Genomic DNA, 72,089 nt, shown 5'->3' with positions numbered 1-72,089 from the left:
AATAGGAAATTTTAATGAAATTGTTTTCATTTATTTTCATTTTTAAATTTGAACTGTCCTATAAATAGATCTCTGTGCATTAGTGTTATCATAATTACAAGTATATATAAATGAGTTAAAAATAGTTATTGGAATTAACACTAGAAAGTCTGACTTAGCATATCTACCTAGAAAGCCCAACGGGACTATTTTGGCCCCAAGTTCTTAAATCAAAAAAACACCAGTTTAAAAAAATATATCAACTTATTGACAATAAAATCTGATTTTAGTTTTAAATTTAATTGTTTAATAATTTGGACACCATACAGTTTGCAGTTTTTGTCGTTTGTCACACACTGGCGTAGTCGTGGCACTGGTTACAGCCGTGGCACTGATTGGAAGTATGATTATCTATAAAAAATATTTTCTAATAATATTTTTTCGTTTTTCTATAATAACAGTGCTTTTTGTTGGACCGGTGTGTTTGCTGGGTGTAGTACTAGATTTCGGGAGGCAAGGTATGGAGCCAGCAATTCTTCACACAGCTGAAGAATAAACTTACAACGACCGAGTCTATTGCTCTAGGAATGTTATAAAACACGTGCACAGGCTTTCGTTTTAAAGCATCTTTTGCAGTATAAAGACACGCCATTTGGTCCACTACATCAACCCCATATTTGGTTTGATTATAAAAACTTACTTTCTCAGGATGTTTTTTTTCATCTTGCCTGTGTGTTTCATTATCTGCAAAACAACATGTTCACTAACACTTGTATCTTTATTGCGTAGATGATCAGTACCAGTATTAAGGTAACCATTTACAATATACATATTTTGATATCAGGCAAGCCAAGTCTACTTGCGTACATATCATCAAGAGCAGACTCCAGTTTTTTCCAAAGTTACAGTCTATGTGTCATTATTCAAACATCGATGTGCTTTTGCAATAATGCTTTTTGGTAGACGACACAACATGCTTTCGTTGATTGTAAGATGCCAAGCACTTACCGCACAATTATTCCTTTTTATTATACGTTCCGATAGGAACTGATCCAGTACCAATACTTTTAATGTTGTTTTGCCTTTCCATTGTTCTCTGTCTCCGATTGAAGTAGCTTTTGCTTGTTGACGTCTTTCTCTTACGACTTGGCTTAGATGCACTTAAATTCACAATAATATTAGCTGAATCGTGTTGTTGAGAAGTAGAAGCAGTGTTTACATAAATTGATGAATCTTGTACAATAAAACTTTCTAATTACCTCCCGAAACATCTTCTATTTTTCGTATTTCTTTAAAAAGTTTAAGTTCTGATAGTCGACGTTGAGACATTTTTACAGTCGTTTTCACAAATTAACGAATGTTATAATATTCAAGAAAGGAGAACCAGCAGAATCTAATAAAGAAAAACAAAAACAAAAAACTTTCAACAAACAAACATGATGTAACAAAAGACTTTTTAGGAACAAACGTACATTAATATAATTTTATCCATTCGACAGGAAGCTAAAAAAGGAATTGTCGAATTTCCGAGAAAACGATAATAACTGACTAAAAACAATTTTTTTGTGGCAAATAAGGCTTTTTATCAAAATATTAAAAATCATAAAATATGAAATTATTATTGCCTCAAATAAAAAAATACAGTAACTTCAAATAACAACAGGGGCCAAATTGACCCCTTAGTTGCAACGTTTTTTTTGCGTCTAATAAAACTAAGTTTGTTTTATAATATTGTATAAAAAAAATTTTAATACTATGTTGCAGTACATTCTCCACGATATGTTAGTGGTTTGGCTTTACAATTCCTGGACATCCTCTCTACCCTTCACGTTTCTCTATGCACTGTTCTGTCTTATTACATTTATATCCGTAAATACTTTAAATGTTGATGTTCTCGATCTTTTACTATACTTCTTATACTAAGAGTCAAATTTCTGTAGAAAACTGCTACAGAGCAACGATCCAATAAACCATTAATACTGATCCATGCCTCCTATGAATATATATTATATGCATGCGGTTAAGAAATAAAGCTTTTCATTTAAGCTTTTGATTTTATCTACTAGCTTTTGCGAGAGATTCTATATTATCAAAATTAGATGCTATAATAACACACTTATTATTGTTCCATTCTATAAAATGAATTTCTTTATTTCGATCAAATCCAAAATCATATCCACGAGCTTGTTTCCCAAGAGTTTTTGTGTCTTGTATAGGACACTTCGCTAATCTATTATCCCGCAAGGATCTTGTTGCTCGGTATTCACATTTTTGTACATAAAATAATAAATCTCTGCTGGCAAATAAATTATTAAAAAATACCCCGTAGCTTGCAGGTTTAGAAATGCAATCTAACATATTAATTATTACTCTTGAATCTAAGGTCAAATATTCGCGATGATTTTTGGCGATTGTTTTGCCAGTATAAAAGTCCAAGTCAATAAAGTACATTCATTTAGCAAATTCCCATCTGTAAACATGAGCATGTGTTGATATTCGCCGTCTCATTCGTTAAGAGGCTATTAAATATAACTTATTATATTAAGCCAGACAGATTCTCATGTTACAGATCCAAACTTGCCAGAATTTTAAATTCAAATTGTATCGTGTTGATTTTTAAGTTATATATTGTGTTATATTTATGTTATAGTTATTGTTAAGTTATTTACTGGTCGTGTTATTTTTTAAAGTTTAGTTAAATTGTGATATAATGTTTAAATTTTAAGAAATACTTACACTAACAGTTTCAAAAGTAAATATTTTTAAAAGTCATATGATACACATCAGTATGACCCTGTTTGGCTTTCACGTGCTTCTATTAACAATTGGGAATTTGTAAAATGAATACGGTTTAGTATCGGCTTATTTCACAAAAAAATTAAAATTTGTAGTCGAATTGAGTAAGCTTCTCAGGTATAATTTGTTTCAATAAGTTATGTTCATAATATTTCACAAATATTTAATTTACTTTATTTTCTTTTAAATATGATAATATATAAAACTTTTTATTCAAATCGCAACAGACGCATGTGAAATAAAAAAAAATACAACGCATTGTGCACATAGTAACATTCCACTGAATACTGAAATACTACACATTTTGATATCGCTAAGTAACAGTATCCTATTTATGGATCTGTAAAATAAAACTTATATTGACAATTCAACTATTTATATTTTCAAAAAAAGAAGTGAAGACAAAATGTGAAGATAAGAAGAAAGCCTTTTTACAATACAGAACACAACAGGCATACAACCGCTATAAAGGAATCAGAAATGAAACGAATACTTTAGTTAGACAAATAAAAAAGGAACACCACTTCTACGGAACACAAAAAAAATATGGAGAATGATCAGAGGACAAAGAAAAGAAAAGAACGAACTAATAAAAACAAAACACATTCAAAAGGAAGCATGGGTAGACTACTTTCAATCCCTATTTGCTAAAACTGACGATAATGAACCACCAACACCAGAAGTGACGACAAACGAAGAAATAAATATTGAGGAGGAAGAGGTAAAGGAAGCATTAAGGAAATTAAAAAATAGAAAATCAACAGGAGAGGACAGAATACAGAACGAACTCCTAAAGTACGGAGCACCAGATCTGACCAAACAACTATTAAAACTATTTCAAAAAATAATAGAACCAAACAGAATTTCTTAAGAATGAAGATCAAGCATCCTAACACTTCTCTTCAAAAAAGGAGAAAAATCGGATCAGGGAAATTACAACTGAATTAATTGATTAAACACAACACTAAAATGAACAACCAAAGTGACAACAAATAAATTGAATAAAATTATAACACTAGCACAAGAACAACAAGATTTTAGGTCGGGAAGATCATGCACCGACGCTATTTATAATAAGGCAAGTGCAAGAGAAATCATTATAATACAACAAACCAGCATATCTATGTTTCGTGGACCTTACAAAGGCATTTGATCGGGTCAAATTAAAAGATGTTATCCATTTACTGTATGCTAGAGTGATACCTCTAGGTATACTCAAAACGATCGAAAATATCTACCAAAACAACACAATAAAAGTAGAAGAAGAACTAACCGACCCTATTTAAGCTGGCAATGGGATAAGACAGGGAGATTCCCTGAGTCCTTTATTATTCAACCTGATTATGGACGAAATAATAAAAAAGTAAGAACTATATGGGATACTATATGGGAGAAAAACAACTTAAAATAATCTGCTATTCAGACGACGCAATACTACTCCCTCAAAGTTTAGATGATTTACAACGTATGTTGCACCAATTTATTACAACCGCTAGAAAATTTAACATTGTTCATTTCCCCAAAAAAGACAAAATGCATGGATACAACAGCAAATTTACTAAGATATAAATTGGAGCTGGAAGGTCAGATAATAGAACAAGTGACGGAGTTTAAATATCTAGGCATCATATTATCTAGCTACGGAAAGCTCGAAATCGAAGTGAAAGATCAAGCGAATAGAGACGCAGGCTGCCTAAATGAAACAATATGGAGAAATAAAAATATTAAGCAAGAAATGATATGCAGAATTTACAAAAAAGTCATCAGACCAATAATGAGGCAGAAACAAGAGAAAACACTTAAAAAAATTAATGGTAAGACACTATGGGGCCGAGCTAGAAGTACAGATATACGACGTAGATGCAAGGTGGAGAACATCAAGAACTGGGTAAGAAATAGAAGAGTAGAATGAAACGATCATATAAGCCGAATGACAACAAATGGAGTAGTAAAGACGGCAAGAGACGGTTCCCCAATAGGAAGACGATCAGTAGGAAGACCACGAAAAGGATGGAACGACAACTTACTGGGGACACATTGAAAAACAGACAGAGTCATGTCTATATAAAAAGAAGAAGAAGAAGAAGTAGAAGAAGATTTATTTATAAACATGTTTGGAATAAATATTAATCAACAAGAATAATCCAGTAAATGATAAAAAGGGCGGATATAAAAGTTTTGCTATTAAATGAGTTAATCTAAACGAATTCAGTAAATTTGTCAGGGATTTAATTTTTTTATTGAAAGGATATCGGAAAAATAATACAACAAAAAGTTTTCTTTAAATTTAAACAAATTGTATGGGTTGAAAAATAATAAAATTTTAGTGATCTGTAAAAAGAACGATGGTCTAAAATGAATTTTAAACGTAATATGGTTGTTTGCATACCGTTTTTTTAATCCTAAAGTAAACTTGTGATTCAGGCATGTCAAATATTATTTTGTGAAAATGTTACCAAAAAGAACCCAGGCACTTTTTTTTATGTAAAAGTTGTCTCAGTTTATCTTATCAAAAGTTACTATTGTGCCAAAACTAAGAAATTAGTTGTTTTTGAGTTATAGTATCGGTTTTCATTACTTGCAAACAATACATATTTGTAAAATATACAGTTTTATTAAATATATGCAACTATATATGCTGAACAAATCCCCTTCGTTGGCTCAGTGAAGATGTTCGTTCAGTTGTAATGGAAACACCAAATAGTAGTAGCAGAGTTTATTGTTGAGACGTACACTATGGGTGTTGACCCGGGATTACTTTGAGTAGAGACTGATGAAGTTGATCGTTGAAGACTATCAAGTTCGTTGAGTGAATATTGATTAAATGCTCTTCTAGGCAAGAGATATTAGTTTTATATAAACTTTAATTGGGTCAATATTTTCGCGGACCTCGCGTGACATGTGTATTTAATTTATGTAAATTGTTTAACTTTGTCAGCACTTTTGACTGATGTCCAAATTATATTGTTGATAATTGACCAAATGTGTATGTAACCTAATTAACTACGTGTGTGTATTTAATAACAAATAGATTCATTTGGTCTACTGGGTGATAAAATTATACTGTCCAATTTCGGATATGAATTCTAAAGATTTGATATTGGACATACTGCGGAATCGGGCAATCTGGCTCAAGTGTCAATACTCAAAGTTTACATATAAGTATTACATAACATAGTAAAATTCAAACATGATAAATTATAAATAGTTTAAGAATAATCAATAATGTTCCAACCGTACCCTAGCTATCAATGTCCGACTCTATCTCTAGATTAAAATTAGGGCAATTGGATGAAAATGTGGAAAGTGGGATGTCAACTTGGGAAGTCGACGGTACATTGTTGTGCCGATTACTAACTAATACAGGCACTTCCTGTTCGTTAGTCTGAGTTTGTGGATTCCCTGAACGACATAGTCGTGCAACAGGACGGTACTTCCATAACGTGAGTATCCCAATTATTACCATTATAGTAATGATCCCGGTGGCCACAAAATAATGCCAATTAGATTCGTGAATCGATCGCCACTGCGTATGCGTCATTTCTTGTTCCAGACTCTCCTCCTCAAGTAACACATGACGTAGCTCTCCTCCTGGTATGTCAAGGTAGGTGTTTAGAGGCGTGTTAAACTTGCGGGGTGTCCTCGCCACCAGTTGGGCCACGGGAGTGATTGGCGACTTCAGGTAACTCGTCACTGCTCTGTCCACCCCACTGCTAGTGGGGAGTAATGTAATATTTTTCGTTTGGGCGATACATTTGGGTGAAAGCTTCAGGAATGTGACTCGTTCCAGTACTCTTTCGCTCCGATTTCAATCGCAAATAATGGATATGTGTATCGTGACTGGCGTGATAACTAGCCAGAGGTTGGGAGTACCCATCTTACTCCATTGAGCTGTCTGTATTGTCCTGGCTACCACTGGACATGTGCTATTCTTAGACCGCTCATAAATTTCTTCAAGTAAGCAGTTTGGTTGGGTATCCATGTTTCTTATAGCCGTTGGTGAGCAGGCTATCTGCGCCTTTGTCAACAGTAAGCACCTTTCTCTATCTTCCGCGGTCAATTCGAAGTAGTGCAGTGTGTTATAATCTACGACCAGTAGATTCCTTGGGGCGGCAAATGTGCGCAACACCGACCCCTCAACGTTAAGTGGTATGGCCGTGACTTTGAGCATGCTGTACTTATTTTTCCCTGTCACTATGATGTAGCCGATGACTGTTATATATCTGTCGTCATGACTGACTTCTGTTTCTATAATGGGTTGTCGTCGTATTTCGACCCCTTGAGGCAGTATCTGCCCTGCTTTCCCTATTAATTTGGTTATTTCACCCAGTTTCACTATATCAATGAAGTGTCCGTGGTTATAGTGAAGGTTTAATATTCCCTCGTAAAATTGAGTATATTCGTTTATAAAGTCCATAACTTGTAATGCTATCGTTTGTATTCGTAACGTGCTATATTCGGTTTCTAGTTTTTGTGCTTTGTCTTCTACTTCGTTAAGTCCTTTAGATATTTCTTGTAGACCTGTGATTAGTGCTTTGTTAAACTTGTTCATTTGCTCATTTATCCTGTTCTCTGTGTGATTGATTGATGTTATTGTTTCTAACATTATCTTCGCCTGGTGCTGTGATCCCTTTATTAGCTCCTTTTGGTTATTATCTAATGCTTCAATGTTACTGTAGGCTTCATCATTGACTCCAAATACTGAGGTTAATATTGTTCCTAATATTCCTCTTCTTTCCCTTCCTTTTATTTCTACTGTCAACCCCTCGCTTACTGACTCCGCCTTTCTTTGTCCTTCCTCTAACTTCTCTATTATATCCTTACAATTCACGATTTTCATCTCATGACACAGTTCTCGTACGCCTTGTATCATATTTCCTATTAGTTGGTGCTCTGTTCGAATTCTTTCTTTTTCGAGTAACACCTTTATTCGAAATGTTCCCCGGTCTATCACGACCTCTCCAAGGTCTTCTGTGAAAAATCCTGGTACCGGATTATATATTTTATACGGTTCTGCCTTTATGGGTTTTAACATCGTTAAAAACATTATAGCTACTAGTATTTTCTTCTATCTTAGTGCTGCTGCCTTCTTCGGCTTTTCCTGTTTCTCTTCTTTCAGTCGTATTAGCTTATGTATGGGTCTTTTAGTCAGTTTCCCGTTTGCCTTTCTCACTGTTACTACTCTGGTTAATCCCTCCGCTCCAGGGTGTGTTTCTGTTACCCTCGCTAATGGCCATCTGCCTGGAGGTGTATCCTCTTCTTTAATTATAACTATTTCTTCTTCTTTTATGTTAGGGTGCGCCTTATGCCATATATTTCTCTGTTGTAATTGGTGCAGGTATTCCTGTTTCCAAATTTTCCAGAAGTCTCTTTTTATTTTCTCCAATAATCTCCACCTCGTCGGCATCTTTAAATAAGTCGTAAGCTCTTCTTCCCGATTTGGTGATATAATTTCTCTCCCTATAAGAAAGTGAGCTGGTGTCAGGGCTATTTTCCCTTCAGGGTCTTCTGATGACCCACATAATGGTCTCGAGTTCATACATGCTTCTATTTGTGCCAGCACCGTACTCAATTCTTCATATGTTAGAACTGTTTCCCCGATGATTCTTTTCAAGTGATATTTCATTATTCGCACTGCGCTCTCCCATAATCCTCCGAAATGTGGTGCATATGCAGGTATGACATGCCACTGGGTACCTAGTGCCAGTAATCCTTGTTTTATCTCGTCATCTATTTTTTGATTTTCTTTTTTCAACAAATTTGCTGTTCCTACGAATGTGGTTCCGTTATCGCTGTATACGTTGTTGCACTGTCCTCTGCGTGCCGTAAATCTCTTGAACGCTGCGATGAATGCATCTGTAGACATGTCGCTTACTACCTCAAGGTGTACTGCCTTTGTTGACAGACACACAAATACTGAGATGTAGCCCTTATAGCTCCTCTGTCCTCTGCCTCTCGTGGTACTTATTTTTATTGGCCCGGCATAATCTATTCCTGTGTTAGTAAAGGGATGACTCGGGTTCACTCTGTCTTTCGGTAGATCTCCCATTAATTGTTGTGCTGCTTGGCTTTTATACCTCCTGCACCTTAAACATTTTGCTAGATGATCTTTCACGGTTCTTCTGCCGTTGATTATCCAGTATTTCCTTTTTATGTACTGTAGTGTTTGTTGTAATCCGCTATGTAGATTTCTTGTGTGACTATCTGTTATAAGTAACTTTGTTAATGCACTATCCTTTGGCAAAATTATCAGATGTTTTTCTCCGTACTTTAGATTCTTGTGTCTCAGTCTTCCGGTGACTCTTAGGATTCCTTGTCTATCCAGGAATGGTACCAATGACGCTAATTTATTTTTCTTGTCTAATTGCTGTTTCTTCGTCAGCTTATTTATTTCTTGTTTGAAGTAGGCGTGCTGTGTGTGCTTTATCACCTTTAATAGCGTTTCCTCTAATTCTTGGACTGTAAGCTGACTTTGTCCATTGTCCTTCTTTTTTCTGCATTTGTCTGCAAATCTCCTACAATATGAAAGTACTCTTCTCATTCTTTCTAAATTTGAGAATCTCTCGCATATGTCCTCCTTTATCGTTGTCGTGTGCACCGTTATTTTAGTTTTGACTTCCTCCTCATTTTTCTCTGGTATTTCTTCTGATTCCTGCGTTAAAGTTTTGTTACTAGTCAGCCAAGTTGGTCCCTTCCACCACAGCTCTGCTTCTAATAATTCTGATGCGGTACTTCCACGTGAGAGGATGTCCGCTGGATTTTCCTTTGTATCTACCTTATGCCAATTTTTCGGTCCTATAACGCGTCTTATTTCCTCTACTCTGTTGGCGACGAACATTTTCCACCTTTTTGATGATCCCCTTATCCAAGCCAGGGTTATCGTTGAGTCCGACCATGCATATACCTCAATGTTTTCCCTGTTCAATGCTTGTAGGGTTTTCTTCATTAAATTTGCTAGTAGTACCGCGGCACACAGCTCGAGCCTCGGTAACGTCGTTTTTCCTTTCAATGGTGCGACTTTCGATTTTGCTATCATTAGATTCGTTTTAATTTCTGGGCCTAATACCCTTGAGTAGATTACCGCTCCATATCCTTTCATAGACGCATCTGCAAATCCATGTAGTTCTACTCTGTTTATCTTGCTTAAGTTGTTCCACCTGGGCAATGTCATTTCTCCAGATTTACTAATTGCGCCTGGTATGTATTCCACCTGCTTTGTTGGTTGCTAGTTAATTCTTTATCCCAACTGGTCTTTTGCTCCCATAATTCCTGTATGAACATTTTCGCCTGAATTACTACAGGTGCCATCTATCCCAGTGGGTTGTATAGTTTTGCTACTTCTGACAGTACGTGTCTTTTCGTTATTTTGTTCTCTGGCGTTGTATGGATTATTATTTCCTCCTCTGTACCTATCAGCTTGGTACCCGTTTCTTCTATTGTTTGAATCTCTTCCATTTCTTTCTTGTGTTTGTTCTCCTTTCGTTCCATTGGAGATTCTTTTGTTGCTTGTGTTTCCTTTTTCATAATGCAACATATGGTGGTGGTCTCCGCCACAGTGTCTGCACCTATATTGTGAATAACATTGTTTTTCTTTTTTATGTGCTAGCACACAATCCTTTTTCTTTTATCATCCTGTTCCGGTCTCTTACGTTGAGTTCCTGAAATTCTATGCAGTTCGGTACTCCGTGATCTCCGTTGCATATCACGCAATGTGTTCTTGGTTTCCTAAGAGTTCCTCCTTGCTTCTCTTGTCTTTTTTCTGACTCCAGCAGTTCCAGTGTCTGAAATCTTCGCTGTAAGAATGTTTGTGTCGATTTGTACGTCGGTATCTCTCTACTGTCTCCAATGTGGTTTTCGTACAGCCTCCTAGTTTCATTGTCCCATTTCGTTATGATAATTCGGGCTATCAATGGGCTTCACGCTTCCGTGTCTGTTCCTAACCCTCCTATGGCTTCCAGACTTTCGTGGAAGGTGTCATGTAGTGATTTCAATGCTCTAGCAGAAGATTCCTTTACTTCCTGCGCTAGTAGCATCCTGTCTATTAATTTAAACAATATCATCCTTGGGTTCTCATACCTATCTTTTAGCATGTTCCAGGCCACTTCGTAGTTGGCCTCGGATATGTTTAAGTGTTGTATCATTCTGTTGGCTTCCCCTCTTACTTGAGTTTTTAGGTACTGCATTTTCTCTGCGTTTGATAACTGGTCGTTTTCATGTATTACTTTAGTAAACAGATCGTGGAAAGTTCTCCACGTTTCATATCTGCCTTCATACACAGGGATTTTTACCTGAGGCAATGTCACACCGTCCCTCCTCTGTGTGCTTTCTGGCCGTTGCATTCCTGGCCTTATTTTCTTTAAAACTTCCCTGACTTTCCTCTTTAGATGATTTATTCTCTCTACTTCTCCATTATCTGTAGCGTCTAGTTCCTCATTTACTGCTGCTTCAATCATTAGTGTATTCACCTTTTCCATGTATTCTCTTAACTCTGACTGCAATTCTTCATCCTCCTGCAAGTCTTGTTCATTTTCTGGCCGTAATAATTCCTCGATTCTTTGTTTTCTTATCTGTATCTTCTTTACTTTCGGTGCTTTTCCTCTTTTCAGCACCCTTCCACATTCTTCCAACAGGGTTTTCCCCTCAATGTATATCTTAAATACCTGATCATAGTATTTTGTTTCAAAATATTTTTCTTTCGTTATACCCCCTTCTAGCAGCTTTTCGTGGTTATTTAAAAATTTTGCCCAATATTCTTCTAATTTTTCCTGTCTATCCCGGATATATTTTTGATTTTTCCGAGATTGGGAATCCTTTTTTGTATTTGAAACGAGTTTCGTTATTTCTGTTCCTATTTCCGCTTGCTTAACGTATATACTTTCCATGATTATTTTTATAAATTTTTACATTCAACGGTAAATATATTAGACAATACGAAATGTACGTTATTTATTAAATAAGTATACCTGTACTATAACACTTTCTTTTCTATCGGAATGTGCAATTTAGCGAAATATGAGTTTGACCTTGCCTGCTGTGCTATTCTTTGTTCTGAGGTAGGTCAAGATGTAAACGACACACTCTCACAATGATATATATCAAAATAAATGAAATTATTTGCTACGTAATTATTTTAATTTTTCGAAATAAAGTATTTAATTGAAATTAAAAGCAAGCTATATGTATGAACGTTTCTTTTTTCAAATTGTCATACAAAATTACTGTTTAGTAAATTATAGTTGTGAATGACGTTTATTTTTTGTTTTATCAATTCTCTGTATTATTTAAATGGTATACATTCTAAAGTACATTATTATACGATTGATAGAGTGGAGATTGTTGTTCTAAATTGTTAAATTGTAATAAAAAAAAAACTTGTTAAATTTTAAGATTGTAAAAGTTGGAAGATTTTGTAATTATTCAAAAACTTACGGTTTTTTGTGTTCTTTAGACGTTGAGGATCCCTCGCTTCTGGTGGGTTCTGCAATCGGTCCTGTCCTTTGGCTGCTCTGCGGCTCTAGTATGGCTCTCGGCTTTGGTACTGCTCTCGGCTCTAGTATGGCTCTCGGCTTTGGTACTGCTCTCGGCTCTAGTGTGGCTCTCGGCTTTGGTACTGCTCTCGGCTCTAGTATGGCTCTCGGCTTTGGTACTGCTCTCGGCTCTAGTGTGGCTCTCGGCTTTGGTACTGCTCTCGGCTCTAGTGTGGCTCTCGGCTTTGGTACTGCTCTCGGCTCTAGTATGGCTCTCGGCTTTGGTACTGCTCTCGGCTCTAGTATGGCTCTCGGCTTTGGTACTGCTCTCGGCTCTAGTGTGGCTCTCGGCTTTGATACTGCTCTCGGCTCTAGTATGGCTCTCGGCTTTGGTACTGCTCTCGGCTCTGGTACTGCTCTCGTTCTCCCGGGTCTAGTGGTCTCTCTCTGCTACTGAGGGTGTTGCTGGCGTGGACTGTATAGGCTCTCTCAAACCTCCTTGAAGTATTCTGTTTCTCGATAGGACCATGAACAAATCTCCTTCGTTGGCTCAGTGAAGATGTTTGTTTAGTTGTAATGGAAACACCAAATAGTAGTAGCAGAGTTTATTGTTGAGACGTACACTATGGGTGTTGACCCGGGATTACTTTGAGTAGAGACTGATGAAGTTGATCGTTAAAGACTATCAAGTTCGTTGAGTGAATATTGATTGAATGCTCTTCTAGGCAAGAGATATTAGTTTTATATAAACTTTAATTGGGTCAATATTTTCGCGGACCTCGCGTGACATGTGTATTTAATTTATGTAAATTGTTTAACTTTGTCAGCACTTTTGACTGATGTCCAAATTATATTATTGATAATTGACCAAATGTGTATGTAACCTAATTAACTACGTGTGTGTATTTAATAACAACTAGATTCATTCGGTCTACTGGGTGATAAAATTATACTGTCCAATTTCGGATATGAATTCTAAAGATTTGATATTGGACAATGCAAAACTGCATGTTTTGACAAATAACAAGGAATTTTATGTTGATCATTAGCGCGGGTACGGATAATAGTCTCAATTTTTTTAAAGAAAAAAAAAATATTACGCCACTCAGGTTTTTCAAATTAAAAATTTTTTCATGACTTAATACATTCTCAAGAAACATGCCTACGCCAGTAAATGATCGTTTTGAGTGGAATTTTTCTCGTCAAGACGAATTTGCTTGAAAATTTGGATTAAGGTTCTCCTTATCCCCTACTTTACTTGCTTACCTAAATTAACTATTTTCAGCAACTTTTGTTGTATTTTCACTCATTCAATATATTTTGAGTTATTTGCGAGTAAAAATGTTCATTTTCTCAAAAATTACAAATTACTTAAAAAGTTGGTATTTTCGAGTATCAAAAAAATAATTCTTGGCAAAAATGTAAACTGTAACAAAACATAAAAAAAATTGTATTTAAACTAAAAACCTTAAAGTTTAGAGACCCAATAAAAGCAAAGTTGTAGATCATAAAGGTTCTTATTTGTCAAATTCCAAATCGAATATTTTAACGTAAAATAACCAAAAATTAAAGCACTTTTTTGTGAAAATTCATCAAAACTTTTATAAAGTGTTTAAAAAAAGGCTTTATTTTTGTTTTTAAAAAAGTTTTTGGCATCAAAACTAAGCGAGTAACGCTCAAAATAAAGTTTTTTGAATAAATCGTGAAAATTATTTCCTAATTAGCATCCCAAGTAGAATAAATCGTTACCGCTTCATAATTTACTTTATTTTTGTATCGTTTATAATATAATCTGTAAGTTTGAGTGGTTTAAATGCTCATTTTTGAAAAAATGTTGTTTTAAATTAAAAAAAACTTTGAAATTTTGCAAAAAATGTCGTTTTTTTAATAACTTAAAAACTATTGATGCTAAAAATATGGATGAGTAACGAAAATATTGGTTTTTCCTTTTCTTTAATTTTTTTTGTGTTTCTGTAAGACAACATTGGTTAAAATATGGCTGTTTAAAATAAGTGGCTCGCTTTAGCATAACCTTTTCAAAAATGGGGGTTTAAAAGTCAATTTAAATAATTTTATTCATCTAAAAAAAAACAAACAAAATGGTTTTTTAAGTACTTCATATCAGTTCTGTGAGTACAAAACCAATTTAATATTTTAGAAGATATTAGAACGTGTATATAATGCTGGAGCATTGTAAGATACACATAATGTGCTATTAAGGCACAGACATACCTTCAGTGATCTTTACAAACGAATAAGGATTGTTTTTGAAGTTAAAATAAAAGAAATTCATATTATGTTGATTAAGAAAATAAGTTTATTTATAGTTTCAATAAAAAAAATACTGCAACTATTCGGAATTCGTCGAAAGTAGTAGTTTTTATTAGAATAAAAATTATGTGGTAAAAGATTAAAACAGTATAGAAGTCTAAATTTAATGTCATTGTATAATTAAAATATTTCTATTCTATGATTTATTTGTAATGGGGTAGTTTAAAAAAAAACAGCAACAAAAAATGTTCAAAATGACCTCTCTAAAACATGATAAGAGGTGACAAGAGATGTAGCCTCATTGGTTCGTATTTCTAACAAATATCCCTGGTAATTTCTTATCTACTGATATAAAAGTGGTTTCAGTCAAATTGGCTAAATCTTTCGAGAAGGGTAGCTGATCAAAAGTTCTCATTGCCACAAGACTTACAAATTAATTGTTTTGAGTTATAGAGCTTCTAAATATCGGTTTTTTTAAAACCGATATTTTAAAGCTGCATGGGTCGTGCGTCACTGAGAACTTGCTGCAAAGTTTTAAAAAAATTAATTTAAACACTTTTACATAAGTAAATAAGAACACACCAGGAATATTTTTACGAGAATCACAACCATGGAGGCTAACAGTTGCAACTAGTGTTACGTTTCAGAATGGTAATTTTTGAATTTTTTCTGTAGATGTTTGCCTTTTGAAATTGTCGAAAAAGGTCGTATTTTATTGCAATTTAAATTAAATAAAACTTTTATTTTTACTTTCTTTTATATAAGTAAATTTTATTATTTAAAAATAAATAATATTTATTACAATTTTAATTACAATTTAATTATGTCATAACAATGCAACAATTACAAGCGAATATCATCAGTAACGACAGCGCTTGGGATATATAAAACTCTTCGAAGAAGAATTTGGTTTTTAAAAATAAAAATAATTTTTTTTTTTTTTTTTTTTTTTTTTTTAAATATGGCTTCGGCAGTTTGCCATACAGCCAGTTACATGATCTTTTAATCTCATTAGGCGCAGTAAAAAGTTTCTGAGTAATTTGCAATCGAATAGACTAAAATATAATAAAGTTGGGAAATCAGTACAACATTTAACAAAAAGAAGAGAAAAGATATATATACATACACATATATATCCATAAACACATACAATTAACATGGGTCACTCGCTTCACGTCCAGGGGCCCATCAGGACATTATAATATATAACATACACAGGAGAACTAGGCCACGGTAAATAGGATTAAACATATAAAGGAGAGAAAACAAAGGTAAAAAGTAAAAACAATTTTTTTTTTAACTAAAGAAAAATATTACATTTGGTCAAAAAATCGATTATGCAATCGTAAATTAATCTATTTTGAGTCGCTAGGGCAGATAAAACGTTAAACAGAGATTTACCGGTAATATGAACTATATTATTGTATAATAAGGTGGATTCCAAATTATATTTGGCACAACCAAAAATTACATGATCTAGGTCACCTTCTACTCCACATTCCACACAGTTTTTACTCTCGATCACATGAATCCTTGCAAGATGAGCAGAAAAACAAGCATGTCCAAATTTAAGCCTAGATATGGTTGTTATATAACGCCTAGGGACGTTATAAGTTCTGTGCCAATGTTCAACAGGGACAGTTGTGTGTAAAAAAGTGTATCTATTTGGGTTGGTAAAACAAAACTCAGACCATAGATCACTCCATTTATGTTTTAAAACTGCCTTGCGAGAAGCAACCAAATCAGAAATACTGGGTAGATATTCTGTGGTATCCACTGAATAAATACTTAATTTGGCTAGTTGGTCCACATGTTCATTATGTTTAATTCCACTGTGTGCTTTGGCCCATATAAATATCACATTTTTTTTATTTCCCTTAAAGTGTTTAACTAATTTTTTAATTAATATTATGTAGGGATTGGAGTATGTGGTTGGAAAAAAAGGTTGGTTAATGGCTGTGAGAACTGACATGGAATCTGAAACAATAATAACGGAGGATTTCCTGTTAGAAACAAAAAGTAGGGCTTGATATATGGCAATTGCTTCCGCACTAAATATGGAAATATTTGCTTTTAATTTGAACATTTTTTCTACCTTCTCCATGGGGATGTAAAAGGCACATCCTGTACCGTCTTCTGATTTGGAGGCATCCGTGTAGATAGTACTGCAGTAATCCCAATTGGATAAGATGCTTGTTATAATGTTGTTATTTGCTCTTCCAGTGTTAACATAATTTGGTTTAATAAATTTAACGCTATAAAAAAGAACTTCAAAATCATTTATATCTGTGTGTGATTTTAAATTAATAGCTTCATCATCACAAACTGTGTTTTCTCTAAGAGCTTCACATAGGGTTGGAGAATTTTTCTTTATCCAATATTTATTCGTTAAATCATAATTGTTTAAATTTGTTAATTCGGTATAAAGGAAAGTGTTCTGGTGTTTAATTTTCAGTAAAAATTTTTCGGCCAAGAAATGTCTTCTAAGAGAAATTGGAAGCTCAAGTGCTTCAACATAAAGGGGCTCAATAGGAGTTGTCTTCATGGCACCAATACAGATACGCAAACACTGGTTTATAAATATGTTTAATTTGTTTAGTAAGTTCTTGCTGGCAGATCCATATAACCAACATCCATAATCTATGATAGAGCGAATGTACGTTCTATAAAAAAGTAAGGAAGTTTGAACATCTGTTCCCCACCAAGTTTTAGTTGTCATTTTCAGAAAGTTTAGGCCTTTTTCACATCTATTTAACATATATTCTATGTGAAATTTCCATGTGAGCTTTTGATCCAGTATAATGCCCAAATATTTAATTACCTTTTTAAAAGGAATTTCTCGCTGTTTTACTATAAATGTTTCGATATTGGGAATATTATGTCTACTGAAAATGGTCATTGCTGATTTTGTGGCCGACAGCTGAAGGTGATTTTCTTCCAACCATATTTCTACAACGTTGTAGGTATCCATTAAAAATCCAAAAGCTTCATCTCTCTTCTTTGTTTCACAGTAAATGCTGAAGTCATCTGCATATTGGATGATCTTAAAAGGTTATTTTTCCAATTTTAATTTATGTAGGTCAGCTGTGTATAAATTGAAAAGAAAAGGACTTAAGACAGCTCCTTGTGGAATTCCTGTAAAAACATATCTTGGGCCTAATAAATGGTTGTTAAACTCCCTGACATAAACATGTCTTTCTGAATATAATCCGATAATAGCATACACTATTGCCTTAGGAATGTTAAAATCAATAATCATTTTTTTACTCAAAATATTTAAGCTTAAGGTGTCATATGCTTTCTCAATATCAATAAAAATTGTTGGAAGAAAGTTATTTCTGGAGAAATTATTTTGAATATTTGTTACTAAGGTTTTAAGTGCATCTAGTGTACCCACTCCTCTTTTGTATGCAAATTGACAGGGCGTAAGCAGGTCTTTTTTATGTAGCCACCATTCCAGTCTATATTTTATCATACGTTCGAAAGTTTTTTGGACACATGATAGCAAAGAAATTGGTCTATAAGAATGGGCCAAGTTAGGGTCTTTACCTTGTTTAGGAATCGGTGTGATTATAATTTTTCTAAAATCTTCAATGCACTCACCTGCAAGAATCTCATCAAAAATTTGTAAATGAAACCTTTTTGCTATAATTGGTAGGTTCTCTAACATCGGATACTTTATTTGATCAAAACCCGGGGCAGTACTTTTTTTATTTCTTAAAGCGTAATTTAGTTCATTAATGTGAAAATTATTTGCCAAAAAATGTTTTTTATCTAAGATCGTATGTTCGATATTTACAGTGGAAGGAACAGTCTGTGGAGCTACATGATTAAAAAACTCATCTATTAAATCATCATTATGTGGCTTACCAATGTTTATTGTTTTACGATTCATTTTTTTTTGCTTGTTTCCATATCATGCTAGCTGGAGTATTTTTGTTGAGATTGGAACACCATTCAATCCAACTTTTTTTAGCTTTTTCTTTTAATGTTCGTTTAGTAAGTGCCATGCATTTTTGGTATGCAAGAAAATTATCTTTTGTGGGGTTTTCTTTGTATACTTGCAGTACATGTTTCCTTTCAGAAATTATGTTGTCACATTCTGCATCCCACCAAGGTGAAGGTGTTCGATTTTTGCACTTAAACGGCCTGTATTCTTTTAAAGTTCTTTGTGCCGCATTATTTATACAATTGATTACGAATGCATATTTTTCTTTGGTGGTTGCATATTCTGCATCAGTAAAGTTATAAAAGTAGTCTTCCACAAACTCTTTATATTGTTTCCAATTAGCTCCTTTTAGGTTCCATCTATATCGCGGAATTGTGATGTCCTGCGGAATTTGCTGCATTGCAAGGGTTATTTTTATCATAAAATGATTCGATCCAAGTGTGTCAGAGTAAACTGCCCAATCTATATCACTAGCTATGTCCGAGGAGCAAAAGGTAACATCTATCATAGAATCATTGCATCCTGGCCGGGTAATACACGTGGTTCCCAGTATTCATAACTACAAAATCACAATTATTGCTTGCTTCAATGAGTTGTTTACCAACAGAATCGTTTTTATGGGATCCCCAAGTAGCATGATGCGCGTTAAAATCCCCACCAATAATACATGGAGTTGAAAACTGCGAAAAAATATTTACCCAATCAGTTGTGTTGGTTTTAATATCCGGTGACCTATAAACGGAAATTATACTTAAAACTTTATTGTTGAATTTAATAATAATACCACAAACAAGAAGATCGACATTAAAATTGGAAACTATGCTTAATTCTAGGTGTGAAATCGACTTTTTGACCAAAATGCAAATTCCTGAAAAACAATCTTGTCTATCTTTACGAATTACATTATAACCTACGAAACTATATACTTTTTTGGGTTTAAACCATGTTTCACTTATTATTGCTACATCAATATTATTATTTACAAGATAATGCATTAGACTATTTTTATTCGAAACAGCAGAACGTGCATTCCACTGACAAATATTTAATGTTTTTGGTAATGGAGTGAAGGTTACTTTTTACATGTGTCCTCCAACACTTTATTTATTCCTGTTTGAATTAAATCATTATTCAAATTTTTGATATCTTCAATAGTATGAATACTTTTTAAAAATTCAACTATAAAATCTGCAATTGACTTTACAATGTTTTTATTATTTAAATTTTGATAATTTGGTGGATTATTATTTCGAGGCAGTGGTTGATTAGGGCCAAACTGAAACGGAAACATCGGTTGTGGAGGAGGAGTGTCATTAGAAATTCGACGTTTTTTATTGCTATTGCCGGTAAGACTACGAGTGGAATGGGTGGACAAAACATAATTACTATTATTCTTAAAATTTGAGTGTAAAAGGGAGTTAGAATTTCCAGACTTAGATTCAACTGCTGGTAAGGGCGGAAAATTGGAGTTGGATAAAATAGAAAAACTATTGTTTACAGATATACCAGAATAAGACATTTCACAATATTCTTTTGCCTCAATAAAGGAAATATTTTGTTCAACCATAACATTCTTAATTTTACGTTGTTTTTCATAATGAGGACATTTTCTTGAAATAGAAACGTGGTCATTTGTTTTACAATATAAACAGCGAATTTCTGAATCGTGACAAACATGATTTACAGCTTTTACATTACTACACTTAATACATAACTCTTCAATATTTTTACATTGCCTAGAAATGTGACCATAGCGTAGACATCTGAAGCACTGTGTAACTCTGCTAAAAAACCGCTCTACCGAAAAATATACACTATTTATTGAAATATAATTAGGTAAGGTGTTCCCTTCAAAAGTTACAATAATGGTTTTTTTGTGGACATACTGTATATCACCATCCTTTTCTATTTTACGATGTGTACGTTTAACATCAACTACTGTTGAAGGAGATATTATGTTATCTAAAATATATTTCGTATCGAATTGAGTATCGATATCTTTTATCAAACCCTTAATTTCTAATAAATGATTTGGTATAAATGCTACAAGATCATTTTCTGATAAAAGAGGATTGTTTACTAAAGCATTGGCATCAGAACATGTTTTTAAACTAACTTTTATTCTATTTTTTCCAACAGATCTAATTTGATTAATATTCTTAACATTTAGTTTTTTGTGTAAGACATCTCCCACAAATAAGGGATGAAGACGGCCGGCATTTTCAATATTTTTTCGTTCGATAAAAACACAAATATTATTCAAATTATACTTATCTCCATTCCTTAGATTAAAAACTTTAGGTGTTTTGTTTTGTTTATAAATATCCTTTTCGTTATCACTAATGACCTGACAACTAACGGCGTCTTTCTTTTTACAGCTTCCCCCATTTAGGGGGAGCTATTTACACTCCGTACACTATATTACAAAAAAAATTTAAACTAGTTTACAAAGTAGAAATTATATAATTAATAACCGATACCGGTAATTATCAAAGGTTTTGTTGATAGAAATACGTCTGGTAGCTAGCAAGTCTATCACTGTACTGAAATAAAAAAAAAATAATAATAATAAAAAAAAAAGTAAAATAAACACGTCTAAAAGTTTCCACTTTGCAAGTGGCGTATTGTTTTGTATTGTTTTTACGATAATATGTATAAAAACACACCTAGTAGTATTATTACTGATCTATGCAAAATCTAAATTGGACAGATGACTATTACTAAGATATTACTCGGCACCGGAACAATATATTATAATCTTAATATTCGATTGGTTAGGGACTAACGTATTTTAAATTACAACCAACCACTTATAAAAGGTAAATAAATAAATATCTGTACGCAAATGTGCTTTCTGAATATAAGACTATATGTGAATGATGAATTCTTCCGATTTTATTAAACAAATAAACACAGACATATTATTTGTTGTTGCTTTCTAGTAACCGTATTAGCAAGAAAGAGAGCAATTAAAGAAGGGTCGGAGAAAATTAATATAATTTCACAGTAAACAGTCGGAAGAGTCCATTTACGCGAGGAGCGAAGTCCGTTATACAACATGTAAACTTTTTCAATTTTATTAATATCTATTAAAAATCATTAAAAGAATAATAAATAAATATTAAAACTATTTTATTCAATTTCAAGAATATTTAATTAAAAAAAAACAGAAAGCATAATATGAAATTTCGCGCTAGTCTACACTACCGCCTACTGTACCACTTCTATAAGAAGAAGTCTAAAAAGCAACATTAGAGGTAATGGATTTTGATAAGAGCTATTAGCCATGCCGATGCAGTATAACAAGTTTACCTGTTATTTACAAGGTCATAGCTCTTGTTAAAATCCATTACCTATATTTAATATTCTATATTATAGTTAACACTTGCAAGTGTGCATCGCTTAGTCTAAGAAAGAAAATTGTTAAGTTAAGGCCATGCGATGCACAGGTGCCCCGCAATTTTGCAAGAAACCTGCATGTTTTAGCGGCACCTTTAAGTCTAATCAGTGCATTTTTCAGTTTGGATCGACTTGATACCATAGTAACAATGTAGAAGTACTAAAATAAGGCAAAATAGGTAATTATAGAAATAATAAAAGGAAACTACAAGTACGAATGGCTGATATGTTGTCAGATAAAGATGTTTTTGAGTATTTATTTATATTCCAAATAATCTAATTAATTACTCATTTTCTGTTAAAAAAAAAAGAAGAAAAAAGGTATTCATGCTTCTAATAACTCTAATAACATAGATCAACGCAGTACATCATTTGAAGTACAAATCAAAAGTTAAACAAGAAAATAGTGCTCATGACATGAAAACTAATCTTGTTAGCAGTCATACAAATCCAACCTATAAATCAATTAGGTGTAATTAGAAAATTTAAGTGATACAGTATTACAGGTGGTGAAATACCTAGTCCTTCTAGAGTGTTGAACTGCAATGAGGTATCCAAAAAAAATTTAAAACATTTGAATGTTTTTGAGCAAAGTTTGAATATAAATGATAACATCTCAGATATGCATGATAACCAGCTTATTGATTTTTTTTTGCTTTTTGTTGATGACGATATCATGAGTCTTATGGTAAAAGAAACCAACAAGAACCCTTTACAAAAAGTAGAAACAACCAATTTACTTCATGCTCGGACTCGAAATTGGAGACATACTGCTGCTGACGAATTGGAAATATTTTTGGGTTGTTTTGTTGTTAATATTTAGGTGGGATTAGTTTAGATGTCTAATGTTACATTCTATTGGTCTAAGAGTATCTTATATTTAAAGAATATGTCATCATTAATATCTAGAATTCAAATTGAGGATCCTCTGGATCACTGGAATTTCTCTGATAATGAAGATACAGATACTTCACACAGATTTTACCAAATCACACCTCCTTAATCATATCAATCAACAATTTCAAAGTAAGGTAACCCCTTCACGTAATGTTTAAATCAAAGAAACCCTAATACAGTTTCGAGGAGTTTCAAGTGTTTTTATCGCTGCTGTTTCTAACATTCTTTTTGACTTCTTTGTGTCACGTCGTGTTTCTGCCGCGTATGTCATTATTGGTCTGATGACTGTTTTATAAATTCTGCCTTTTATTTTTTTTCTGATAATTTTGTTTTCTCCAGTACATTATATAACATAAAATAACCATAACAATATATAGAGGAGTTATTTGGTAGTAATTTAATAAAATTCATACACACATTTTTATATACAATATTTTATATTCAATAAAGTTAAATCTCATTTGACTGTGTTGTTCATTAAGGATATTTTTAAAAGCTCTAAAGCATATATAATTCCTGGAAAACCAACTAAAATAAAAAAAACTAACTATTTTAGAATAAAGAATTTGAGTGATTTGAGTTCTATGATGTTTTATCTGTGAAAAATCTGTTATGCAAACTACAAGTTTAATATATTTATGTAAAAATTGTCAAATTGGTATGATATCCAAGTAACATATTGCTTACCTTCATTTGTAATTTACCTTGTGTAAACGTAATTTTTTCCCTATCTAAAATGACACCCCTTTGCTATCTTAGTTTCATTTTTTTATATTTAATTTTATCTTGTTTTTCCAATTTTACTATATTTTGATTTATGTGACTTAAAAAATACAAGAAAAGCACTATAATTGACAATGGACCTTTTAGAAACCAATAAAATTGTTCTGACTGGCAAAAGAAAAGCCAGAAAGGCTAAAATTGCACAGTTGGGGCACAAGCAGAAGGCAAAAACAATGGAAACATGTAAGAAAACTGTAATTTCTGTTACTGTCAAATTTAATAAATGCTTGATTTATTATATAAATCCACGTGACAAAACGGTAAATTATATTTAATGTAATTTTGTGCTGTTAAATTAAAGTTCTACGTTTTTTCTACGTACTATCATTTTACGCGTAACAACACTGTAAATGATACATAATATCATTTTTACAGTAGTAGAGTAGTTTTTAGGAATATAATCTTCTGTACATTTTCCGAATTTTACAAAATTCCCCATTTAGTTAATTCCCAGTAAATTCCTCTATTAGAGTTTATCTTGGTTAGTACGGAGTCCAGTACAATGTTATGTAGTGGGGATAAAACACAGACCTGTTTTACTCCGGTTAGCATTACTGTTGAATCAGATATTATGCCGTTGTTTAGTACTGTGCTTTGTGTATCACTGTAGATTTCTTTAACGAGATTGCTTGTTTTGTCTGGTAGTCCATATCCTGTAGTGCTTTCCATATGGCAATCTGTGTGAGAATATCGAAGGATCTCTTAAAGTTCACGAAGCATATGAAGAGTGGAAAGTTGAATTCCTGTGACTGTTCTATAATCTATTTGTCATGACTATCCGATAATTAAATATTAAATAATCTCAAAAAATTTAAATTTAATTAATCTTCTGAGCTACCTGCTGCCCAGGGTGAACCTCGCTTCCTGCAGATTTATGTTATTTTCAGTCAAAATCAGTTTTGAGTTATTGATTGGAGGTTTTTGAGATCGCTGAATACGAATATTATGACAGCAATGATGCTCAAACTACCTGGTACCCAAGGTTAACCTCGCCTTCTAATGTTTTATGTTATTTTCATTAGAAATCAGTTAAGAGTCATTATTCGGGGGTTTTCGAGGTATAGCACAATGTGGACCTCGTCTCCTAGAGTTTTATGTTATTTTTTTTCGAAATTATTCAAAGTTTTTGGGATTACTTAACACGTATATTACGACGGCGATAATCTTTAAGGTATCTGGTGACTAGCGTGGACTTCGTCTCCTGAAGTTCTTTATTCATTTGTTATTTAAGATTTTTATGGTAGTGTGGTATAAATTAATAGTTAAAATATAATTTTTTGAGCATAAATACAAAAAAAAATCTTTAATAAGTAAACAAAGGTGATAAACAAATAATCGTATCATTCAAATACATTTCTTACTCATCTTCGGTAAAAGATCTTTTATTTTCTTTATCGTGAATTCGTGCAATTTTCACCAAGCATAATTTTTTTGTGTCAAATTGCAGATCAAGCCATTCCTTGTCCATCCACATTTTTACATAAAAATCAGTGATTTTTCTAATAACCTGAAATAGAGCGAAGAGAAAAAAACGCACTTGTAACTATGTATGTAACTTGGAGGATCTGTGTTCTAGTACATGTGAGAAAATAAGCACTGTATAAAGCTTAGCCAATGAACCTTGCTAATATACAATTAGAGTACGAACAGGTATTATGTTCGTAGCTAAACTTATTTTAGACTTTACTGCTTTTCCAGGGCTGGTTCACTAATTATGATAAATAACTACAACGTTGGTATACTACAAAATTCTATTACACACAGTACAGTAGCAATAAACAAAATTCCTTATCTACGGAGGCTGGTAATACAATTTTTAGAGCGTCATTGCGTAAACGAAGATAAAACCCCATACGGTACGCACTCAACCGCTGTTAGTTGGTGACTGACTAAAAATGTGTTCTCCTCGAGGCGTAGCGGGGGAAGTATCTGCGTTTTTAACAGGTCAAAAAGAGATATAGACATAGCAGATAACATACGGGCAGTTGAACAACAATGTACATTTCATTAAAATATTTTTAACTGTTGTAAGTTACAACAAGCACAAGATCACATTTGAAAGTAAAAGTCGAAAGCTGCTACAAAGAAGAGTATAATATGTATCACCTGGCATCAGTACTATCAACTACTTAAAAGCGTCAAATAAAAAAAAAGGTTTTGGTTAATTTTCTGAAGTTTTATATAAAGTTGCATGTGTGGTAATCTGAGGTTATTTATCAATAAAATACTTTTATTTAGAGACGTTAAAAACTCCAGAGTATTTACTGTCTACTGATTTAGAAAGAAATTAACACTAAACTCTAGGATACAATGTAACCCTGGGTACAAGATTCCTTGGAAATCATTGCCGTCACAATATGCGTGTTCAACAACCCCAAAAGCCTGCGAGCACTGAGTTTTAACTGATTTCGAATTAAAATAACATAAAACTCCAGAAGACGAGGTCCACCCTTCACTAGGCAGCTCGAAAATCATCGCCGACATACTATTCGTATTTATCGACCTCAAAAACCACCGAGTTATGACTGTGTAACCATTAAACGACCCATCAGAAACGGTAGGTGCCAATGGTTACAAATAATATAACTTCCTCCAAATGTTGGAAGAAAATGTAGAACAATAAAACTCTTAATTTTCTTTGGGATCCAATTATTTGGCCCTGTCTAGCTTAGTGTCTCAGGTGTTAGGGCGTCTTATTTTAAAAATAAAAAAAAGAGTTTGGCTGGGACAAATAAACCAAAGTATTAACTAAACATATTTATTGTTGTTACGTTATAAACGTCACATCTCTATTAATTTATATTTAAATGATTATTTCATTTTAATTTCTTTATTCATTTATTAATTTCTTTATCTTCAGTTTAATTTTTACTATTATTTATTTAAAAAGTAGTTGGGGCCTTTTTTTCTCTTCTTCCTCTGTCGTTATTTTCTCTCTATTTCTGTCCCGTAGAATAAATATTCGCCCTCTTTTTTTTGTCCGGCACACTATTCTGTTCCGTGTTGACAGACAAGCTAGTTTCATAAAATCTATAGCAACATCCTATGACATTTGTGCTAACTTCATTTAGTCTTCCACTTTCTGTCAAAAAAACTTTTCTAAGTTGGTTCGATTATTTTGTGCCTCTTTTTAAAATATATAAAAGAAGGCAAAAATTATTATAATACTCATTTTTATGGTCTACAAATTCTCTTGGGGTAAGTACTTTCATTGTGATATTCATTCTATAATTCTGACCGCATTTCCAATATTTGTAACCTTACTTTCTTTCGAAAGCACATTTTTTTTCTGATATATGCATTAGAACTCTTTAACAGAATTTAACTAAGTAGTAACAATCATATTTCATTTTGTCTTTGCCATACGCTATTTGTTTAAGTGTAATTTTGTAAGATGACAAGAAAGTTAAACCTTTCTTTTTAATGTGTTTCTAATGCAAGCTGTTCCTTATATTTTAGTTTAATGGCATATCGACAAACGGCATATTGACGGCATATTGACAACTTTATTACCTTTCTTGGATTTAACAACCTAATCAGGACATACAGCCACATGTGACTGCAGCTCTCCAGAAGCCACCACTTTTAATTGGAGGACCTAACAGCTAGAACACACAAGCAGCCCATTGAAGCAATAAGTAGCATTTATTAACTGTTAAGCTTTGGCAGGATTAATTATTGTTTTTTTATTCTTTTTAATAAATATGTTTGGTTAAAATTTGTCTTATTTGCTATCAACTAAGAACTCAGGTTCAATCCCTAGTTTAAGACAAGACAAACTCACTCTTGAGATACTGAGCTAGGCAAGGTAAAGGCGATAACCTCCCATGGTTAATTGAGGTATTATTTTTACAATAGTACTTCAATTCTCTTTGGTAGTCTTATCGTTACATTGTACATAATTAAAATGCAAAATTAAAATTTTAAGGTTAATAACGCAAATCTTGTCAAATGTTGTCTTCAAGTAAATGGACAAAATTCTGATAGTTGTTGGTGACTACAAATGCTGGTTGGATGGGTTGTAGAATGCAGGTAGTGCGATTGCTAGCTCCATATACTAATTAATTTGGTAATGTTTGTATTTTGAGAACGATTTCAGAAGTTTAAATTAAAACGTCAATAAACTTACTTTAACCTTTAATTGTAGCCTATTCCCATTTAAATAGTAATTACTTTAAAATACCACAAGAAAATAGCTTCAGAACAATACTCCAGATATTGGTTTGAATTCTGCTTCAGGAATATGTTGAGTTTTCATAGCAGCGGCCATCTACTTCAGTATATTAGTCCCTATGGTCGACCATGTGGTTTTAGGAGAGGTCTCTCCCGAGCAAAGGGGACAGGAAAAATATTATTCAGGACAAAAAAAAAGAAATTAAAAAAAAATAATTATTAAAAAAAACATGTGACGTTTATAACTTTAAAACTTTCGACCAATTTCGAATGACAATAACATAAAAATCCAAGAGGCCAGGTTCACTCTAGATATCAGGTAGCTCGAGGAATATCGTCATTATTATTATCGTGTTTAGTGACCCCGAAAATACCTGAGTAATGCCTGTAGACTGATTTAGCATGAAATTAACATACTCCAGGAAAAGCGAATGAATATTCGGTATGCTCTCTAATAGAGCAATAAGCATAAATGTAGAAGACGTTTTTGTTAGAGGCATGGTTACGAAAGGGTGTAAACAGGCAGGGCTGCTATCATCACTCCTCTAGAATATAGTTCTAGGCACCCTGGTTGACCAACTTAGCAGCAACCGGTTCTACCTAATAGCCTATGCAGACTATATTGCTATCCTGCAAAGCAGTAAGTTTGAGAACAAACTATGTGAGATATTACAAGTTGCTCTCTGACTAATAGAAACATGGTACAAGGAACACTCACTACCTATAAATCCTAAGATAGAGATGGTCCTCTTTCCAAGAAAAAGAAGAATCACGGGCTTACTACCCTTAAGGATTGTAAACTACAATATAAACTTTTCTGACGAGGCGAAGTGCCTTGTTATTACCCTTGAGAGGAAGTATACATGGAACTCACATTTAGATGGTACAGGTGCCATAAAAACAACATTAACTGCTACAATGGAGTTGGTCACATATATGTAAAGCAGGTGGCGCTGGTGACAATGATGCGGCTGCACTAAGCTGATGCAAACCTTGATGTAGGAATGGGACAATTAAGAACTTGTTTTTGGTGGGGAGATCTGGATGCGCTACATCTGCTACAGGCAAGCTGCGACTCAATTAAACCAAAGTTTGTCTTTGACAAACCCTACAAAATCGAAACAAGACACTATAGGGAGACAAACGTAGCAAAGGCGTATTGCATATAAACCGATGGCTCAGGTAATCGCATTGCTGACCAATTGGCTACAAAGTCGGCAGGCCTAAGACTGTTACGACCTAGACTTGCCAGGGTAACACTAAGTGACTTTGAAAAGTCAGCATTAAAGAAGTACTTCGTAATAACCAGAATAACTACGCTTGACAGTTGGTTTTTTAATTGGTCATTGTCAACTAAGGAAACACCTCCACATACTGGTGCTAATAGACACACCTCTATGTAAAAAGTATGAACGAGAAGACCAAACTGTAGAGCTTGTCCTATGTAAATTCCCGAAGTTATCGTTAATACGAGAGTACACGTTCAGCGAGTCCTGGCCACACCTACCCACATAAGGGAGATGTCCCCTGGTGACTTATCCACCTTTCTAGAAATGGCAGGATAGACAATGAGCTAAAGACGACAGCCCTCTGGGACGATGCACAATGGGGTCAATTGTGGCCTAAGTGCTGTGGAACTTAACTCGCCCTTCCTATTCTACAGATACAGATACAGAACATTTTCCAGGAGACGAAGTTTATGCTTATGTCTAGGTAGCTTTAGGACTATCGTCGTTATCATATTCGTATTTAGCGACCTCGAAAACCACCGAGTAAAAAATGAAACTCATTACTGTCGATATAAGTTATAACTTTTTCATTTTCTATGTAATTTGGAAATGCATTCTACTTATGCAGAACATGCAATTTTCAGTTTACCACTACGAATTTTAGTAACAAACGTTCTTGACACTCTTCCGAATCGAATGCAAAAAGTTACACAGCGATTCATCCTGCTGCGAAAAATTTCATCTGCGTAGGTTTAGTGCTTTTTAGTCCTTCATTTCCTCCCCTATTAGTAGTTTTAACGCCTTTGAATTATACCTTACCAGATATTCTTATTCTCATTATAAATATGCTTTAATTAATCTTTATTATCATTTTATATAATTTAATTTTATATATTTTTTACGAGATAAAGTTATAATTTTCTTGTAAAAGAATATTCCTTCTATTTTTTCGTTTTTACAGTGAGATCTATAATAAATTCTAGAAAAACAAAATATCTTTTTTTCTAATTTTGTTATTAAAACTTTAGAGTGTTGTTCTGAAACCTCTTCTTGCGTTTTTTCCTTTTTTGAAAATATTTTACCCATAGAGTACTCATTTGTTTAATATTCGTCGTACTTTAGTACAAGTATGTAATCATATCTTTGTCATTTTTCTACAATCAGAATGTTTACTTTTGTTGTTTATATAAATAACTTATTTTTAAACCGTTCTACTTGCACTTCCTTTTTACTTCCTCAAATATGTCTTGTAGTTAAATTTTGCATAATCCTTTGAAAAGAGAATCAAAGAAGTTCTCTTAAAATATCTATAATACGACATTCAGAAAATTTTACCTTCTTTTTACAATTGTACCTTGTTGGATAAAGAACTCATTCATTTTAAATACAATTAAAACTCTTTAAAATAGAAAACAATTATATTTAATATTTCTACGTATAGCTGAACCATGAATATAAATGAAAAATTCGATATTTCTAAACAAAAAAATATGACATATCAAAAAGGCCAAAGAACATTGGGGAATAACAGCTGTGACCGATTTTAATTTAAAAACTGTTATTCAACTCCCGGCCTGAAGTTGTGGTCGTTGTATTTGACTCGTCAATGTATCTCAATAAACTTTCGAAGTGTCAACGGAACACATTTTCGTCTATATCGAAAATAGAACCGGGAATGATCATGCTTTATGTACTGGAATTCGATTTCAAATCGCTTTCGGACTTCATACCTGAACGTTTAAGGAGAAAAAAATAAATTGTTTGGAATTTACAGAACGCTGGTACTCTTTGTAATATAATCGTAATATTTAAAATACACCGATATAACATATATAATACTAATATATTAAGAGATAAATCATACGAACCTGAAAAAAATAAAAAATTTCAGTTTGGAAATGAATCGAATGAATGAATTGAATAAAATTAATTTAATTTTATTTTCTGTTAAGGAGAAAAAGCAATATTTTTTACAGTCAAAAAAAATAAATATAAAAATATTGATGCTTAGGTAAAAGAAATATTCAAGATTTTAAGATACATTGATGCATAAACGAACAGTTTGACAAAACACCAGTTGAAGTGATAGAGATAATTAATATTAAACGAGTAAGTTTCTCCAGAACTTAGAAAAAAAGTTAAAGGGGCGCCTTAGGTAACTTGATGCGCGATAGGTGAATATATTCGCTTTTGGTGCCGAATGATGTGGGTTGAATTTCTACAACAATATCAAGAATTCTTGCCAATACCACCGCGTCTAAGGCTTCTACAAACCACGTAGTGTCTGTCCAGTAGAGCTTTTCTACAAGAAATTTTGCGGAGTCGACATGAAACTTCAGGTTGCGTATATCCTTTTACATACGAAGAAGTAGTATCAGCGTACAAAAACAAAGGAGAAGTTTAAGAGGTTAAAATTAGAGAGCAACAAAGCTGCTTAGTCATACGATGAAAATATGGATGAGGGTAATTAGTAGATGGATATGTGAGCAAACCGAAATAAAAAGTGATTTCTAATTTAGTTTTTAATAGTCCAGATAAATTCAAAATTTTTAGTTCCATTGTGGCATTATTTTGTGTTGGTTGATTTGTGGCACTAGTAACGATACTTCTGTATCTCGTTTTATGGAAGTGATCGATAATATACTGTTTATTTTTGTTTTTATATTAGTAATGGATTATTTTTTAACAAAGTTCTAATACTTACTTTTTTCAGTTTAGATCCAACTACAATTTTTTGCATCGAGGGTCCACTGTAATGGACAACACTTACATACATACAGATGTCCCTCATTCTGTACTTCTCACATATACAGAATACGTCGTTATCTGTCTTTATAACCCATTCCATGTCCATTGCAAGAGGTGGCTCTAGATGTGGAGGGAAAAATTTAAGGAGTTCGACGTTAAAGCTTCTCATAAATCTTTTTTTTTATTTAAGCCTTATTTTTCAATTAATCCTTTAAAGTTTCTGGTGGTTCCTCGAACTCGCATCGTTTGTGTATTTTATTGCAAGTTTGCCTGTACTTTTGCACATATTAAGAGACGTATTTAAGGTATTCTAGTGATAAGAAACCAGCTGCTTGGTACAGTAGGAAAGAGGAGGAGATTTCGTTTAGCCGGTAGTTATTCTACATGTTTGTAATAGGTTAACAACATGTTTAAAGCCCCTTCCTTTTTCGACCATATATGTGCGACCATTTTCGGTCGCACAAATAGGTTCGGGGCAAGATCGCTTTCTTGGAAAAAGAGTTTGTCATCTGCTTTTCTCTTTATTTGGCACAACGCAGAAGTCTCTATTATATAACAATGGCATAATAGATTAACAGTTCTAATATTAAATAAATTTGCTTCTTTATTAGGGTCAGATGGATACACATTATCTCTCTCCTAACATACTACAGCCCAAGTTGGGACCTGGCCTCCACCAGCATTTGCCTCCAAGCATCTCTTTCTTTGACTGCTCTCCTTCAGTTATTTACCCTCAATATTTCTTTGGAATCGGTTCTCATTTCGTCTATCCACCTCTTCCTTAGTCTTCCTACTAGCCGACATCCTACCATAGTTCTACCAAGCATTCTACTAAGTGTTCTGTTATTATTTATTCTTATAACGTGATCTGCCCAGCGTAATCTTTTGAATTTTGAATAATTTGCTATATAGTGTTTATATTTAAGCCTATTTCAAAGGCCTCACATTTGTTGCCAAAACTTAAAACCAAAATTTTATTCTATAGGTTTTAAAGGTTAGGCTCTAGTAATTGAAACTTGATAGTGGCCAGTAAATAAAAGGGATAGATTGTATTGATCTCGTGAGAGTAATAAAAATTGCATAAATCGCGTCACGTTTATTTATTTAATACCTCGTATTTTAACCCGCGTATAAAATCTGAGTTAATTTGCGGCAAAATACAAAAACTACATACAAAAGCTAAACTCTTTACCTTTTAAACGCCTCTTAATTTTTGTCGATAGGTTGCTTGAATCAAAAGATATCGAATTATTACCGTCGAGCTGATACAAATGTTATTGAACATTGATTTCGCGCGCGTAACTGACATGCAAAATTGACGGTCGCTTCAAGCATTGTTTCTAAGAGAACGGTTCAAAAGTGCTTATAAACATTTTTGTTTAAAATTATCTTAGCTACATTTTTTATTTAAAACATTTTTGTACGGTGTACAAACTTCTACGGTGTACAGAAACATGGAAAATTGATTTTTTTGAGTTCTTACCCTCCTGCGAGGGGGGTTTTAGGGGAAAGCGAGGGGGTAAAAGTGGTAAACTTTTTTGCGTCTTTTTTTGGGGTCGCAAAAATAAATATTTTGGGCAAAATTCAGCTTGTTCGTATGATTTTTAGAGGTTCGGTGGCATTTTCGTCTTTAACGACTGGAGTAATAGAAACTAGCAAATATATACAGACAAGCAAAAGCTAAGGTAAAAATTGATAAAAACACTCCAGAATTTCCCACTACCAGAGGCATCCGACAAGGAGACGCAATATCACCAAACCTCTTCACTGCAAATCTGGAAAATATATTTAGCATTATGAACTGTCAGAACAAAGGAATATCGGTTCTCGCGTTTTCTGTGTTTCCGTGATCAGAACGTCAGACCGCAAAAGTTCTCCCTGACCGCTGAGTTATGACCGCTGGCAGTGTGTTTTATTATATTAGAATGTAAGTACTACAAAGAATGCAGAACTTAGAACGTCTGACACCTGTCTGTATGCGCTCTGGCTTATTCTGACACTCAGCTGTCTTGCAATTGTTTCCACATGAATTGTTGTATTCACACGATATTTTATAGATGCAGTTTTTTTATCCCTCCTGTGTGTCATTTGGTTTGGTTTCGTTTAGGATAAATCTCAGTGTTTTTATTGTTTGTTTTAAATATGGTTGAGAACTTGTATTTATTTCCTTTCCTTTTTTATTTTTCTGATAGGACTTCATATCATCTTGTGAGCATTTCCATTGATTGCTAATGGTGTTATGTTGTTTTCTTCCTATAATCTTGTGAAATGCCTTGTCTATAATTGACAATGATTAATCACTTTTCAATAGAATAATCCATTGCACACACATTGCAACAAATTCAATAATCTCTTAGAAAACAACAGCATCACCAAATTAAACAACCTTGTTTAGATCTTATCTCTAAACAATGCAAATAGTCTTCAAATTTTTACATAAATTTAACTAAGATTCTTTTAGCTTATGAGTTTTCTTACGCGGAAAATGATTTGAATCAAATTATTAGAATTTAATAAATTACTCCAAATGGACAATAATACGTATTTTTTAAGTTAAGACAGAAAACAAACTATTACCTGCATTCATCTTGTATTTTCATACATGTCGGATGGTAAAGGTAAACTAATAAAATAAATGGCTTTCTGATTGATCTAGTAGTTGTCTTTTCTGAAATATTGATAATCGCTGCATTTTCATTTTCGCATAGGGTAATATGATTTAAATATAGAAGAAAACAAAAATAAATAAACAGCGTCGTTAAATTAGGATCATGCAATGATTGATGATCGGGCTTGTTCACATCGCCGACTGTGATGTGCTTTTGAACGTTAATTTAAAATGGACGTATATTGTAAAGTAAATGTATATTTTAAATAACTAGATCAGGGATGGACAACTTTAGCTTAGAGGGAGCTATAAAACTAGTAAAAGTATAGATTAAAAAAAAATAGATGATGGAGATCTGTGTACATAGTATACATAGTATTTGTATTACTTAAATAAATTTAATATATTATTATAATTATTTTATAATAAGAAATTTGGAAAAATATTTTTTTGTCCATTTCACTGCGTCCTTTTAAGGTTTGACAATATGTGGATGGCGCTCGTGTACGTCCTGGATACACATATTTTAAGTGGAAAACTGAGATTGTCGCGGCTTCAGTACATGCGGAAAATTTGCCAAGCTACATGGAAATGGCATTTGCTTTTTGGAAATTCAAAGTACAGATACTTTGCGTAAAAAACAAAAAGGTGCACGGTACGGAAAGGTGGTAGTAATGGGAGAATTGGGTACCTACAGACTAAGGTGGGTTTGTAATGACGCTACGCGGAGAATTTTTGATTAAAATTTCTTCAAAACATCTTTATTGGACTTCGACACTCATTTCCAACTAGAAGTAATAACTCTACATCGGATCTAAAACTACTTTCTAAACTAATATTTTATTTTAAAGAGGCCATTGTGATGTTTTATCTATTAACCAGTAAAGTCTACTAAGCTTGAAACCCATTTTTCCTTTTGGCAAATAGGTGTGGCTTCTACTTTAATTTACCATTAAGATACGTACCTAGTATTATCGTATTTCGTTAACGTATTTCTTGGATTATTGAACATTATATGGCTGGCTTGAAGTCAGCTGTATAAATTAGGTAGATAACAAGTTTAAGTACGCCCACCTGAGACACTTGGGCTTTAGTTGGATTTAGAGGTATAAGAATAAGAGATAATAATAAGAGATAAATTGTGCCTATGAAAAATTTTGGGAGATACACTATTATATAAAGTTACCTAGGGCTCGATAACAGGAAAACTAAACTTAAAAATAACTAATCTATGAAAAGTTATTGATAAAAGAAACACATCAATTATAAACTTGATACGTATTCTGATTAAACAAAAAGGCAAACAAATTCAGATACTGATATCATAAATATGGTAGTTATTACTCAGTATTAAGCTTTATTTAGATTATTTAAATTTTTAAAATATAAAGATCAGACGGTCAGTAACAATAAATACAGAGTGACATTTGATGATAGTGATTTATGACAATATTAAGTATAGGAGATTCGGCTAGATAATTCAAACTTCAAATAACAAAATTCAGTTTGACAACATTGTGTAAAGAATAGGTATTCTCGGATATCAACAGGACCGTTGTATGCTTTAAAATTTTAACCCATTAGTGCCCAAATTATTTTTTCGCATTTTTTAATTTCATGCTAATATTTTTTGGGAGCAGTTTTATTAAAAAACATAAAAATAAATGAATTTACGCATTCGGATTTATAAATCACTCAGTATATGATGTTACATATATGTAACGCTAGGAGATAATGGATGCAACGTGCGTGTTGAACTTTTCTAAAGTCTTCCAGCCACAACGTCTTTTTTTGTCGTTTGGAATTTTATCCACTAGATGTTCCATCCTATCATTTCTAATTTCATAGGCTACTGTTTGCGCATTAGAAGATGGAGATGGAGTCCTGCTAGTGCTTTCGGGAGATGACGAATATTTCTTCAAATAAACTTGCACGATAGCCCTTCGAAAGTCTATTTGGGACATCTCATAGTTGTTTGATTTTGAATACAAACACCACGCGTTATTCATTGAAACATCAAAAAGCTATCTACACAATGCACAGTACCATTTTCTGTTTCTAATTTGAATTCTGTACTGTCCAATATTTTGATCTATTCGATTAGTACCACCCATTTTTTTGATTATACTCTGCATGTATTGCTGGTCTGCTAACTTGTATGTATTTTTTTCATTTTGCGAATAGCATCTTAACATTTGTTATTGGATTGATGCCATATCTATTTGAAGCAATGCAAACTACGAAATTATCGACCCACTCAGCTTTTAGTGCAGCATCCTTCTTACCAATAGTACTTTCATAGTATCCCCTTGCCTTTTTCTAAATATCTTTTTTAGCTAATAAAGAACAGCTCCTAGGTCAACGGTTTTTCCTTATAGCCCTGTGCCTCCATATTCTTTCAAACGCAAATATGACAATAAACTTAAGGTAGTAAATAAATTGTCCAAGTAAAATAAGAATGAAAAATATTTTAAATTATCAGGTAGTTCTTTTATCATTTTTACCAGTGCTGCTGCTGCCTTTCCAAAGTTTCTTTTTATGTCAATATCAGGAGTTACAGATTTTCCGTAATATATCTCGAAATTAATCAAATAGTATGGGTTTGGCTCTTAAAAATTGCTTGCAGCTATGTTTACCGTAGTATTTGACCATACATTCGTCGAAAGCCAGATCTTTTTCAGGAAGCAAATACTTTATTAATATGTCCTTCACTTTATTTATAAATGGTCGTATTTTCCAGAGCTTATGACCCTTATCAATATTTACGTTAGAATTCAAGTGAATAATCTTTAAAATTTGCTCAAATCTGTTGCGTCTCATAGCATTATAATACAAGTTCGTTTCTAGTGTTAAGACTTTGCTCCCAATACATACGCTTGCTGGAAAGATTATTATAACCACTAAAAATCAATAAAGCAATGAAACATTTTATTTCCTCTGGTAAGACTAGTGAGTCGGATAGGTTCTTGAAAGTAGAATATTGGTTTTTTTCCTGTACCAAAAATAAAATAGTTTTTTCATCTTGAATGTTTTGTATAAAACTTAAGAGGTCGCTGGTTAAATGATATTAGATAAATAATTATAAAGTAAAAATGTAATATTTTGTTTGTAAATAAATTAGCGAAAAATAGTAAATACAACTAAGAAGAAATTACGAAATTAACTGGTCTTACTCATTATTGTTGTCTGTACAAAGAATATAGACTTACTTTTTGAAATATTGATGTATTCGTAACAGGCTGAAGATTTGGTAGCGATGCATTACGACGCCGGGACGCCGAATACGAGACCGATCAAACTAGATGTGTTTGGTTCGATGTTTTGGGATGAAGTGTTATCTTGAGATTGCAGGCCAGAAAAGAACCTTCTGGCCGTTGGGTGAAAGAGGGTACATCAATAAATCACCCTATTGTATTGTGATTTTGAATGCGATAATTTAAGTTAATTGTCACGGTTATACGAAACTTTACACTTGTGTGCATATTTGTGGCACAGAATACAAAAGATAAGTCAAATTCTCCGTACTTAAAACATAATACATGAGATAGCTAGTTTAACAATTTTACGAAATAACAGGAAGCAATATATTTTAATATATTGTCGTTAGTCGTTAGAATACAGGATTGAATTAGATCACATTATACTACACTAAAAGAAAAATATTATTAGTAAAAATGTGAAAAGAAATAGTACATACTTTCCCAAACAATGAACTTTTGGATATACCATATGAGTACCTACATATAATATCGATATCATTTGCCAAAGAAATGTTACCTTCTGTCGATTTTGACTGTTGAATAGGAATTTCTTCCCCTAGTATAATTTTATTATCAGTTCTAACTTCTGCATCGGCAAGTAGCTGACGTTTGCTCAAGTTGTCGAAATCTCCGTCCTCGTCCTTATCTCCAAAATCCTCATCCCTTAGAGTAGCCAGATCCGGTGTCGCTATATAAATTACCTCTTTAAAGTCATCTATCTCATCGTATTCTCCAAAGGCTATATCAATAGTTTCTTGAATACTCAGGCCTCTCTGAATAACTGTAGCAAGGCCTCTGAAATAAAAAAATCAACTTAGTAGGTACATACTGCATTTTTAAATTTCAAATTTTTAAATTTTAAAATTCTATAAACCCTCTGTATACTAATACTTCGAAAACTGTTACTAAAATACCATACAATGAAAACAAAGCATATGATATATTGGTACAAAATAACTGGAGAATATGTTTACATTACATCCTAGCGTTACAAATATGTAACAGTCAATTTCCTAACCGAACAACTTTTTTATTTGAAAAAATATCAAAGATTTTTTACACAAAAAATATGTATTTATATTTGTTTATACTATTTCTTTTCTAATATTAACTTTATTATACAAAATAAGATTTATATACTTACTCTTTATCAAAGAAGTCCATTATTTAAAGCTTTATTTCTTTCATTATATTTTATCCAGGCACAGATTCAAAACAAAGTTCTAATAAAATCGCACATTTACAACGATATAAGCACTAGCACCTTTTGACAAGAACTGACCTGTTTTTAACTGAAAATTTGCGACGTAGACGATAAAGGATCTATTTAGATGGCACCACTTTGCCGTTACATAAACGTAACGCTAGAAACAAATGGGTTAAATTAAATAAATTGTTTTCTTACAATCTTTGAATAATGTTTCTCCAATTAAAATAAAAAAGTTCAGACTTCGGTATTTTTTTAATTAATGTTAAATGATATGAAGCGTTGTCCATGATAATTTTTTTCGCGATTTTGTTTGTTTTTCTGCAATGTTTTGTTTCATTTCTCTATACTCCATTATATTTCGAATATACTCGTTTCTCAAAGAAATAATTCTGTTGCTTTCAATGAGTGTCTGACGTTTATCTATAGTTATATACTTAAAATTAAAACGCGAAGTGTTGTTCCCGAACAAGAAACGATATCTTTTCGAATTAGTTCGTGTCGAAAAGTTTCTATCATGGGAAAAATGTTAGTTGCATACATTTTGTATTTTGCTGTACTTATAGGTTGAATTCAGTGGCTTTCTATTTTTAGGAACTTGCCACTATCTTTTTCCATTTTGCTTGATGATATCCCACCTATAATGACATATACGGTTGGCTTTGGTACTTTTGTTAAAAACCTAATCGTATTAAAACAAGTTCCGAGTCATACCGACCGATATCTTTAACATGCGCCATGTGTAAGTTACTAGAAAAAATTATTAATAATAGACTAAGATGGCACCTGGAGAGACAAGATTTAATTATTCCAGAACAAAGTGGTTTTAGAGAGCAAAGGTCAACCATAGATAGTATCATAGATTTAGAAAGTGACATTTCTAAAGCATTCGCACTAAGAAATAAATGTCTAGCGGTTTTAATTGACATATCAAGAGCTTTCGCTACAGCCTGGCACGATTATATAATAAAAAAATTACATAGTTGGAACATCCAAGGTCACTGTTTCTTCTTTATTAAAAACTTCCTTCAAAATAGAGCTTTAAGAGTTAGGACAAACAACACAACATCAGATATAATGTGTCCAGAAAATGGCATTCCTCAAGGCTTGGTTATAAGTCCTACGCTCTTTATAGTGGCAATCAATGATATTCTCAAAAATCTAAAATTGCCTATAAAAGCAAGAGTCTACGCGGATGATCTTGTAGTTTTTTGAAAAGGTAAAAATATACAAAATATATTTTGTCACACACAGAACTTTATGCGACACTTAGAACTCTGGTCACAAAAAACAGGTTTCTGTTTTTCCACTGAAAAAACTCGTTTCATCCTGTTTTCTAAGAAAAATATTACAAACACCCCCAACCTAAGACTATGTGATGAGAACCTAAAACGTGTGACGTCAATAAAATTTTTGGGCATGACATTAAAAGAAACTCTAAGCTGGAAACTTCGTATAACAAATTTAATCTTATCTTGTCACAAGCGATTAAATCTTCTAAAAACTCTGGTCAATAAAGAATGGGGTGCGGATCGCCAAACACTTTTAATGTTATACAGAACATTAATCAGATCAAAATTAGATTATGGATCTACTGTGTATTCTACAGCCACTAAGACACTGCTAAAAAAACTTGACAGTCCTCACAACCTATCTTTACGTATAATATCTGGAGCTTTTCGCACAACACCAATCGAAAGTATTTATTGTGCAGTTGGTGAACCGTCCTTAGAAGATATAAGACTTTATTTAAGTGTAGCATACCTCGCAAAAATCAGATCTAACCCAAAAAACCCTACTATTCACAATTGTTTTACAGAAAAAATCCCAAATCTCTTCATAAATAAGCCAAGAACTTCCAAACCTTTCTATGCAAAGATTAAAAGCTATTTAAATCAATTAAACTACACGTTCCCAGAATGCTTTTCCTCCCAATCGTCCTTAATTCCTCCATGGCTAATAAAGAACCCTCAGTGCCAAACCCGCCTCGTTTCTTTCGACAAACATTCAACAAACCCAAAATTAATCAAATCTGCCTTCAACGATGTGCTTCACAACTACAAGGATTATACACATATATACACAGACGCATCTAAATCAAATGAAGGTACTGGTGCTGCAGTCATAACCCCAACATCGACAAATAAATACAAACTCCCTTCAGAGTACTCCATTTACTCTGCTGAACTATGTGCTCTATACCAGGCCACCCTTGCTGTCAACGCATCCAATAATACCAATTATATTATACTCACAGACTCTCTAAGTTCCGTACAGTCAACCCAATATGTCTACTTAACTAATCCTTAAGTCATCAAGATAAAAGAAGAAATCCACACCGCTTAACTGAATGAAAAAAACATTATATTATTTTTAATACCATCCCATATTGGAATTCCAGGAAATGAAGGGGCAGACAATGCTGCAAAAGAAGCTGCGAGTAGTGATAGTGCGGAGTGTACTAAAACATTTACGAGTGCGGACGTGAAAGCGGCGGTTAAATATAAAGTGCGATATATGTGGGAAGAAAAGTGGAAAGTGTTATCGGCCAAGCTACGCGATGTTAAAAAATCGATAAAACTCTGGCCCAGATTACCAACAAGTCAGAGAGACCAGGTAATATTAACGCGACTCCGACTGGGTCATACGCGATTAACTAATAGCTACGTGTTCTCCAACAAACAAGAACCAAGATGTGACAACTGTGATGAAAAATTAACAACCAAACATATATTAGAGAAGTGTCCAGCACTAACGCCAAAGCGCATGTTGTACAATATACCAAACAAACTTACTGATATTTTAGGTCTACAGTGCAATATTTCAAACATAAAAAGTTTCTAAACCTCAATTAACGTTTTAAGTGCTATCTAAGCTAACATTATAAATGTAATACAAATTGTATTACATCTGTATGGCCTTGCATTTATTAGGTTAGAGATTATTTAAGTTTAGAGCATAGTCCTTCGCACACATTTTTTACTATATTTTTGGCACATAGTTCCACATAGTTCCACATAAACCTTCCTATTGATAAAAATCTTCTTATATTAGTCCTTAACCTTATCCTCGGAACATTCAGACAAGATGGATATACAAGGATCTACCTACGTAATGACCTTAATTAAAGAAATTTCACTACAACAAACACACGCAACTCAATTTACCATGAGCTAAGTTTAAACTATAACTAAATAACATTTTTCTTGTTCATAAGTGGGATCGTACACCAAGGCGATATCCAATGCACAACGTGAAACAAGTAATATCCAATGAATATCACCGATTAATATGTTTCTCTTGCACGCACTTAAACTACTCAGGTTTCCTGGAACTATCGTTCATTGAAGCAACGGAGATAAAGATCGTCCAACCAAAATCATATAATATCGGTGCATATCTTTTCGCAATGTATGTTGCGCGATTTTTGAGATATTTCTTAGAAAATGGCAGTGGCATGTGAATATTCCTTAGCTAACAATAATTTTGTTTGTATTATTAAAAGCAAAATTATTAAAATAATAATAGGAATGACAATTTATCATGACTTTAACTTATTATTATTATACAGTATAAAGTATTCTAATTTTAAAGTTATTAATAACCTTCTTCTGAAGAAACAGCCTTTTGGTAATGAGTATCTTGTTTCATTCTATTCACACCTAAAGTTTCTAAAGCTTAAATCGTTCATCCTTTAATATTACTTAAATTTCTAAGGATGGAAGTTCAACTGTTCTTGTGAAACAATTGCTGGACTATTCAATATGTTAAATTAAAGCAGCAGGTGAATCCAGTATCGACGCATTTTTCTCTTTTATTTTCTGATTTTTCTGACGTCTTCTAGAAATTGCCAAGCTACAATTACATCTTTTTTACCTAAAGACATTTCAAATACCTACTGAAGTTCTAGAATTGATATATTCTATTTATGAAATATGGACACTATCTTTTGTTGCATTTAACAGATGTACGGTATTATGAAGTACGCAATATTTATCAGAACAGGTAAATTCCATAAAATATTTTGGAACAAATATCAATAGTCAGTATAATCCAAAAAAAGAAATCCTATCAAGAATCGAACAAGCAAGGAAAACATTCATGAGCATTAAAACATTTTTTACAAGATCAGACCTTAGTCTACAGCTTAGAATCCAAATGATCAGATGTTACGTTTTTTCTGTCTTACTGTATGGCTGTGAAAGTTGGACAATGGACTCTGAAATAGAAAAAAGAATAGATGCCTTTGAGATGTATATATACAGATGAATGTTGAGGATTCCATAATAAGAAGACTAAACATTATTCTTTCTTAGTAAATCGTCATCTATACAAACAATTACGTTCGTAAAAGTTATTGCGAGTGTAAGTCCGAACCTTTATATTTCAATTCATTGCTGTTATCGGTGATAAGACTCAGGGATTAAAAGCTTAAAAAACCGTCTGTACATTCTGACCAAATTCCATTTGTACTACACCATGATTTATGATATTATGTAATAAATACATAATTTACAAATATGATAAGAATATTTATTATTTCATTATTAGGAACCCATGAGTGTCAGTTGAATTAAAATTATTATATTCCTGACAGTAGACGTATTTGTTAGGAAAGTAACAAAAGTGCCTTAAACGTATTTTAGATAATGTTATTTTTAATTTTTTTAAGGAAATTAAATAATTTTATACATTGTCTACAAAAGTTACAGTTCTACAAAAGAAAAAAGGCTTATTCCATGGTAGTTTCTCAATTATTATATTATATTATATTATACGTATTAATACGTATTTTTAATTACATTTATTAAAGCACGATAATTACTATACATTTTTTTTTCAGGTAAGCCTATCATTTCTCTGCAAAATTAAAGAAAAACTACTAGGTGGTAAGTACCAATAAAAATTTAAATATCAAAAATTCTTTGCAGGTTTTAGAAATAAGTTTTGTATTATTCAGTTAAAGTTTATCTATACATATTTTTTTACCTATGTTTTTTCATATTCCAAAATAAAGTACAATACTCTTTACTATTTATACATATACAGGGTGGTCCTTAAGTAATTGTACAAAAAGAAACAGTAGATTCTACACTTTAAAATATTGCGATTTAAGCCAAATTGCTTTAATAACATGTTGATATTCAGAAAGATACAGTGTGTTAAAGTGCAAATTAAAAATTTTATTTTTCGCTATAACTTTCATGTTTCGCTATAACATTTATGTATAAAAATTTACAACTAGTTAGTTTTAAATATGAGAAATTATAATTTGATGTAACTGATAGAGGGCGCCACTTATGCCACATATGTGGTATAAATTTGCACTTAACTTTTTTGTTCTTTAAGTTACCTCTATTTGGGTTAACAAATATTATAGATACATTACTTTAATAAAAAAAGGTATGGTTATTAATAACTTCAAAACCCAACAGTTTTTAATATAATCGCATTTTAAAAATCAGCTGCATAATTCTGATCTAAGGCAATTACTCCAGGCAACGAAGAAAAAATAAACAAAAACATTAATACTTAATAATTAAACTTTAGTTAATAGTTAACGAAATATTAAATAAAATAAATATATCAGCAGGATAATTAATAATAGGATTTGACAAAATAACAGAATAATAGGATTTTACATCAAACATTTTACGTTTTATGTTAAATTAAAATCATAATCAAAACATTTTGTTTACAATCTAAATTAAGAAATAGTTAAACTAAATAACATAACCTTCTTTTAAAGTAAGTGTTCGATATGTCCACCATTTTCTTTAATTTTAATTCATTTGTCAATATATTCCATAAAAGATCGTCTCATATTAAACAGCATCATTGGTTCTAAAGAAACTGCTGCAGTATTTATTTCTTCCCATTGTTGGTTGCGAATGTTTATGACACACGTTGTTTTAATGCGCCCCATACACCAAAGTCAAGCGGATTAAATTCGGGGCTTCGTGGTAGCTATAATGTATAATGGATGAATATATCGATGACATTACTTATTTATATGATTACGTTACAGCTTACGAGTAACTATGATTTCATCTTGAACAAATGGACTATTATGATTTGTATGACATAATATTTGGATATTATGCTGAACTAAATTGCCTGTGTGTTTACTATATTTGTATGATGTTTTTGTAAAAATGCTGAGTCTTTCAGGTTAGATTTGTAGCAAAAGTATTATGAAACAGGACACATATGTGTTATTCAATACCTGTGCTCTAGTTTCTATTTGTCCTAATAAAAATGGGTAAACAATTTACGTATGAACAATAAGTATTCTTTTCGGATTTTTTATGAATTAAATAATTATATCAATATCTCACCACATTGACAAGGAATATGACTACCACGACTAATCCAACGTTCAGAAAAGTTGTATTTAAGTATGTTCTAACTGCCTTCTCTCTAGAATTTGGTTGTGTACCATCTTGCATAAACCACATATTTTAGATTTTTAGATATTTACAATAGAAAAAAAGTAATACAACGCCATTATAGAAACTTAAGAAGCGATAGCAAAGGGAAATTGTAAACATGATGACGGCCAACGTCTGAATACGGACACGGCACCTAAAGAAAAAGATGAAATATCTTTTCTCCAATAAGACATTTAGCACATATAACAAAGCATTTTGTGATGTTACATTATCATCTTTGAGTTGTTTTAATAAAAATAAACTACGAATTATGCTTATCTACAGGTATTCAGTGCTCTTCCGCACAAATATCAAACTAAGAATTATTGTACAGCTGACTTATAAAATGCATTTATCTCGAAAACGGTTGAATATTCAGTTTACTAACTAGTATACCTTTTCTTTGTAAAAATAATGTATCTTTTAACACAAATAGAGCTAACTGAAAAGGCAAAAAAATTAATGTGGCATTATGTGTTAGACATGTGGCGCCCTCTATTAGTTACATTAAAGTAAGTATAAAATTATAATTTATTCTACTCAATAGCATCCAACTGTAAATTTTTGTCCAAAAATATTTACAAACGTAAAAGTTATAGCGAAAAATAAAATTTTAAATTTCCACTTTAACACCCTGTATCTTTCTTAATATCAACATTTTATTAAAGCAAGTTGGCCTTAATCGTAATATTTTAAAGTGTAGAATCTACGGCGGTTTTATTTAAGGACCACCCTGTATGTATATATATATAATATATATATATATATATATATATATATATATATATATATATATATATATAATATATATATATACATATATATATATATATATAATATATATATATATACATATATATATATATATATATATATATATATATATATATATATATATTATAGAAAGGCAAACGTATATACGTATTTCTGACTATTGGTCTTCGTTTAACTTCTTGAATTGGTATAAATGGGGTGTTATGACTCATTTCAGCATCCCTGTTTAATTAGACACTCGGGCTGATACAAATTAAGACTCAGAAAGTCCTACGAATGTCTTCTAGAACTGGACCACTGCAATGGTTAGTGATTAGTTATATTATATATTTTATATTGACTTATCCGTTTTCTCGCCGCTGTGTAAAATGATAATTATTTTAGCTTTATTGGCTGCTAATGCAAGTGAATTTTTTTTTTTTTGGTATTTATCCAGCCTTTTTTAGGATGCGTATCGCACCATGTTTCATTTAAATATACAATGTGTCGTTTCATTTTTCTATACCCCATTATAATTCGATTATCCTTGTTAAGCAAAGCTTATTCTTCTGCTTTTTATGAGTATCGAACGTTTATCCATAGTTATATACTTAAAAATATCAGATTTAAGGAAAACGTGAAATGTTTTTTTATGTAAACACAAAACCACATCAACCGCACAGGGTTATTAGTGGATATAACAAATACATGAAATATTACATTAAATAAAATTGAATAACTTGATGTCTTTTAAATAGCTTAACACTGTCAAAATTTTTTTGGTTAGAACTGACTTGAGATCATCATCTGTAAATCCGTGAGATCTTCTTTTTTCCTTGAATTGAGGACAATCAAGCAGAATGTGTTTCACAGTCAGTGGGTTAGAGCAGCTGGAGCAGATAGGTAGTGGTTCTTTTGTTTTTAGGTATTTGTGTGTTAAGCCAGTATGTCCAATTCTTAAACGATTAATAATGACTTGGTTTCTTCTGTTTAAAGGAGTCTCCAGGACATCAGTTATTTTTGGGCAAATTACATTTAATTTAGTACCTAATTTTTCCCAATAATTTTGCCAAGTATTAATACAGTGGATTTTAACCAGCTTTTTAAAGATCGGTGTACGGATATGTCTTCAATTTTGCAGGATGTTTTGAGTTCATTCGACTTTTGTTAGCCAGTTGGTCTGTTTTTTCATTTCCGTAAATACCTGTATGTGAAGGTACCCAAATAAAAGCCGCTTCCTTTCCTAATGATCGAATTTTTCTAGTTCGTTTTTTATACTCTGTATAATAGGGTTGTTGGTATATATTTGTTTCAGTTCCAGTAATGCATTTAATGAATCTGTTACGATAATGCACTTCATCGTTCCACTCTTTTCGAAGAAGATTAGGGCTTCCAAAATAGCTGTAGCCTCACCTGTTAGTATACTGCAGTTGGTTGGTATCGATATGCGATACGAATTATTTTCTTTATAGTAGTAGGCAGCAGCGTGACCATTTGGAGTTTTAGAGGCATCGGTAAAGATTTTCAAATAATTAGGATAGTGGTCTAGAATTTCCATAAATAGAGATTTAATTATTGTGGAATTTTTAGTTGATTTGGGATACTTGGTAAGTGTTACGTCAATAGTTAATGGGTGGCTTGTCCATGGGGGATAGTTTGCATTTATATTTAGCGATACATTGAGATGATTTATATCGAAAGTTGTGAGCTTTATTTTTTCTATGAGAGGTGTAGAGTTGTTGGTCTTATTGTTAGGAGGAAGTCCAGGGTTGCAGATAAAATGTTGTTGCCGAAAAAGAAACGACATATTTTCAAATTAGTTCTTGTCAAAGAGTTTCATTCGTGTGGAAAATTTTGGCTGCATACATTTTGTGTATTGTTGTACTTATAGGTTGGATTAAATGGCTTTCTATTTTTCGGAACTTGCCACTATCTTTTCTCTTTTTGCTTGATATCGATATCTCTCCTATAATGGCATATGGTTGATTTTAGCACGTTTGTTAATAAAACAATTTCTGTAATGGCCTGAAATTTAGTAAGCTCATAACACAGTCCTTTATATACATTTTCACGATACATTTATGTATCATTAGAGAGATATTTGGTATTTTAAATAGTCACCTTGCAAATCCGCTAATTTATAAAAATCATCTTCTAATGGTCCTTCAAACTCATTTTTGGAATTATTGTTCTCTCAAGGACGCCCCATTTTAAAAGCATCTACCTACGTAATGTATTTAATTTTTACTACAACAAACACACACAACTCAGTCTATCACAGGCCAAGTCTAAAATATAAATGAATATCATTATTTCTTGTTCACAACTGTTTTCAGTGATAAGTGATAATATAAAAACGTGATATACTACTACTAATAAAAAAATTTAAAACGATAATCTTTTTAAAATAATAGTACAACTAAATTATTAAAAAGTATAAAACAAAAGCTATTACTATAATAAAAACAAGAGGGAAGACAGTATCACCTTTCGAGAATCATTAACCACATAATGCTAAAGAAAAGTTAAGCTTACGCCAATAATTCTCAATCCTAAATCTCAGTTTACAGTTTGTCTGTGTCAGAGAGTACCTACGCATGTTAGTCTTTAAACCTTCTATATACAAACAGACGTATGACAATGAAAATAATTGTAAAACACATTTTTTAACATAGTTATTGGATAGAGCTAAGATGATAACATGACACAATACGCTAATTTCATAAAATTGAATAAGAATCGAAGAATATGCAGAGTATTTGGCACTATCAGGAGAAGATAAACAAATAGAATATTCACTATGTATAGAATGATGTAAATAAATGAAGGAGCAACCTTGTATAACGAACTATGAGTAATTAAATGTAACAAATATTTTGGTTGTCCTCACATTTTTATGCCATTCCAAAGATTAAGATAAAATTAGCAAGAAAGGTTTAGTATCTAAAGCATATGCTAAAACGACCTAACCGTCGTTATAGCATAAATAATTCCGCATAGGACCAGACCTAATGAAGTTGATTCTCTACCTTAATGGAATTATCTAAGCGCGGGCTATGTAACCGACGGAGCCGAGACCGCACAAAGGAGGATAAATCCTTGCTTTATGGACTAACATAAATGCAACACTGGCACAGGACTCGCAGGATAATGTATGTACGTGTACCCTGGATTATAATAAAACTTTTACCGAAATAAAGGTGTTTTATGTCTTTTATAACCGTCTAGTTTTTGACGTTATAATCTCGCTGACCTAAATAGCAGACGTGCTTTATATAAATCCCGAATAATAAGATAATGTGGATAACGCGACTCGCGAAAAGTTGGCTAACGTTTTGATGTAGATTAAGCCAACTGTTAAATAATTTCTATTTTGTTATAGTTTTGTATAACATTCTACATTTTGTCAATGTTTTTATCTTTTTATGGAAGTTCTTAGGTCTTACCGGATTATACCTCAGATATTCCTTCCACAATTATACAATTTTTAGAAGTAATTGGTAGTTTTATATAATTAATATTAATATCTTTCCTATGCACAGTCGGTTTATTTCTAATGGACACTGTTTTTTTTTTTAATTATTTACGCATGTTTTTTTCTAAAGCATCCTTTATATTATTTGGGATAGTGTGCTTATTTCTTGCTGCTTTATATGTTTTACACTGAGTTAGTATATGCTTCACGGAGAGTGTTACTTGACCATTTTCACACATTGGCGGCACAGTTCGTTTAAAGACGTGCTTATGTGTAAAGTTACTGTGTCCTAATCGCAAACGTGTTATTCTCACTTGGTCGTGTCTATTCGCACTTATTTTGTCACGCACTTATATTTTATTTCTATTTGAAGAAACCTCGTTAATAAGAATGGGGTCCTGGCTAAAGGATGCTAAGCGGGCTAGTTCATCTGCTTCTTCATTTCCTTGTATACCAGAATATGATGGAACAAACATGCAGTCAACAGTGATCTTATTATTATTTAGAATCTCTATTTCTGATTAAATATGTGAGGCAATTAGATTATTGGTATAATCGTACCGATTGTATTGATTGGTATAATTGTATTGGTATAATACGTTTGATAGTGTAAAGTGAGCTTAGAGAATCGGTTATTATGAGAGAGAGGGACTGTTTCGACTCTTTTATGTGGATAAATGTTTGTAATATTTCAACCAAATCTGCAGTGTATGAGGAAGTAATTGGATTAAATTTAAATTTTAAGGATGTATTGGGTGTCAGGATGGCTGCACCAATACAGTCTGAAGATTTAGATGCGTCAGTGTATGTCTTATAGTGATTTTTATAAGTTTCCATTTCTATTAAGAATTATTGTTTCATAAGGTCTGTAGTAGTCTCACTTTTTTATATATACTAAGGTTAGTAATAATTTTGGTAATTGGTATTAACTAATTTGAAGAAGTTAGGAAATTTTTTGGGAGAAATTCAGGAAATTCAAGATGTAGGTCATGAAGATTTCTTCTAACTCTTTCGTAAAATGGTGAATCTAGTCTTATTGTAGAGAAAGTGTCTTGAAATCGATCTGTGAACGTATTGGTATAAGTAGGGTGTTCTTTATTACTAGCTATTTTAGAAGCATATGCGAGAGAAAGTATTTGCATCATAAACTTAGGGTGGTTCTTCTGTTAAGCATTGTAAACTTTCAACTGGTGTTATTCGAAACACAGCTGTAGCTATTCGTAGAGCTGTGTTTTGAACAGTTTCTAAGGTTTTCAATACTGATACTTTGCTTGATGAATTAACTATCGCACCATAGTCGAGTTCGGATCTAACTAAAGAATTATATACATGTAATAGTGTATTTTGATCTTCTCCCCCGCTTTTGCTGGAAATAGTTTTCATAAAATTTAATCCTGCTTGGCATGATTTTTTAAGTTCTTCTGTATGTTTTTTCCAGGAGAGCTCTTGGTCGAAAACCGTACCTAAGAATCTGATATTATTTGTGAAACTAAGGGTTTGATTATATAGCTTCAGATGTAGGGTTAGAGTGTTATGTTTTCGTGTGAATAAACTACATTTAGTTTTTGTCGGTGAAAATTGTAATTCGATGGTCCTAGGCCATGATTCTAACTAATTCATTGTTTGTTGTAAATGTTTTTAAATAGATGTAGAGTTATTTCCTTTGGCAAGTAAAACTAAGTCATCAGCGTATAATTTTCCTTTAACAATCGGTGAACATTGTTGAAGTACGTCATTTAGGGCTATAAAAAACAGAGTTGAGCTTCAATTTTTTTAAGTATCGTATATTTTAATGAAACTTTAGCAATCTGTGGATAAAATAATATTTAACCCAGTTATTACTGAAACTTTTATTGTTAACATTTTAAATTAATTTCGAATTTTCATGGAAATTATAGCATATGGAACCAAAAAACACAATCATATATTTTTTTATGACGATACCTGTCAAGTTTTGACATGTTCTTTTAAAAGGACGGTAGTAATATACGGTACCAGATATCATATATATTTTATTAGTATCAATTTACAAAGAATGAAAGGATTTAAAACAAAATTTTGGATGTAAAGGTATTTTGCACTTTTCACACAAAAACTGAACTTTTTTGTGACAATATCCACATCGTTATTGTTTTTCTTGATAAAGAACCAAGTGGTTAATACCGTCATATCTTGAATTGGCTACCGAATTAGAATTCCGCTTAGAAGGTCCGCGTTTTGTTTCTTTTTTAAAAGTTTCCAAAATATTAGTTGCAATAGATCTTCTAAATTCAAGTTGATCCAGTTTACCGTCTTGAGTTTTGTGAATCTGCCACGCATTTTGAATAGCCATATCAACGCAATGAGCAAAAAGGGGAAAATACCATATCTTTCCTCTTATGGACACTCGATATAAACTGATGTTCTGGTCACTGCGATCAACGCCACCCATGAAGTTATTGTATATTCTAACAATATTTGGTTGAGGAACTTGAATATGTTTTTTCTCTGCTTGTGAAAATCTCTTTACAGAGAAGCAAGGCATTACTGGTACAAAATTGGAAGCAATAGGAACGATATTATTATCATGCCAGCGGCAAACCACTATTCCTGTATTTTTATCAAGACGATACTCGTATTTACCACGTTCAGTTTTTTTCATAATAGATGAACAGGGTTAAGGGCATTTCATGGTGCGATTTTCCCTTACAGTGCCTGTACCAAATATTTCTCTTTGTTTTAGCTCATGCAGTAAATGAATAGAAGTAAAATAATTATAAAAAATAAGATGGAATCGCCTTTGAGGCCATACTTCATTCAATCTGTCTACATATGATAGAACTACTGATGCACCCAATCCAAGGACTTTATATTGTTCAGGTATTGTAGTGGAATTACCTTGGTAAGGAGAAAACCAAACTATGTATCCCAGACGAAGGGCTTCTACCCACATTTTGTACCCCCAACGGATTGGTTTTCCCCTGATAAATTGTTTTGTGGGATAGCGACCAAAATACGGAACCATTGCCTCATCTATGCTGTGATGTTGTTCCAAAGGGGAAAATTGTATAAATTTTTTGTTTATTACGTCGAACAGGGGTCGCATCTTGGCAAATCTATCAAATTTATCTAATGACAAGTTATTGCAAACATGCAAAACTTTCATTATGTGGGAAAATCTATCCCTAGATATAGCAGCTACCACCATTGCGTTGTGCGAATCGTCACGATTTTCCCAGTACATGTACCTTTTCGGCACAACCACATAACCACTTAATACAAGAACGCCTATAAAACATCGAATCTCATTTTGAGTAATGTCGTCCAAAAGATTTCTTTGTCCTGCGTAGATGTTAGTGTATTTGGTAACCAAATTGATGACTTCTTCATCAAAAAACAAATTGAAAATTTCCATCGGCGACTGAGTCATTTTCGGTCTAAATTGAGTTTTCCAGTAAGTACAATCAGGGTGTTGATACAAGTCTCCTTGAATCCAGTGTGCAGATATTCTCTTCTCTAATTGATGGGGCAGCTTTTCCTTGGAAAGAAACAAAGCCAATGGTATATTGTAATCATCCGAATCTTCTTCTGGTAGGCTGGAATTCACAGAATCTTGTGGTAATTCAGTCGCGTTGTCAAAAACAAGTTCTACATCGTTTCTCAACTGACTACCCGGTAAATTATTTATTGTAGTTAGTTCTTCATCGCCGGAGTCGCAATCGGTGACATCATCATTGGCATTTTCTGGGGGAAATATGATCAAACCATCTGGAAGGACTGGGATTTCATCAGAATCAAGCTCTTCTAATAGCTCATGCAATTTGAGAGGCCTCCTGAAACAATACGCACGTTGGTAGTACTAATTCCTACCGTCCTTTTAAAAGAACAAAATGAAATCCCAAGCGGCGAGCCTTTGAAATAGCGTGACAACTATTCGAGCCAAGAATATACGTACATAAGTCCCTATTATACAATAATCCACATGCCAATGCCGTGAAATAACAGTTTTTTAATTCTAGACTTACCTCCAATTATTAGCATCCATTTTGTAGTCCAAAACCTGGCAATTTACACAGATAACCTCACAATTACAGCATGTGCACGCACTAAAATCGTTAAAACTTGTCGAATGCTGGATCTTGAAAACACTCCATCTAGAGCCATCTATCAGTTGGTAGCTGTACTAACCTAAATTACACATAATTTACACTGCCTTTTAAAAGGACGGTAGTGATATCCGGGTTAATATAAAAGATGATTTAAATCGCATACTTATAAATATCTTAATTTTCTTAAAAGGGTCACCTTGTTTTTTATGATGTTTTTAGAAAATACTATAATTGGTTTTTATGTTTCTTTAACTACTTCCTGTCTCTTCCTATGTAGCATCTCTATTGAGGTTGGCGACCAGTGTGGCAAAGTCTTCTCTGTTGTGAGTTTAGTATATAAGAGCGTTTCCTTCAGTTTTACTACTACTGTAGTACTACGTCTTATACCTAAAGGCCCCGGCAAGTTTTTTATGTAAAAGTGGTTTCAGTAAAATTGGTTAAGACTTTTAGAGGTTTTGAGATGCTTTGGTCATACTGATCAAAAGATTCCTATTATCACAATAAGTGGAATACTCAGAAATCAATTATTTTTGAGTTTCAGAGGTTTGAAGTGTCGATTTTTAATCCATACAAATAATACATATTTATATAATATACCAGGTGTTTTGTAATATCTTCGTTTTCTCAGATCCTCCCCCTCAGTATTTTCTCCTTCGTAAGGATGTAGTGACGTCATGTAATTTGTTTGACTATTTTTGTCCAATTATACCTCTTGTGCGTGTGGTTTTGTTTCGGAGAATGAGAAACCAGTCATCTCCTTTATTTGGTCTGACCATCGTACTGGAGATCTTCCTCTGGATCTTTTACCCGCTACGTTATCTTCAACTATCATTCGCTTCCATGCCTTCTCTTCTTCTAGTTATATGTCCAAAATATCTCAGTATATTTTGGTTATATGGATAGTTGTGATAGTCTAGGTTTTATGTTAAGTTCTGCTAGAATTAGGTTTTAAGTTATTTGTGCGATAGGCGGTCCACAGTACGCGCGACATTCTACGGTAGACCTACATTTCAAAAGAAATTTTAATAGAAAAATAGAATTACTAAAATTTTCCGGTCAACGTGGATGTCTAGAGCATGATTATGCTCCACTGATTCTTTTTCAAGAATAACTTAATTTTCATCACCTTCCTTTGTGTACACTTTTTGTTGACACCCTTTTTTGATGCATCGCCATCTAACTTTTCCGTCTTTGGAGACATGGGACTTTGAATATTTATATTCGTTAATTATTATTAAAAGTTCTCCCCTTTGACTAAACATAGTCGTTGGAGTCGTCATTTAAAAGTTAAATACTAACGGACAAAACTATACCATAATACTTGCAACTGAAGTGAATAGATGAAAATATTTATATTCTTACTTTCAACTATAATCAAATGTGGAATTTCCGATCATTAAGACTTAATCTTCAACTTTCTTGGCGTAGGGGCAGCAGGTACTTGGGATTAATGGGCCCAGGTAGTTCGTGGGGCAGTTAGATAACGCCGGTCGCCAATGATTAAAACAGATAAAGAATACGTAGAACAGATCAAAAATAAATAAAACGTGGGATTAGATGAAGAGAGTTGTGGGAAAACCGTGTATGGATGAGATTTACTTAAATGCGTCGTCTTGTATATTTTAACAAATACTATCGCACCATTCCCCCAAATCGATAAAAAACGATGAATGTTTAGTGATTTTAAGCATTTTAAACTGACCATCTCGGGAGAACATGGGCACCACCAAAAGGCAGCCAATTGTTTTGTGCAAAAGTTATTGTTACACAGTATTATTTAGTATGAGTTTATTAAAATATTATGTCATAATGACTGATAAATAATAAAAACAAGAAACGTATTCTAGATTATTTCAACTGTATATTTCAAATTTATACCTTTGTTCATTAATAACCCTAATAAATGTAAAGAAACTACGACTAATGGCAAAAAATAAGAATGAAGTCTTACTACAGAGTACGAGTAAAGCCTGATGGAGACCACAATGATATTTCAATAATACAAATAAGCTTAAAAATTCACGTTTGTGTTGATTTTTTTTGGCAGTTCACGGGATTACTGCAAGTAAACTTCAACATTTACAGAAAGCGAAAAAAGGACAGGTTTCGCAGCTAAAGATAGAAAAAGGTAAAAGAAAATTAAAGCAAGATATTTACAAGTCTGTTCGTTCACATATCGAATATTTTAAAACACGACAAAACCATTATAGCCTACGTGACAATTGATTTAAAGCCTAAATATCTGAAACTTTAAATATACGGAACATGTTTTTGCTGTTTCACGAGAAATATCCGGAAATTAAAGTTGCTTACCAGACAAATCACGATATTTTTAAAAGGGATTTTAATATAGATTTTAGATATCCACGTAGTGACACGCAGTGAATGTGACGAATTAAATGCAAACATGAAAGCTGCAGAGAACAGTGATCAACTTTCTAAACCCACATCTGCTCGGGAAGTTCATCTACATAAGGGTTAAATATTTTATGATAGGAAAAAGGCAGAGGCAAAATAAAAGCACGAACACATGCGACATTAGAAGCGATAACTATGGACTATGGAAAAAACATTTCACTACCCAATATAACAACGAATGGTGTATATTATCGCAGGCAGCTCTCTATGTACACATTTAACATATATGTACTATCCAGTTCTAAATTGTATTTTTACACCAATCCCGAATATGTTGCAAAAAAAGAATCTGACGAAGTCTGTTCCTTTCTTTGTCATTTTATAATGAACAGTTTGGATACGAAATTTCAAAATTTTCATATTTATTGTGACGACACTGGTTGACAAAATAAAAACTATACCGTTATAAGATCTATTTACTACACGGTAACTGTTGTTAAACGTTTGCGGTCCATTGTTGTAACTTATCCTGTAAGAGGGTATTTCTACTTGGAATGCGACAAAAATTTGGGACTGATCAATCTCAAAAATAGAATGAAAATGCCTTCAAATTTGAAAGAAAATATATCCAATTCTCGCGTAAAAACATCCCCATTTTTTGTTATCTCAGTAACTCAAAATCTTATCAAAGAGTGGACCAAATTTTTTACCAACTAACATATGAAGAAATGTTCTTTCGTAATACAAAAAAGAAGGGCTTGAAGATCAAATTTGTTCTTTCGCTCATTTCAAAAAATCCAAAAGTCTTAAACAATTGGAGTTTCATTGGTCCAACTGGTCGGATTTTAACTTTATTTCTATTACTAACGAAAAATGTAAAAATATAATATTTTATTCTGCAAGTCTCGAGATGTAAAAGAGATGTATATGTTTCAATTTCTCATAAAAAAAAAACATGTAAACAAGAAAGTGACAAAAGTGACAAAAAAATATGAATTTTTAGAAGAACAAAATGGGTATCAACCAACACCATTCCCTTCAATACTGAAGTCTGTAGGAAGACGTGACATAACTAAAGGAAGCTGAAAATCAAGTAAAAGCTAAAATCCTTTATTGTTAAGACCACTTTTTTAACTAAAATGTTTAATTTTGTTTTAGATAAAAATTAGAGAACCAAAAAAAAACAAAAACAGCAGAAATAATACTGTTACTAAACGCCTGTAAATACTTGGTGACATCCATTGTGTTTTTCGTTAAAAACTGGACATTACGCCACTAATTTTTCATTAAAAAAATGATTTTTTTATCCTTTGTTTTCATTAATTTATATTATGAATAAATTTTTTTATCATTATGATTACCTTTAATACGTCCACACATTTTTTTTTGTGGTAAATAAAGTTGAAAATTTAAAATTCGTTTTTCTCAAAATAATTTCTTGATGACATGCATTATTATGACCCGACACTCTTCAGATATAATCAAATTGTAAAATGAATAAATTTACCTGCAGTCCTAGTTAACAAACTTCTAAGAGACTTAAAATGGCTATACCATATACATCGATCAAATTCAAAGTATTAAATATGCGCGACCTTTCAACCAACCTAATTACCATGTGTGTATACATACAAACTAAAAAGGAAATGATACATTTCAAATCGGAAAATTTGTTCTTCATAAATCTTATCTAATTTTAAACTCTACTTCCTGTATTGTGCGTGTGTAGATGGAGGCTTCTTCACCAACAAAGGATGACAATGCCGCGTTCGTTGTGTCCCGGATCGTTCCTACGTCCTTCGTCCTTTCTTGCCGAAGATGAATGTCCTTCCGGTCCAAGAAACGAACACGAGCATAGTCGCGAGTGTAAATAACAGTTAGGCAGAGGCGTTCGTTTTAATATTACAAAAATTGTATTATGTATCTATATTATTATAAAAATTTAAAATTTTATGATTTTTAGTATTATTTCTATCTCAAATAATAAAAGTCTTACAAAAACTGGGGCAGTAGGCAATTTAAAAAAATCTGTGAACTGTGGAAGTTAAAATAAAAATAAAATAAGTGATCCATAATTTAATCAAACAATTAAAATGGTATAATCTCAAATTGATTTTAAAGTTTTATTTTTGCTTTTATTGTTCCAAATGTAGAAGAATAAAATTATTCGATATTCTGTATAGTTGTGTATATTTCTGTATAGGTATTAGTACCATACTACTGCTTTTTTAGTGAAGTTAGAGCTTAAGAAAGAGCTCAAGCAGGACTGAGTGTACTCATACACAAGAACTACATCGCAAAATCAATAAATGGAAGATAAGTTTTGAGAGGTTATTAAGATTAAATTTATCATCATTAGCCGTTTTGAGTTCACTGCTGAAAATAGGCCTTTCATAAGTAATTCCACTGCATCCGATCTTAAACACTTTGAAGCCATATTACTACTTTAATTAATTAGATTACTACACCGAAAAAAAAAAATAAGAAAATAACTATTAATGTGGGGTGTGGGCCATCCCATAACGAAGCTAAGGAAAAGAAATAAACCTTTTGGGACAGTTTGCAGAATAAGATGAACATTCACAATGGTAGGAATAAGTGATCAAAATAACTATTTAGTCGAAAAATATAAAAAAGTAATAAAAAACAATAACGGAAATAGAGTCATAGATTTCTGCTTGAATAAGAACCTAGTCGTACACACTGTTTAAACACAAAGATATACATAAATACTTTAGGATCATAGAGACGAGGGCAAATATCTATATTCAATTTATTTTTGGTACAAAACGGGTCTACCTCTTCAAAAATTTGAATTTAATATAAATATTAAGAGTAAACTAAATTTAACACTAAGTACTGACTATGTGACTATGTAAGTTTTATTAGTTATATTATGACCGACATATGCTTATGAAAAAGTTTCTCTAGAGTACACCACTCACTTAAAAAACAATTCTGCAATAATATGATTGTTACTATTTAAATGGGAATAAGCCACAATTAAAGGTTAAAGTACGTTTCTTGACGTTTCAATTTCCACTTCGGAAATCGTTCATTAAATACAAACATTATGAAGTACATTATGAAGTAAGTTTGAATGAACCACTGGTTCAGTCAAACTTACAGTCACTAAAAAATTAAAGAATTGAAAATATCAAAGCACTACTCAACACCAAATGACCAACAGTGGGAGATTATATAACTATGAAAATGGTATATCTTCTTCTTTAGGTGCCGTTTTCTTAGCGAAGGTTGGCGATGACCTCTGCAAAGTCTTCCCTATTTTGGGCTTTGCTTATTAAGCTTTGAAAGTCTAATCCTGTCCAATCTTTGATCTTGCGCAGCCAGGTCATCTGTCATCTACCCGGGCCGCGTCTGCCTTCTATTTTCTCTTCTATAATAAGCTGAAGGTAGTTATACCTGTCGTGTCTAAATAAGTGTCCAAGATAAGACTTTGTACGCTTCTTGACAATTTCTGTGAGTTCACGTTCTCTATTCATACGCCTTAAAACTTCTTCATTTCTAACGCGGTCGGTTCATGGAATTTTCAGCATACGACGAAATACCCATATCTCTAAGCGTCGTAACAAGCTGACTGTTAACGTCCAAGCTTCCACGCCGTGTAATCGTACACTATATACATAACACTTTATTATGCAGTATCGTAGGGACAAATCAAGATAACGGGTAGTGAGTAACTGCCGCATCTTTAAGAAGGTGTTTCTTGCCTGTTCTATTCTACATTTAATTTCTTGTTCTTGTTCTAAGGTTTCATGTATCAAACAGCCTAGATACTTAAACTTTTTCACTTGTTCAACTAGATTGTTGTTGACTAGTATGTTTATAACTGGTATGTGTTTTTTCGAAATTACCATTGTTTTGGTTTTTTTTTTACATTTACCTTAAGGCCGTATAGTTTTTCTTCTCGCACTACTTTGGTTAACAGAATTTGTAGTTCTTCTTAACTGCCAGCAATCAGTATTGTATCATCGGCGTATCTGATATTGTTCACGATTTTTCCATTGACTTTGATTCCTTCTTGTGCTTCATCTAGAGCATGTGCAAAGATGTCCTCTGAGTACAAGTTGAATAATAATGGTGATAGTATACAACCTTGTATAACTTCTCTTTGGATTATTATGGTTTCAGTATCACCCATTTCAGTTCTGACAGAGGCGTTTTGGTTCCAGTAGAGTTCACGTATTTTACTAATGTCGTTTGGATCCAGGTTCTTTTTTTACAAGCATTCTATTATCTGATCGTGTTTGACTTTGTTAAAAGCCTTTTCGTAATCTATAAAGCACAAGTAGACATCTTTTTGTTGATCCCGACACTTTTGCATGAGAACAATGAAACTAAACAAAGCTTCTCGAGTTCTCATACCGTTTCGAAAGCTAAATTGTTCTGGACCCATGTCTTCTTCGCATTTTTTGTAAATTCTATTATGAATAATTTTTAGAAATAACTTCAGAATATGGGGCACGAGACTTATTAATCGAAAGTCGTTACATTTTTTTGCGTAGTTTGATTTGGGTATACCAATCTTGTAGAATTGTACCAGTCTTGTATATACTGTTGAAGAGTCTTGATAATAGTTCTAAATTGTCTTCTTCCAAAATTTGTATAAGTTCACTATGAACGTAGTCAGGTCCAGAGGCTTTTCCGGTTTTCATATTTGTTAAGGCGTATTTTATTTCTGATGTTAAGATGGGCAAGTCGTTATTTTCGATGTTTGTTTGTCTATCAATATTTATTGTTCTATCATCTGAGAATAGGTTTTGTATGTATGTTCGCAATTCAACGCTTATTTCTTCTATTGTGGTCAGGACCCGATCATCCGTGCTTGTTATTGTGCCACACTGCCTAGCGTTTCTGATTCCACACATTTCTTTAATTTTCTTATGGAGAAGTCTATCCTCATGTTTATTCTGTAGGTCTTCTATCTCATCGCAAGTTTCTACAAGCCACTGTGCTTTTGCTTCCACTATCTTTTTTCTTATTAGTCTTTGTATTTCTTTATATTTATTCTAGTCTTTGTTCTTGTATTGTCGTCTCACATTCATCATTTCTGATATTTCATTAGTTATCCATGGTTTCTTGCCTCTTTGATTCGTGTATTTAAGGTGGTCTTCAGCTTTTAGAAATAGAGTCTTAAGTTCTTTCCATATTTAATTTAAGTCGTTGGATTCTTCTGGTACATAATTTTCCTTTTGTCTGTTTTTAAGTTCTCGACATTCGTGGTTAACTTCTTGTGATAGGTTCTGTCTGGTTTCGATATCCTTGAGTAAGCTCATGTCTGATTTTTGTTTTTTTTTCTTCCTTTTTATGCTTTTCAACGTGTTTTTGAATTTGGCGACGAGCAAGGTGTGGTTGGAAGGGACATATGCACCGGGGTAAGTTTTTGCGCTTTTTATGCTTTTTCGGTATCTCTGGTTGATCATGATATAATTGCATTAGTCCTTGTAGGTTTCCGTAAAAAGCTTCAATTTCAGTGTTGGGTTTATCAGTTGTTGGGGCATATACCTGTATGATATTGATATCGATTGGACTTCCATGTAACTGTAGAAGTAGCATATGATACGAGTGGTAGACCACGTTTTTAATGCATTTTGTTATTATACCTACGACGATACCAACTCCATTCCAATGCTGTTTTTGATTGTTACCTGAGTAGTATATTGTGTTGTCAATTTTCATCGTTCTTGAATTAGGCCACCTCATCTCACTGATGCCAAGGATACTAATGTTAAGTCTATTCATTTCTTAGATACTGTTGACATTCCAGGTTCCAATTTGTATAATTTGTTTATTTTTAAATCTCTCCACTTTCGGGTGGGTTCTAGCCTTCTTCGTGGGAATTCTTAGCACCCCCTGACCATCTAAGGTCTGCCACGGACTAGGGGCCAATTGTGTGGTTGTGCTTTGAATGGTCATTAGTCTAGGGAAATCTGACGATCTTTAATGTAGTGGTTTCCCGTTACCTTTTACATCCTTATGCCGTTGACCATATCTAGGTTCATCCGCCTTTGAGGTCAATTTCTCAACCCCAGGACAAAAAAGTGCCCTACCACTTACTAACTCATCCGCCCGAAGTCGTTGGTCAGTTAGTGGGGGATTGCTTATACCTGCAATCACTTGGTGAATGAGAATGTAGTAGAAAGAAGTATAATGACCCTTCTGTCCTCGTAACCTAATAGCCATTCGGGGTCGGAAGAACAAGAGTTAGCCAAGAGAGACCGATAGAAAAGATTAAAGACATTTTATTCAAGACAAGTTGAAAAAAGAGTAAAATGTGAAGGCCCTTATGATGCGCCAGGTGCGTTTCATAAGCGTATGAGTATTAATACACTTTGTGTTCCCGCTCATACCTCGGGGTGTTGACTACAGACTTTATGGCTCGTCCAGCATGGAGAGAAGGGTGCATGTCATTTTTTACAATGTAGGCACCCCAACTCCACGGCCTGACCACAAAGGTATATCTAAAAATATATATGGTATATGGGTATAACTAAATTACTAAAAGATATGTATAGTGTAATTAACGCCAACTGTAGATCAATTGATGAGAACTCTGAAGTCCTAAGAAGTTCCATTTTTTTGTTAGATTTTACCTAGGCATATGTTATGCTGAGTTGTATATATTGTTTAGATTTAATATTGGTAGAGTTAACTTGCTATAAACGAAGTGTTTGGGTATTTTTTCTTCTGTAATTCTTTGTATATTGAACAGCTCTTAAATTTTAAAATTTTATCTCGTGGTAAAATAAAAGCTCTAGATCACATTATATGGTTGTGTTGTTTGGTGCTGGTTTAAGATCAACATAAAACATGGGTAGTGGAGTTTTAGTTCTCTATTGTTTCATACTTCATGGTGTCGAGTCCTGGACTGTGAATAAAATCGATCTAAATCGCCTTGAGGCTTTCGAAATATGCTGCTATAGAAGAATTTTAAAAGTTTCCTGGGTGGAGAAGATTTGAAACTTCACAATACTAGAACGTCTCAGCAAGAGTACTGAGATCATAAAAAGCATCAAGCAGAGAAAGCTGGAGTATTTCGGATATGTAATGAGAGGTCCCGAATATAGGTTGCTACAAAATATCATGCAAGGAAAAATAGTAGGCAAACGCAGTCCAGGACGAAGAAGAACTGCATGGTTGAAGAACTTGCGAGATTGGTATGGTGTTGATACAAGCATGCTATTTAGGGTCACAATGAAAATTAAGGGCTATGATGATAACCAAAGTTCTGAAAGGACATGGTACATGAAGAACAAGATTGTTTCATATTTCAAACGTTCTCTACAGTGTCTATGTTTTTCTATAACTTCTTTTATGTTGTTTACGTTGACTGAGTGGTGCATATTTTTCAGTACTAATCGAAACCTACGTTCTCTTTTTAGCTCATTTGTATGAAATTGTGTTTTCTTATCTGTTAGATCTTTAGTTATTATCCTATAATTTTCCGATGCTTCTGGTTGGACTTTGACTTGGTCTAAGCTAAGAACCTTTGTTTCATAGCTATCTTTGGTGTTTTCGTCCAGAAAAGGAGTGATATTTTTAACTTCACTAATAATATTGGAGGTGGTTTGGCTGTTTTAGATTTTTTAGTAACATTTCCCTGTGAATTGCTGTAATATTTGCTCTCTAAATGGTTGATGAAATCTGATAGAAGTAGTAGTTGACAAATTTAACCAATTATCATTTATTTTCATTTGCTTCACAGTTCTTTTATTAGGACTGTTTCTGTTTCTATTTCTGTTTGCAACTGCTTCCCATTTTTTTGTGGGAAAATTCGTCTTAGGCTCTGCAATTGTGGTTTTGTGGTACCACATCAAACAGATTTTTCTGTTTGACGTGTTTCGTGTGTATGTTGATTGAGGTTTTGAGGTTGTTGAGTTAATTGTTAATTGTCTGGTGTAGGTATAAAGGAAAGGTTTGGTACATTTCCTTATATCTGTTTTTATGCAGTGAGCATCTGTGGTTGTGCAAATTGTTAGTTGCGGTTGAGGTATATGTCTTGTTTGTATCATGGTAAGTTGGGTCATATTTTCGATCGTTTTTAGTATTCTTTGGAACAGCTGCACCATGTGGGTAGTTGCGGAGTCCATTTGGATGTTTTCTTATTTATGGTATATTTGCTTAAGTTTCGATGACTTCTACGTATCCAATTATCAAAATAATCGTAGGTTAGTTGACGCATTTTCTCCATCAGCTTCAGGACCGGACTATTAGTTTATTGTTTATTTATGTGATATTTAAAATCGCACACTTATTGTTAGATATCTCAATCTCAAATAAGAAAAATTTTCAATAATAATTTATTTAAAAAGCTGAACCACAATGTGAAATTATGTCCAAATCGTTCCTAGTTTCTTCCTAATATTGAATTTTTAAAATATATAATTCTTGGAAAATTCTATTACGGCGGAAGATAACAGTTTTAAAACATAAATTATTTTTGGTACGTTCCCTTACAATTCCTAAGTTTTTGGCATATTTTTAATACGTAATGTAACTTCCATCGTTGTCTGGTTGTTCTCTTTCTGTTGGTTATATTTTCTTTTTAGCTGATTTTGTTTTCCTGTTTTAGGTGGGACACCTCTTCAGGACGTGGTTTGTTCTTGTTTGGTGTCGGCATGCGTCGCTGAGTTGTGCTCACTGGTGGTACTCGTCGGTGGCTGTAGTCCTGCGGAGGAGGTGGTGTCCAGGGTTATCAGATGTGAAAGGGTGACCGCTAAAACGGTTCTTTTTATAACTTTAATATTAAAAATTATATAGTTATGAATTTTAAATGAATTTAGTATAAATACATAAATGTTATAAATCGCGGAGAGGGCAGCTGTGGCTGTAACCTCACAATAGGAAGATATAATTGTGCAATGGGATCGGGAAACCACAGAAAATCGATCCCTCCCTGTCCGTAGCAATGCTCTAAGTGCTGAAGTATTCATTAGTTACGGTGAAAATAAAGTGGCGTTGTCTTCAGGATATCAATGTATTCATCAGTAATGTAACGTGTTATTTCATACTCGCAGGAAGGCCAAATATTTCTTAGCTGAATATGATCTAAAAGCAGTCCACTATTGCTTAAAAACTAATGCAAAAAACTGTCTATAATTTAACAGTTTTTAATGTTGCTTCCAAAGGGGCCTATGTTTGGTATAAAGAAATGGCTAAATGCGATGCAGTCGAGATTGCTTCATGTATTTTTAAACATTTATCTGAAAATCAGCTGCAAAGTATACATATTTTTTTTAGACACCTGCAGTGAACAAAATCGAAATAATCGAAATATGGTTGTAATATTTATTTATGCCGTTAAACATTTAAAATGTGTTGTTACAAAAGTGCTTTACAATTAAGCACTTTACTTGAACCTGGCTATTCTATGATGAAATGCGATTCTGGCCATGCGCAAATAAAAAAAAAGTCGAAATGTAGACATTGTTGATCCATGTTGTTGGTATATGATTATAAGAACGCCATCCAGAAATATAAATTACAAAGAAATTGAAATGTATCAAACATTGCTTTTCGATTTTCATAGCGTGGTGCAGAAAACTTAAATAATAACAAACTAGATACAAATGGCAACAAAATAAATTGGCATAAAGTCATTTGGTTTTAGTTTAAAAAAGAAAGCCCAAACTCAGTGTGTTTTAAATACAAAATGAATTTAGAAGTTTTCCTAGAATTTGATATCTTAACTAACATCTATGTAAAACGAAGCTTACGTAGAGAAGAAAAACTAGTATTTGATCTGGAAAGAATATATACAAGTACCATGGCTACCTCCTCTAAAAAACACAAAAATCTTAAGGAACTTTGTCGAGATGTTATTTCCCAAACCTATCACGCTTTTTATGCTTCAGTAAACGAGTGTCGTGGAACAGACGGGAATGAAAGCATAACCGATCAAGAAGATTCAATTTTTTGAATTTTTTTGATATTTGAATTAATAAATACTGTTAATTTTTTGAATATTTTCTGGCAACAAGGGTAATATTTAAACATAGAAGTTTATGCATACTCTCAATACTGATGATAATGCTGCTTATTACTATAGTGATTTAAATGTCAGTAAAGTTGACCCACAAATCATTAAGCTTCCTAAAGCAAGCTTGTACTTTTTGAATGCTACCTCTCAAGAAAGAAAAAAATTGAGGACCTTAAGAAAGCTGCAAAGTACGTTCCTTGTGAAATTGAAGATTTCTTTGTAGATAATATAAATTGTTATTTCATATTTCTCGAAAGTTAGTTAACATACCTCTAGTCCCTCTCTAAAATAAACTGTTCATATGCATCAGTACATTTTTTAAAAAACTGTGGGTACCCATGAGAGCTGTTTTTTATATAATGTGATTTTGTACAGATCAAGTGCCAGTTAAAAGTGCCGCAGATTTAATTAAAATTAAATAAATAATAAAATTACTGTATTTAATTTAAAAAATATTACCTAAATTCTAAACATACAGAAAACATAGTATGAAGTTTCGCGCTAAAGTAGAGTACCGCCTACTGTCTTCTTCTTCTTTAAGTGCCATGTCCGCGACGAAGGTTGGCAATCATCATGGTTATTCTGACCTTCGAGGCAGCTGCTGTGAACAATTGACTTGAGCTGCAACCAAAACACTCTCTCAGGTTCTTTAACCAGGAAACGCGTCTTCTTCCTACGCTTCTCCTACCCTCTACTTTTCCTTGAATTATGAGTCTCAAGATGTTGTATCTTTCGCCCCTCATCACATGTCCGAGATATTGCAATTTCCTTTCTTTTATTGTATTTTCCATTTCCCTCTCTGTGCCTATTGTTCTTAACACTTCTGTATTCGTGACTCTATCTACCCATGGAATCCTTTCTTCTTCTTCTTCAAGTGCCATCTCCGCGGCGGAGGTCGGCAATCATCATAGCTATTCGGACTTTTGAGACGGCTGCTCTGAAAAGTTCATTTGATGTACATCCGTACCACTCTCTCAGGTTGCGCAGCCATGACATTCTACGCCTCCCTACGCTTTTCTTTCCTTGGATCTTTCCCTGCATAATCAGTTGGAGCAAGGTGTATTTCTCTCCACGTGTAATATGTCCGAGATATTAGAATTTTCTTGTTTTAATTATATTTAAAATTTCTATTTCTTTATGCATCCTTCTACAATGGAATCCTTTACAATCTTCTAAATGTCCATATTTCAAACGCGTTTTGTCGATTTATTGTATACCGGTATAATGTCCATGATTCAGCTCGATAGTAGAGTACACTGTGTACATAGCATTTAATTAGCCTTATTCTGAGGCCGATGTCAGATCTTTGCTGCACAAAATCTTTTTCATTTTCACGAAGTTGGCAAGTGCTTTTTTCATTCTGACTCTTATTACTGCAGTATAATCGTTATTTGTGATTATCGTTCCCAAGTAAGTAGGTAAATCTTTTTACTCTCTCAATCTGCTGGCCGCCTACCGTTAATATTTCGTTCGTATTGTTGTTCTTGCTAATTTTCATGAATTTGGTTTGTTTGATGTTAAGAGAGAGTCCGTATTCTCCACTATATCTTAATATTTTGTTCATTATTCTTTCTAAGTCTTCCAAGTTGTCGGCTATTATGACTGTATCGTCGGAATACCTAATGTTGTTAATTAAACTTCCGTTCACTTTTATGCCGACCGTCTAGTTTACCAAATCTTCTTGTATGATTTCTTCGGATTAAGCATTAAACAATAACGGCGACAATATGCAACCTTGCCTGAGCCCTCTCCTTATCTCTACTTCTTCTGACACTTCTCTTCCAATTTTCACATTTGATCGTTGGCAGTAGTATAAATTTGATATCAATGTTACATCCCTCACATCCAGATTCTTGTTTTTGAGTACTTCTATAAGTCGGTCATGTTTTATCTTATGGAATGCCTTGTTGTAGTCTATAAAGCATACATAAAGATCTTGATTAACATCCAAGCATCTTTGGGTCAGCATTTTTAAAAGGAAATAGTGCCTCTCTTTTGCCCACTTCATTCCGAAATCCAAACTGCGAATCACTAATATCCATCTCCAGCTTAGCGTGTATTCTATTATTGATGATTTTTAGCAGGGTTTTTAAGTTATGTGACATTGGACTGATCGTTCGATAATCACTACATTATTTGACATTTACTTTCTTTGGTAGACAAATAACTACTGTATCATTTGTTTTTATTTCACACCAGTAAAAAGGGACGCTCAAATGGTTTTTGTTTACGTTTCTCCTTATTTAGACTTCGTTAATAAATAACTAAAGAGCGTGTTAAAGTAAATTTCTGTAATAAAGTAATTAATAATTTTAATGATAAGAAAGTTTGGTCGGCCACGGTTACATGACCCATGCATTAAAAAATATTTTATTGAAAAATGTGGATTGGTTTTGAAAAAATTTAACTCTTTATAAATTGACATCCAGAAATATTGCATACAGTTAAATTTTAATATCTAGTTAGATATGAAATTTCAGTGCTTATTAGTATAGAGCTTATTATTCTTTCATCGAATATTGATCGTTATGATGGTTGTGTGTTGTCAAAGCATCATTAGTAATGCCCATTTTCGAATTCATCATCATTATCGTTAATTTATAAATAAACTAAGTATATGATTTTGATATTGTGCAGCAGTAAGTTGTGCCTTCAAACAAATGATACCCATCAATTTCTATGATATTGATTATTTTCTTACCATAAACCACTTTTTACCTGACAATTTTGAACCAGTGCTGTGTGTATAAAAAAATGTATATAAATTGTTTCTCAACGTCTCTAAAAAATTGCACATAATTTGCCGTTTTATTTTTAATTTGTCAATTACTTAGATACAAGATGTATTCTGATTCCTCTGTATCCCTCATCTTACAGGTTTCTTTCCTTGATTTACTTTCCGGCTTTTCCTTTTCCCTATCTCCTTTATCTTTTTAGAGTCTAACGGTTTTCTTATTAGCGTATTTGCCATTTTTTGTACTTGACCGGACTATATCAATTGGTTTTTGCGTTATCAGCTATTTTTATTTAATTTCCATGGTACTTTGTATTTTATCATGCCTTTTACATTCACGCCTGGATTTTTCTATTGCTTTTATCAAGACTATTGGCTTTTATCAAGTCTTTTATTTAACAAGTCTTCGATATCCATTTTGTGTTATTTTTAAGCCCAAGTATTTGTATCCCCGCAATTTTTTATTTGTAGTCCATTTTCAATAAAGTAAGGAACTAGGTATATTTTAAGGAGCGTATACTTAGAGTTGATAGAGATATGGACACAAAGGAAGCAATTAAAAAACCTAATTATATGCTATGAACCTGATGAAGATACAACAAAAAACGAAAACAAAAATTTTGGGACAAACTGCAAGAAGTAATAAATAATTGCACAGTTAAAATAGTAATCACAAGAGATTTGAATGCTAGAGTGTAAAAAGAAGTTGAAAAATGGAATGATGTTATAGGATAATATAGAGAAAACAAAATCAACAATAATGGAAAACTACTACCTGAATTTTGTTTAGACAATAACATATTGATCATGAATACACATTTCTAACACAATGAGATACATAAGATCACAAAAGAAGTTATATCAAGAAACGAACAATCAATTATTGAGTATACTATAGTGCACTTCCTATAAAATAGGAAGTGATCACTACCTGCTGGAAACTACATTTAACAGGTAAGGAATATAAATAAAGCACACAGAAGACAAGAATAAGAAATACAAGGAAATAATTTAAATACAATAAACTAAGGGATGAATTACCAAAAATCAGATACAAGGGGGATTTAGGGAAGCAAATCAAAAAAGAAGGAGAAATGACAGAATTAGTAGAAAAAAAATGGAGAAAATTTAAAAATGCTCCAATTAGAATAGCAAAATTATATATGTATGTGGGACCACAAGAAATAATGAAAAATTATTGATGGAATAAGGAGATTATAATCTAAATTAAATAAAAGAAGAAATTATGGAAAAAAATAAATACAAAAAAAAAACGCAACAAAAATATAAAAATACAAAATACAGATAATAAAAGCTAAAGAAATAGTCAAAATAAGAAAAAGAAAAGCTGGGACAAGTTTGAAGAAAAAATGGAAGAAAATAATAAAGAAGATAAAATAATAAAGAAGAACAAGTAAAGTTGTTTTATAGAACACTAAAAAACCTACGAAGCAACAAGGAAACAAGACTAAATCAAATAATGACCAAAAACGGCACAATATCAACCGATGACAAAGATATATTGGAGAGGTGGAGAGAATATTTCAAACATTTGTTGAAGGGGGAGAGCAAGGAAAATGGAAACAACGTAATTGACGGATCAGAGGAAAACGCAGCGGAAACAGAAGCTATACAGGAAGAAAAACTATAGAAAGCAATAAGAAAGATAAAGACTGGGAAAGCTCCTGAAAGCGATGAAGTATGTCCAGGGATGTTGAAATGTATAGGAGAAAAAGAAAAAAAAAGATTTTAAGAAATCCTAAATCTGATATGAAAGAAAAAAATACTGCTGAGTGAATGGTCAAATGCAATAATTATACCAGTGCACAAGAAGGGAAACACAAGAGACTGTCAGAACTATAGAGGCATATCCCAACTATGTGTAGCAGCAAAACTATATGAAATAATAATAGTAATATATAAAAGAAAAATCATGATAGAAATAGAACATAATCTAGAGGACGTACATAGTGGATTCAAAAAAGGACATAACACACAAGACCATATATTCACTATGCAACAGATAATAGAAAAAGCCATAGCATAAAGTTGTATAGATATGGAAAAAGCATTCGATTCAGTCGAAATCTATATGGTAGAGCTTAAAAAAGAAACAAGGAAGTGAAAACCCGATAGAAGTAACAAAAGGTATATATATGAAAACAATAAATACAATTTAATACAAAATATCCAATCGCAAGCATTTGAAACAACGCAAGGAGTTATACAAGCAGGAAGTTTAAGCACAGTACTTTTTATAAATGTTAGAGATGGGATAGTGAGAGAATGTAAGAAATCCTTTGAAAATACTGTATAGGACAAAATAGATGATGTTAAATGCAGAAATATGCGTATTTGCATATTTCTGCAACTTAAGCACAATTTAGAGAAATGGAACCGGAAGCTAAAAAATACAACTTAAATGTAAATAAAGAGAAGACAGATAATAAAAATAACAAAAAAAAATAGACACGGGTGACCAAATCGAAGTGGTGATAGATCAACAAAAAATAAAGCAGCAATCGAATATATACAAATACCTGGTAACAGTAATAAATACCAAAGGAGGCATCGAGGACGATCTCATTAATGGACTAGAGAGTACAGGAAAACTATTCCAGGTTATACATAGAGGATTTCTTAACAACAAATAAATATCAAAGAAAACGAAGATGACAATATATAAAACAATATATAGGCCAACGTTAACTTATGGAGCAGAGAACTGGAGTTTAAACCGAAGACAGACTCAAAAATAAAGAAATAAGAAACAGACTCAAAATCGTTACTTGACACAGTAAAGAAAAAAATTAACATAGTTCGGTCATATAACACAAACAGACAATAGCAGACAAGTGAAAATAGTGTGGGAAGCTAAACCAATAGGAAAAAAACAGAAGGGGCAGACCAATAGCAGAGTGGAACAGCGACATAGCAGATGTTACAAAAAAAGGGCAAAAAATCTTGGCACAAGCAACACAATTGGCGAAAAACAGAAAAGCATAGAGAAAATTTTTAAAAAGCTTGAATAACCTACCTCGACAGTCGACACCCAACGGTATAAGAGGAACGATTGTGTGCGTATGTATTTTGTAATATTTCTGCTAGTGCATTAATATATTACTTTCGGTTTCAGTTAACACTTACCTGTTATACTGCTCTATTATCTTGCTTGGAGATGATTTAATAGATTTATAAATGAATGTAAGATACCAGATCAATGCAAAATATGACATACGGGGTGATTGATTAATGGAATAAAGCTCAGTAGATCCGCTATAATAAAAGAAAACAATAAAAGTTAAAAACAAAAATTCTAGGCAAGTTTATGTTTTGTATTACAAAATGAGTTATAATTATACAGGGTGTTTGATAACTTAGATGCAGGTCAAACTTATGATTTTTGTTTAATGAAACACCCTATATTTTATTTCTTATTCCAATTATATCATCAATAACAATCATCTTTTGCCGCTATATTTTT

This window comes from Diabrotica undecimpunctata, chromosome 2, assembly GCF_040954645.1.
Source record: "Diabrotica undecimpunctata isolate CICGRU chromosome 2, icDiaUnde3, whole genome shotgun sequence".
In the NCBI taxonomy this organism is placed as follows: domain Eukaryota; kingdom Metazoa; phylum Arthropoda; class Insecta; order Coleoptera; family Chrysomelidae; genus Diabrotica; species Diabrotica undecimpunctata.
The sequence above is the reverse complement of the archived record's forward strand: the minus strand, read 5'-3'. Positions refer to the sequence as shown.